Source organism: Haemaphysalis longicornis, unplaced genomic scaffold, assembly GCF_048455015.1.
Source record: "Haemaphysalis longicornis isolate Haplotype H1 unplaced genomic scaffold, Haemaphysalis longicornis Haplotype H1 scaffold_7, whole genome shotgun sequence".
Taxonomy (NCBI): Eukaryota; Metazoa; Arthropoda; class Arachnida; order Ixodida; family Ixodidae; genus Haemaphysalis; species Haemaphysalis longicornis.
In genome coordinates this window covers 117800914-117873002 of record NW_027526422.1, presented here as the reverse complement: position 1 = coordinate 117873002, position 72089 = coordinate 117800914, and the positions used below count along the sequence as shown (strand labels likewise).

General features: G+C 46.9%; 2 protein-coding genes across 2 annotated transcripts; both read left to right on the top strand.

Moving 5' to 3' along the window:
* The first annotated feature begins 22461 nt into the window (after positions 1-22461).
* LOC144146871 (uncharacterized) lies at positions 22462-32234 on the top strand. The gene is made up of 5 exons (XM_077678832.1): positions 22462-22635; positions 25110-25243; positions 25841-25908; positions 30754-30837; positions 31977-32234. Exons 1-5 carry the CDS (start codon positions 22528-22530, stop codon positions 32180-32182), a joined length of 600 nt encoding a protein of 199 aa, XP_077534958.1. The 5' UTR covers positions 22462-22527; the 3' UTR covers positions 32183-32234.
* Positions 32235-49726: 17492 nt separating this feature from the next.
* Positions 49727-65769, top strand: LOC144144956 (uncharacterized). The gene is made up of 5 exons (XM_077676458.1): positions 49727-49928; positions 54002-54135; positions 57986-58053; positions 64453-64536; positions 65498-65769. Exons 1-5 carry the CDS (start codon positions 49827-49829, stop codon positions 65677-65679), a joined length of 570 nt encoding a protein of 189 aa, XP_077532584.1. The 5' UTR covers positions 49727-49826; the 3' UTR covers positions 65680-65769.
* Positions 65770-72089: the final 6320 nt, after the last annotated feature.

Here is a 72089-nt window from a genome sequence, read left to right as displayed (position 1 = left end):
TCCTCGCCGTAATGTGGGATTGCCGTGCATACAACGAGAACGCAGCCGGAGGAAACGCCGGCTAACCCTGCCGGTTCAAGTTCCGCTAGGTACGCGAGGTGGCAGCACACCGCAATGAAAGAGGAGGATTGCAGAAAGTGCCAACAGATGGCTAGCGCTATGCGAACGCGTTAAAATTCAACTGAATTCCACTCTAAACGGGATATAATTTTAAAAAACTAGCTGGCTGTTTTATCCTCGTGTAAGGACTGAAACTGATTTTTGGGAAACTGGATTGGCAGGGTTTGCAAGCAAACACGCATTGCATATATCAACAAGCTGTGCAGTTATTGAGGAATGTGTTAAAACATGCCCTTTTCGCGAAATCCCCGAGCTCCTTTTTAGGTAGGTGCCATGGAAAAACAGTGTTTAAATACCTGAGTAAGTTACCTATTTCAAGCAAAAGCAGTTCAGTATCCAAAATGGTCCGCGGTAAAAAAATTATCTGAATAAATATTCAACCGCTGTTCACTGTCTGCGTGGTGTCATTTCTAAAATTTCGTCAAGATAAAGCTCCTACTTCCTGATCAAAATGTGCTCATGAGTGTTGAAGCCATTAAACCAGTAGTTTGACTAGACGTTGACATCACCTGTTAGGCCTTTTCGGCTATTCAGGCGTGTTATTCTAAAGCATTTTTTTTGCACTTTTACTGACATCTCAGGGCGATATTCCTAAAATTGGGTTTTTGCTTTGGAACGACTAACATTTATCAGCTAAAACAAAGGGGATAAAGGAATGAGCGAAACATTGATCAGAGGCTTTTTAAGAGCATCATATCTGTTCCGAAGCGAACAATTACCCAATGTTGGTTAGGGCAGAACCTGACGCTACTTTTAGACATTCTTAAGGGCTAGATATATCAGCAAAAAACGCTTTAAAATATGAACGGGTAAGCGAGGTAATAACGAATTAAAAAAAAACAACTTCCCTCTTCCCCGCGGTAAGGATTACAATTTCCAAAAATCCCCCCTTAGTGAGCCTCTAACCCCGGTTGCAAATGAAACCCTGAAATTTCAAGTCTCTACGTCTAGCAGTCTTCGCTGGGCGTTGATGAGGCCGCACTCAGTCAGTCAGTCAGGTACTTCATTTTGTGGGCGTATATATATATATATATATGTATATATATATATATATTTTAATAAGTTTTGCAACGGGCCTGAAGAAACGGTCACGTAAAAGATTAGAACAACTTTGCGGTTAACTAGTTTATTATAAATTAGTCCGAAAGTTTCGGAAGTGGAACTTCCTTCCTCAGGGAAAATCCCGTGAGGACAAGGGATTGTCCCTGAGGAAGGAAGTTCCACTTCCAAAACTGTCGGACTAATTTATAATAAACAAGTTAACCGCAAAGTTGTTCTTATATTTTACCTGACCTATACATACATATCTATATATATATATATATATATATATATATATATATATATATATATATATATATATATATATATATATATATATATATATATATATATATATATATATATATATATATATACAGAAACATAGGTCGGCAGTCTACAACGCCAAAGGAGGCATAGGGGTGTGGTTAAGCTCTATTTTTTACTATGGTTAATGAAGTTAAGATTTTTTTTTATATAAGGAAGAAAGAAAAACACGCGCCCAGAGTGGGGACCGAACCCACGCCTTTCGATTAGATCTCGAATGCCTTACCAATTAAGCTATCTGGGCGACTGTGTTGTCCTTCACTTTCTGGGCTATTTATATTTACTAGAAGTGTATCTGACGCTTGAGGGTGGTAGCCAGCGCCACTCTGACTACACGGGGAGAAGGGGACCTTCTTTTCAACCCCCGGGGCGTGACTCAAACGTCTACAGCCTGTCATGAGCGGGTAACTGGCGGGAAGCCCTCTTATGCTACCTAGGCATCACGGCTGCCAGAACCGAGACCCTCGCTAGGCTTTCGCAGATTAATATAGTAAGTAAATGAGGGGCTCGTTGAGGAAATACAGAAACATAGGTCGGCAGTCTACGACGCCAAAGGAGGCATAGGGGTGTTGTTAGGCTCTATTTTTTACGATAGGTAATGAAGTTAAGATTTTGTTTTTAATATAAGGAAGAAAGAAAGAAAGAAAAACACACACCCAGAGTGGGGACCGAACCCACGCCTTTCGATTAGATCTCGAATGCCTTACCAATTCGGCTATCTGGGCGACTGTGTTCTCCTCCACTTTCTGGGCTATTTATATTTACTAGAAGTGTATCTGACGCTTGAGGGTGGTAGCCAGCGCCACTCTGACTACACGGGGAGAAGGGGACCTTCTTTTTAACCCCCGGAGCGTGACTCAAACGTCTACAGCCTGTCATGAGCGGGTAACTGTAGGGAAGCCCTCTTATGCTACCTAGGCATCACGGCTGCCAGAACCGAGACCCTCGCTAGGCTTTCGCAGATTAATATAGTAAGTAAATGAGGGGCTCGTTGAGGAAATACAGAAACATAGGTCGGCAGTCTACAACGCCAAAGGAGGCATAGGGGTGTTGTTAGGCTCTATTTTTTACGATAGTTAATGAAGTTAAGATTTTGTTTTTAATATAAGGAAGAAAGAAAAAAAGAAAAACACGCGCCCAGAGTGGGGACCGAACCCACGCCTTTCGATTAGATCTCGAATGCCTTACCAATTCGGCTATCTGGGCGACTGTGTTCTCCTTCACTTTCTGGGCTATTTATATTTACTAGAAGTGTATCTGACGCTTGAGGGTGGTAGCCAGCGCCACTCTGACTACACGGGGAGAAGGGGACCTTCTTTTTAACCCCCGGGGCGTGACTCAAACGTCTACAGCCTGTCATGAGCGGGTAACTGGCGGGAACCCAGGCAGCACAGGACTGTTCGGCCTAAAACAGGCCGGTGTACTTTGGCCGGTGATTTTCTGTCCGGCCGTTTTCCGGCAGCCATGTTCGGCCCATGTCCAAATGTGGGCCTTTTGGCCGTATACGGCCGTACTGCCATGGCTGTCCAACGGCCAGTGTCCGTCGGCCAGTCGACCGGATTACGGTCATACGGCCAGATTCCAGCCGTAGGGCTCCGGCCAGTCCAAAGACACCCGTGTACGGCCGAAGTAGGGCCGCTGGAGGACAGCCGAGATGCAATCGTCGGACTCCAGCCGGACTACAGCTACCGGAAATACGGCCGTGCTACGGGCATAGGAGTTCTGCCACAGTACGTTAACTGTACTGAGGCCGGTCACTGCATGTCGCGCAAGCAGATGACTCATTCGTGCGGTGCAGAGCAGCACAAACCCACCATTTTGGGTCCAATTCAGCCACATCAAAGTGAGCTCGCGCGCAACCACCAGCCGTCAAGCTTTCAGCGCAGCCTTGCTTAATTACCAGCCTCAGTTTACAGCAAAATTAATTTAATAAACAGTGTTCATAAATTGTCGTTCCTTTAATTGCTGTGCCTCTTTTAAAAACTGCCGAATACAAAAAATATTCCGTTCTTTGTAGAGCTTGAATAAATGTATTGTCCAAGGCCTGATATCCTCTGTGGGGCGGCTTACCTGTAATAAACGGGGAAAGAGCAGGGGGGGGGACGCGGCGGAGGGCGCATACTTTAGTGGGTTGAATTTCAGAGAGATAAATTGCGCCGCTTTTAGCCAATTTCTTTAGGTCAATATTCCGGAACACTTTCATGCTATGACTACATAAACTATTTTTATAACAGTTGCTTGACCAATGTTGATGTATATAAAACCGGCGTGAATACCTTTACGAAGCGTTTTGGTTCTCAACAAAACACTCCGGAGCATTTATTATAACTCCTTCACAAAAAAGTATGTCCAGTTTTTGCCCATTTTTCTTGCAAAGACATTTTCTACTCGATCAACTTTTCTGATGATCTTGCGCAGGGCTGATCCCAAGAAGGAGCGAACAGGTACTTTCATGTTCAATCTATTTTAATGTTGTTTTCATGAGTATACGTCCACACCACTTAACAGTCCAAAAGAACTTAATGTTCTTCTGATGTCTTGCTACGTTCAAAAAATTCTAGACGCGTTGCGAATGACGCCCTGCTTCGGGTGGCTGCAGTTGTATCCCTATGTGTTCACGCAAGGAAAGGCGTAAAATTAGAGTTATATAATTTGTTTCAAACCAATAACATAGCAATGGTAGCATGCATACAGGAAACCTTGCATACTGAAACGAATAGGGCAATTACTATTTTATTGGTCAAGGTTGAATGCGTAGGGTTCTCAACCCGTCAAAGGCAAACTTGCGTCTCTGGAAGTTTTTATTTATTTATTTATTATTTATTTATTTATTTATTTATTTGATGCCTGCTTGCCTTTGAATGCATTACAGAAGGGAGATACATAACACTAAGCATTAAATATGAGACAAAATAACAAAATAATTCTACAAAAGCGCGCTGAAAATCGTCAATATAAACAGTTAATGCAATCATACACGGAAGATAATTACACTGCAGTATTGATGTAAAATAAAATGAATCGCGCAAGGCGTCACCTTTAAAGGAAAGTTAATAATTTGCTTCAAGCTAGCGATCCCACTTTGGGATATGTAGAATGGCGCTTGGGCCTACTTCTCCCCTTCTATTCCAGTTTTCGAATGATAGATATTACGAAAAAATTTCAAACTCAGGTTTCGTCATTGATCTTTCCCGTCTTACCATTTAAGTTTACTCAAACTTTTCCTAATCCTAAGTGGACCGTGCCAATACATAATACGAATCGCACTGCCCTATTCTGTATGTTTTCGAGCGTATCAACCAGCTCTTTGGTGTAGGGATCCACGAAAACACATGCGTACTCCAAGATTGCGCGCACATGAGTGAAATACGGTTGTTCTTTTCAGTTAGATGAAGGTTCAATAAAATTTCGTCTCAGAAAGTCAAAAACACATGGAGCCGTAACTTTTAAGGTGTGAACCTGCTTATTTAACCTCTAACCACTCCCTAAATAAACTCCTAGGTATTTATATTCCTCGGCCGTTGTCCCAGCAGCATAATGTACGGTATACGTATTCAATTGGAATGAAGGTTTTCTTGTAAAGGTGCCGTTAACACACTGTTTACCATCCAAAAACTTTTCTGAATCAGCAAGCCAGGGCGTTATTAAATTCGAATAAAGCTGCAGGTATACGGAATCACGTTCATTCGCTATAGTCCGGTAGACTACAGAGTACTTTTGAACAAAGCTATAGGGACAATAGTAATAACAATGCGAAAACCGATTCATTTAGTTCATAGGATGAAATGTACTACGCAGAAGGTGATATGGAACACCATCATTTGCTTTTTTGCAGTCCAAGAATATACAGTCAACCACTTTAAACTTATCTATTGCAAGAGCCAAATCGTGCGTGAACTCAACAATCTGCGTTGAGCAAGAAAATCCTGACATAATCGGTGTTTGCTAGGATGCTGGCGATTATGTTTAACCAAATGAGTCACATCCCAGGAGTAGCTAAGCTCACCTTCAAACATAGGAACTAAATTAACAGCTAGGCTTCGTCAGTGACAAGGCTCTGTTGTTATCGCAAATTTAAAATAATTTGTTTCTAAATAGGCAGTTGTAAAATCCCATGAAGTAACATAGTGCAGGGCATAAAGTTGATCCTACCAATGCACGAGGGAGTCTCTTCTACGTTTATCACCAACAAGATAGTGCAACATTGCTTGTCGCAGTTTAATTGTAAGCAGAATAACTTGCGCTTTTGCTCGCACTTGCCTTTCTTTGATGGGGAGTCCTTGACATGGTGGCGGTTTAGCTCCTGCGTGGTTGCCGCTTGCTCGACGCCCTTGAAGGTCAGTTATTTTGGTGAACCATCTCCATCTCGGATCGGACATCCCTGCGGGGTCGATGTCTCCACTGCTGTCCATTACTTAAGGGGGCGAATAGCCTCGAGCTGATGCGTCGACGAAGCCGGCGGCAGAGGCGTGGTAGCGGCGATGTCTGGCGAGGCTTAGCTCACCCGTCGGTGTGGCACAGTCTTTTTGTGGCAATAAATGACATTTCGATGGCCTAAAAGGTTCCCTGCTAATGTCCAGTGAGTCCTTGCACCTTGCCCGTTCACCGAGAACACTCATTACTGTTTGACAAACGATGTTCGTTCATTTAAAACGTAGAAACACGGAGCGGATGAAAAACGCGTCCCCGTCGTTCGGTTCCCTAACGGCTTTTTCTCCCCCCAGAAAAAAACCGGTCGGTCTCCTTCCAAACACGTCTGTGCATAAATACTCGGCGCGCAGGCGCGTGCCCTTGTTCGGCTGTATGCCGTTTGCCGAAAAAATAACGTATAACCAGATACCATACGTAGGCCGGTCTCCTCTTGAACACCGGTTGCCAAATATTCTGTGGCCATTCGCTTGCCGTAATTCGGCCGAGGACAGCTAAGCGAATGAAACACGTATATTCTGGGGCCGTACGTCGGCCGGTATCCTTCATAACACTGGTTGCCCGAAGAAAACGAATATTCTACCGCCGGACGCGCGGTTCACTGTTGAAACAACGAATGCACGGCTGCCGCGCTCCGGCTGGTCTCGTTTCGAACACCAACTGCCGCAAGAATACGCATATTCTGTGGCCGGTCGCTTGCCGTGCTTCGGCCGATTACCGCTTCCCGAAGAAAAAACGGATGCCCTAAGGCCGTACTTCGGCCGTTCTCTTTCTCAACATCGGCAGCCGTAAGAGGACTGAATATCTGGCAGCCGGTTAGCTGCCGTTGTGCATCCGGACACGGGCGGACGGAAAAATACCGAAGCGCTGGTTGCCGAATGTCGGCCGTTCAACGCATGATCAGTGGCTGCAAGAACCTGGATGCTGGCCGGACATGCCAGAAACCGGCCATAGACGGGCCGGTCTTGGGCACACTTTCTGTGCCGCCTGGGAAGCCCTCTTATGCTACCTAGGCATCAAGGCTGCCAGAACCGAGACCCTCGCTAGGCTTTCGCAGATTAATATAGTAAGTAAATGAGGGGCTCGTTGAGGAAATACAGAAACATAGGTCGGCAGTCTACAACGCCAAAGGAGGCATAGGGGTGTGGTTAGGCTCTATTTTTACTATGGTTAATAAAGTTAAGATTTTTTTTAAATAGGGAAGAAAGAAAGAAAGAAAAACACGCGCCCAGAGTGGGGACCGAAACCATGCCTTTCGATTAGATCTCGAATGCCTTACCAATTCGGCTATCTGGGCGACTGTGTTCTCCTCCACTTTCTGGGCTATTTATATTTACTAGAAGTGTATCTGACGCTTGAGGGTGGTAGCCAGCGCCACTCTGACTACACGGGGAGAAGGGGACCTTCTTTTAAACCCCCGGGGCGTGACTCAAACGTGTACAGCCTGTCATGAGCGTGTAACTGGTGGGAAGCCCTCTTATGCTACCTAGGCATCAAGGCTGCCAGAACCGAGACCCTCGCTAGGCTTTCGCAGATTAATATAGTAAGTAAATGAGGGGCTCGTTGAGGAAATACAGAAACATAGGTCGGCAGTCTACAACGCCAAAGGAGCCATAGGGGTGTGGTTAGGCTCTATTTTTTACTATGGTTAATGAAGTTAAGATTTTTTTTTAATATAAGGAAGAAAGAAAGAAAAACACGCGCCCAGAGTGGGGACCGAACCCACGCCTTTCGATTAGATCTCGAATGCCTTACCAATTCGGCTATCTGGGCGACTGTGTTCTTCTTCACTTTCTGGGCTATTTATATTTACTAGAAGTGTATCTGACGCTTGAGGGTGGTAGCCAGCGCCACTCTGACTACACGGGGAGAAGGGGATCTTCTTTTTAACCCCCGGGGCGTGACTCAAACGTCTACAGCCTGTCATGAGCGGGTAACAACTGGCGGGAAGCCCTCTTATGCTACCTAGGCATCAAGGCTGCCAGAACCGAGACCTTCGCTAGGCTTTCGCAGATTAATATAGTAAGTAAATGAGGGGCTCGTTGAAGAAATACAGAAACACAGGTCGGCAGTCTACAACGCCAAAGGAGGCATAGGGGTGTGGTTAGGCTCCATTTTTTACTATGGTCAATGAAGTTAAGATTTTTTTTAAATAGGGAAGAAAGAAAGAAAGAAAAACACGCGCCCAGAGTGGGGACCGAACCCACGCCTTTCGATTAGATCTCGAATGCCTTACCAATTCGGCTATCTGGGCGACTGTGTTCTCCTCCACTTTCTGGGCTATTTATATTTACTAGAAGTGTATCTGACGCTTGAGGGTGGTAGCCAGCGCCACTCTGACTACACGGGGAGAAGGGGACCTTCTTTTTAACCCCCGGGGCGTGACTCAAACGTGTACAGCCTGTCATGAGCGCGTAACTGGCGGGAAGCCCTCTTATGCTACCTAGGCATCAAGGCGGCCAGAACTGAGACCCTCGCTAGGCTTTCGCAGATTAATATAGTAAGTAAATGAGGGGCTCGTTGAGGAAATACAGAAACATAGGTCGGCAGTCTACAACGCCAAAGGAGGCATAGGGGTGTGGTTAGGCTCTATTTTTACTATGGTTAATGAAGTTAAGATTTTTTTAATATAAGGAAGAAAGAAAGAAAGAAAAACACGCGCCCAGAGTGGGTACCGAACCCACGCCTTTCGATTAGATCTCGAATGCCTTACCAATTCGACTATCTGGGCAACTGTGTTCTTCTTCACTTTCTGGGCTATTTATATAAACTAGAAGTGTATCTGACGCTTGAGGGTGGTAGCCAGCGCCACACTGACTACACGGGGAGAAGGGGATCTTCTTTTTAACCCCCGGAGCGTGACTCAAACGTCTACAGCCTGTCATGAGCGGGTAACTGGCGGGAAGCCCTCTTATGCTACCTAGGCATCAAGGCTGCCAGAACCGAGACCCTCGCTAGGCTTTCGCAGATTAATATAGTAAGTAAATGAGGGGCTCGTTGAGGAAATACAGAAACATAGGTCGGCAGTCTACAACGCCGAAGGAGGCATAGGGCTGTGGTTAGGCTCTATTTTTTACTATGGTTAATGAAGTTAAGATTTTTTTTTAATATAAGGAAGAAAGAAAGAAAGAAAAACACGCGCCCAGAGTGGGGACTGAACCCACGCCTTTCGATTAGATCTCGAATGCCTTACCAATTCGGCTATCTGGGCGACTGTGTTCTCCTTCACTTTCTGGGCTATTTATATTTACTAGAAGTGTATCTGACGCTTGAGGGTGGTAGCCAGCGCCACTCTGACTACACGGGGAGAAGGGGACCTTCTTTTTAACCCCCGGGGCGTGACTCAAACGTGTACAGCCTGTCATGAGCGCGTAACTGGCGGGAAGCCCTCTTATGCTACCTAGGCATCAAGGCTGCCAGAACCGAGACCCTCGCTAGGCTTTCGCAGATTAATATAGTAAGTAAATGAGGGGCTCGTTGAGGAAATACAGAAACATAGGTCGGCAGTCTACAACGCCAAAGGAGGCATAGGGGTGTGGTTAGGCTCTATTTTTTACTATGGTTAATGAAGTTAAGATTTTTTTAATATAAGGAAGAAAGAAAGAAAGAAAAACACGCGCCCAGAGTGGGTACCGAACCCACGCCTTTCGATTAGATCTCGAATGCCTTACCAATTCGGCTATCTGGGCGACTGTGTTCTCCTTCACTTTCTGGGCTATTTATATTTACTAGAAGTGTATCTGACGCTTGAGGGTGGTAGCCAGCGCCACTCTGACTACACGGGGAGAAGGGGACCTTCTTTTTAACCCCCGGGGCGTGACTCAAACGTCTACAGCCTGTCATGAGGGGGTAACTGGCGGGAAGCCCTCTTATGCTACCTAGGCATCAAGGCTGCCAGAACCGAGACCCTCACTAGGCTTTCGCAGATTAATATAGTAAGTAAATGAGGGGCTGGTTGAGGAAATACAGAAACATAGGTCGGCAGTCTACAACGCCAAAGGAGGCATAGGGGTGTGGTTAGGCTCTATTTTTTACTATGGTTAATGAAGTTAGGATTTTTTTAATATAAGGAAGAAAGAAAGAAAGAAAAACACGCGCCCAGAGGGGGGACCGAACCCACGCCTTTCGATAAGATCTCGAATGCCTTACCAATTCGGCTATCTGGGCGACTGTGTTCTCCTTCACTTTCTGGGCTATTTATATTTACTAGAAGTGTATCTGACGCTTGAGGGTGGTAGCCAGCGCCACTCTGACTACACGGGGAGAAGGGGACCTTCTTTTTAACCGCCGGGGCGTGACTCAAACGTCTACAGCCGGTCATGAGCGGGTAACTGGCGGGAAGCCCTCTTATGCTACCTAGGCATCAAGGCTGCCAGAACCGAGACCCTCGCTAGGCTTTCGCAGATTAATATAGTAAGTACAGTAAGATTGCCGACCTATGTTTCCGTATTTCCTCAACGAGCCCCTCATTTACTTACTATATTAATCTGCGAAAGCCTAGCGAGGGTCTCGGACTGCATGAACGCGAGTATGGGGGTAACAGGAAATGCGACGAATTCTCGGGTGGCGAAAGGCCCAAAAACATCCGGTGTCTCCGAGAGGGAAAAACTACAAAGCACACGCCGCCACGAGCAGTGAGTTTACATGCGCGTCACCGGTAACAAGGATGACGCGGTGTTACCGCGTCATCCTTGTGTTACCGCGTCATACCCGTCAAGGATGTTACCGGTGACGCGCATGTAAACTCACTGCTCGTGGCGGTTGTGCTTTGTAGTTTTTCCCTCTCGGAGACACCGGATGTTTTTGGGCCTTTCGCCACCCGTGAATTCGTCGCATTTCCTGTTATCCCCATACTCGCGTTCATGCAGTGTGTTCCTCCTTGCCTCTTTCTTGCCTCCCCCTTGCCACCTCGTTCCTCCCTCTTCTTTTCCTCTTTTTTTTGTGAGGCTCTTTTTTCGCCTGCCTATGGCAGAATAGGCTCTGTATTGTGTGTGTGGTCGTTTGTGTGTTTGTTTCTCATGTGGCTTGTGTTTCGGGGCGCCGCCCCCACTCTGAGTCCGTACGATTTTACCCAAAGCTTTCATTCCTGAGGAAGACCTGTCTCAGGTCGAAACGTTGGAAATAAAGTCTCACAGAAGAGCGTACTTCTACTTTCTGCGTATATATATATATATATATATATATATATATACATGTATATATATATATAGAAATAAAGTTTGGCAGTCAAGAAAACCTCGCACCAGACCGGTATTCTGGATGTCGTGGGTTCGGATCCCACCTGGCGGTAATTTTTTCTCCACTTTCTTTCTTTCAAAATTCTTTATATGACCTACCATATCCTCCTCTTTGCTTTCCGAGGTTTTCTTGACTGCCAAAATTTATTTCTGTATTATTTTCAAGAAGCCCCTCATTTCCTATTCTGATTCGCTAAATATATATATATATATATATATATATATATATATATATATATATGGTTTGGAAATGAGGGGCTCGTTAGGAAATACAGAAAGAAATGCTGGCAGTATACAATGCCAAAGAAGGCATAGGGGAACAGTTAGACGATTAATTACCGTTAGTAACGTCACTAACGGTAATAAATCGTCAAACTGTTCCCCTATGCCTTCTTTGGCATTGTAGACTGCTGGCATTTCTTTCTGTATTTCCTAACGAGCCCCTCATTTCCAAACCATATTATCTTGCGAAAGCTTAACGAGGGCCTCGGTTCTGGCAGCCTTGATGCCAAGGTAGCATAAGAGGGTTTCCCGGCAGTTACCCGCTTATGACAGGCTGTAGACCTTCTCGTCACGCCCCGGGGGTTAAAAAGAAGGTCCCCTTCTCCGCGTGTAGTCTGAGTGGCGCTGGCTACCACCCTCAAGCGTCAGATACAGTTGTAGTAAATATAAATACCCCAGAAAGCGAAGGAGAACACAGTCGCCCAGATAGCCCAATTGGTAAGGCATTCGAGATCTAATCAAAAGGCGTGGGTTCGGTCCCCACTCTGGGCGCGTGTTTTTCTTTCTTTCTTTCTCACGTAATTAATAATAAAATAAAAAATAACGTCACTAACGGTATAAATCGTCCAACTGTTCCCCTATGCCTTCTTTGGCATTGTAGACTGCCGGCATTTCTTTCTGTATATATATATATATATATATATATAAATCTAGAGAAAGATAAACTCACAAAGCGCGCAGAAATAGTATAAGTAAAGAGTCGGATACACAGCAAGAACAATAACAAACAATGTTTACTTACGTAGCGGCAATGGGACTTGCCTTCATCAGAGTAAAGTTACATGATTATGGTGACCATAATCATGTAACTTTACTCTGATGAAGGCAAGTCCCATTGCCGCTACGTAAGTAAACATTGTTTGTTATTGTTCTTGCTGTGTATCCGACTCTTTACTTATACTATATATATATATATATATATATATATATATATATATATATTTATATATATATATATATATAGCAATTACTCTATATAACGAAACCCCTTTGCTCGAAATATCGCTTCAGTTGAAATAGCGTGTGGTCCCAACCCAAACCCATGCTGTTTAGGCCGCATTACGCGAAGCGCAAGAAGAGATAAACCCCCTTAGAGCGAAGTGGCGAGGGGAGGCGTCACCGAGTGGCGGTGGCCCAGTGGTGGGTCAGGCGGTCAATATTGCCGCGAACCATGCGTTGGGTTTGTTTAGGTTTTGGTTTTACTGCCCGGCCGCGCCCGGTTGCCTTATGTGTGTCCCAAGCGAAGAGTGGGTTACATTCTTTCTTTTTATGCCGCACAGGTTATCCTATACTGATAGGAGAGTGTTTCGCTCTGACGTCACTTGCCTAGAATAATCTTGTTTATTCTACAATGTTCTGTATGTAAATCGAAGTTTCCAGATACACTCGCGCCCAAATATAAAAGTCTGCAGAGCAGACGCCGCGGCATTCGAATTGCCGACGCTCGCTTACGCACGTCACTTTGTTGACTGCTCTTTCGCCACCTGTGTACTTTATGAGTAGTTAGAGGAGTACAAGTTCACTCCAATAAACTGGTTTTTTGTTCAAGACGACTGTGTCATCTTTGGCTTCGTGACATCTGGTACGGTGCTGGGTACGCAGCCTTTATGCTCCCTGCTCCTTCTGAAAACCGACAAGCCAGCCCAGGCCGAGCAAGCCGCCGACATCAAAGTTTACCTGCCGACTTTAGACTCCTACCGGAAAGAACCAAGAGAAAGACGAGTGCGTCCGACAAGGTGGCGCATGAAGCCACTCTCCCCATTGTCTTGCAACAGCCCGGGAACCACCATCGTTCCTCGAATCTCCTGGTGAAGACCCTGAGGACTGGCTGAACAAAGTGGAGCGCGTGCGGATCTTTAACAGGTCGGATGATGAAGAAACCTTTCGGCATGTGTTCTTCTTTTTGGAGGATGCAGGTCGAACTTGGTAAGAAAACAACGAAAGCTCCCTGGCTGACTGGACTCTCTTTAGAGTGAGTTCCTGAAAACATTCGCCACCGTCGTGCGGAAGGACCGAGCGCAACTTTTGTGGGAAACGCGCACGCAACACCCCAACGAAGGGGTCGTGATGTGCGTTGATGAGATGAAGCAACTATTTCGCCGCGTGGACGCCGAAATGACAGAAGAAAAGAAGTTACGCTTCTTAAAGAACGGTATCAAGGAAGAACTGTTGGCTGGACTTGTCCGAAATCCGCCGAAAACTGTCTCCAAATTCGTGACCGAAGCCAGCACAATTGAGAAGGCCCTCGAAATGCGTGCTAAGCAGTATGACCGCAACTTTCTCGGCACGGCGAATGCGAACTACGTCGACAACATGCGAATTCCGGCTGATACCCTAGTCGAGACCATCGGTGCAGTAGTGAGATAGGAGTTGCCGAAGCTTCTCCCCACGCTGCCGAAGTCCCAAGTAACTTCCGTTACCAACGTGAATGGGGAAGAAGTGCAACAAGCGTTCGGAAGTTCTACGGCACCCGAAGAACACCGCGAGCCACAAGCTATGACGTAATACGCCGCCGTTCGTCGACCCCGCCCTGCTCCAACACGTCATCAAGAGGCCCAGCCATACCGCCGCCCACTGTCGCCCGCCCGACCACCTGTAGTCCGAAACCAGACGCCAACAAAGACGGACGTATGGCGGACTTCCGATAGTCGTCCTCTGTGCTACCACTGCGTAGAGGCCGACCACATCTACCGCCGCTACCCATACAAGAGACTTGTACTGAGTGGTTTCCCGGTCGACGAATCTCGCCATCTCCCTGGCCAACGACCACGTGAGATTGACATGTATCTATCTCAAAGCAGCCGGGGACCAGCTCGTTTCAACCGTTCGCCGCCGCCCTTCCCATACGAGTCGCCGAACCGCCGTACCAATGCTGACATCGCAGGTGGAAGGTCCCCCAGCCTAAGCCGGGGAAAAATAAAGGCAGCAACTTCTCGAAAGTAAGTTGCACAACGGCGAAAACCGAAAACCCTACAGCGACGCAAGTATTCGCCGAAGACTGTGAATCACGACATGCCCACATCCCGACGATCCGACCTAACCCTGATGAAACTCCCGAACACGACGACAGCCACTCGGCCCGACCCGTACCCTACATGACCGACACTGCCACTGAGCAGACGAAGGCAACGACGCCGCACAGTGCCTAACCGTCAACACGCATAGGCCGAGATACGACGGCCCAATGCACCCGGAACTCAAGGAAGGCAGCGTCCGACATCAAGGTGTCCATCGGCAGCTTTGATGTAGTCGCCCTCGTAGACACGGGAGCCAACTACTCAGTGATGAGCGGATAATTCGCTTCTAAGCTGAAGAAAGTTACGACCAGAATGGCCCGCACACACGCACAGCAGTAGGCCATCCCGTAACGCCAAGTGGAACGTGCACATCACGCGTCACCATAGACGGCACCACGTCCGCGGCCGCTTTCCTCATTTTGCCTCACTGCCCCCGCAACGTAATTCTTGGAATTGACTTCTTGACGTACAATGGTGCAATAATTGATCTACGGACCAAGTCGATAAATTTTTCTTCCGATCACTTCATGATACTTGAACAGAACCCCGAATACCGGGCTGCTGTAAGGATCGCCGATGATCATGTCACCCTGCCAACCCACGCAAGCTTGATGATCCCCGTATACTGTGAAGATGCTGCTCCTGACGTCGATGCTATCATAGACAGTGACCAAAGGTTGCTTCTCAGCCGCAGTGTCTCTGTCGCAAGAGGCATTGCGCGCTTATAGTGATGCAAATCCCACGTTTTGTTGACCAATTTCTCCGAGTAGTACCAGCATATAAACAAGGGCTCTGCAGTTGCGTTCCTTGAAGAAATTCAAGAAGCACGTCAAGTGATCGCGGTCGCCAACATTGAACGCGCACGCACAGATGCTTCCACGCTGCCGCATTCTTTTGAGGTGAATGCAGCGCTGCCGCAAGAAAATCCGGACAGATTATTGAATTTGCTGCGTCTCTACAGCGAGCGTTTTGCGTCAAACTCAAAATTACGTCAGACACTCCTAGAGAAGCACCTAATTATAACCCAAGATGGAGCCCGACATACCCGACAGTCCCCGTACCACGTATTGTTACACGAGCGGGAAGCCACCAGATTCAAGTCCACGACATGCTCAGCAACGACACTGCACAGCCGTCGAAAAGCCCTTTTGCTGAGGCGTCGTACTCGTGAAGAAAAAATACGGCACAATATGGTTCTGCGTTTACTACCGGTGACTTAACAACATCACCAAAAAGGACGTGTACCCCTGCAACGAATCGACGACGCCCTCGACCACCTCTGCCATGCGAAGTACTTCTCATCATTTTATCTGAAGACCGGCTACTGGCAAACTAAGTGGAGGAGAGAGACCGAGAGAAGACTGCATTTATAACCCCGGATGGTCTATACGAGTTCAAGGTGATGCCGTTTGCTCTGTGCATGGCGCCAGCAACGTTACAAAAAGTCATGGACGCTATGCTAGCTCGCCTGATGTGCACACTTGCCGCGTATATCTCGTCGCCGTTGTGGTATTCGCCCGGACTTCCGACGAACATCTTTCAAGGTTGGAGTCTGCATCGAGGCCATTCATACGTCGTGGGTTAACGCTGAAGCCTAAAAAGTGTAGTTTCGCGTACGAGGAACTCAAGTTCTTGGGCCACGTAGGCAGCGCCGTGGGAGACCTACCTGACCCGGGAAAAACTTGACCCATTGAAAACTTCCCAAAGCCGAAAGACAAGAAGTGCGTGCGAAAATTTCCAGGACTGTGCGTATACTACCGACGGTTCGTAGCACACTTCGCACGCATTGCAGAGTCATTCGCACGCTTGACGAAAGATAGCACTCCTTTTAGCTGGGAACACGTCTAAAAAAAGCATTCTGCGAGCGGCAAAAGTGCCGGCCAATCCCGCCCATGCTCGCTCATTTCCACGAAGACGCCAGAACGGAAATGCACAGGGACACCAGTGATATAGACTTGGGTGCGGTCCTCGTCCAAAACCAAAGCGGTTGCGAAGGGGTAATCGCCTATGCCAGCTGTAGTGTGTCGAAGGAGGAGAACAACTACTCCGCCTCCGAGAAAGAGTGTCTAGCTATCATATGGGCCATTTCAAAATTTCTCCTATTTGTGTACACGGTTCAAGGTTCGGACAGACACCATGCGCTGTGTTGGCTCGCCAATTTAAAGGACCCCTCTGTTTTTCTTGGGCGGTGGAGCGTGCGCCTGCAAGAGTTCGACGTTACAATTGTCTGTAAATCCGGCAGGAAACTCTCTGACGCCAACTGCCTGTTCCACGCCCCCGTCGACGCACCACCAAAAGACTCTGATGAAGACAGCGCGTTCTTCGGAGTCGTCATGGATAGCCACCCAGCTGCCCAGCATCGTGCCCACCATGGACTTACGCGTCATGATCGACTACCTCGAAGGACAATACGTCGCCGTGCCTAAAGCGTTCAAACGGAACTTACCAGCACTCAGCCTGAAAAACGCCGTCCTCGTGAAGAACAATTTTAACCCCGAACGAGAACGACTTACCTTCTTGTCATTCACGCGGATCTTATTGGAAGCGTGCCACGCCGACGCGTCTTCCAGACATCTTGGCACAGCCCGCACTATTGGAAAAATCAAGGCAAGGTACTACTGACCCGGCCTTACCTCTGATGTCACCCACTACGTCCGGAGCGGCCGTGACTGCCAGCGACGAAAAACTCCGTCAAAAAGACCCGCTGGACTTCTTCAGCATATCGCCGTCCCATCGAGGCCCTTCCAACAGATTGAAATGGACCTTCAGGGCCCGTTTCCTACGTCACGATCAGAGAACAAATGGATTGTCGTAGCGACAGACTACATGACGCGCTAAGCAGAGACGGCCACTATTCGGGGGGGGGAGGGGGGACTGCACAAGAAGTCGCGAAGTTTTTCATAAACCACTTTGTGCTGCGACATGGAGTCCCTGAATTTCTAATCACGGACCGCGGAACGGCCTTCACTGCGGAGGTTATGCAAGGAATCTTACGCTACAGCGACACAGATCACCGAAGAACGACGGCGTACCACCTCCAAACTAACGGACTTACGGAACGTCTGAACAAGACGATCGCGGATATGCTATGTACGTCGACGTTAAACATAAGACTTGGGACGACGTCCTCCTGTATGTCACGTCTGCGTACAACACAGCGACACAGGAAACTACGCAGATGACACGGTTGGCGCTTGTCTACGAAAGACGGCCGACTACGATGCTCGACGCCATACTTCCACACGTAGAAGATGACGACCTCAACGCCGACGTCCAAGGATACCTTGAACGTGCGGACGAACCCGCCAGCTTGCTCGAGTTTGTATAACGGACCAGCAGCTGGTGGATGACGGCGGCTACAACCTCCGACGACGAGACGCCGAATACCTACCTGGGGATCGTGTGTGGGTTTGGACTCCCATATGACGACGCGGACTGAGTGAGAAGTTTTTGCGGTGGTATTTCGGACCCTACCGGATTCTACAACGTATTGGCCAACTTACCTGCGAAGTCATCCTTGATGGTGATTCCGGCATATCAGGACAGCGGAAGTGACCCAAAGTCGTCGACGTGATTAGCTTCAAACTTTACTGGGCACAATGACGGACTTTTTTGTTGTTGATCGTTCGGACTGTAGTTTTCTTTTAGCATCGGGTCGATGCACTCTTAGAGGGGGAGTGATGCCGCGAACCATGCGCTGGGTTTTGTTTATGTTTCCATTTTACTCCCCGGCCACACCCGGCTGTGTAATCTGTGTCCCAAGTGAAGTGCGGGATCCATTCTTTATTTTTATAGCGCGCTCGTTATCTCATTCTGATGGGAGGGCGCTTCGCTCTAACGTCACATGCCTAGAATAATCTCCTTTAATCTACAATATTCCGGATGTACATCGACGTTTCCTGAAACACTCGCGCCGAAAGATAAAAGCCTGCAGAGCAGACACCGCGGCACTCGTAATGCCGACGCTCGCTTACGCACGTCACTTTGTTGACTGCTGCTTCGCCGCCTCTCTATTTTTGTGTTGTTAGGGGAGCACAAGTTCGCTCTAAGAAAGTTATTTTTTCTTGAACATGACTGTGTCATCCTTAGCTTCGTGAAAGTATGGCGTGATCACAGCTGGTGTTTCCTCGGCGATTTTACTGAGCCGGTCATGCTCAATTTGTGCTTTCCGACTTACGATAAACGGTCCAAATGCGTGGTAGGGTGATTGAATTTTGTTCCTTGACATTCATTGATGGCGTGGACACGACGGTGCGCGAACGCTGACCCTCGAACCGTAGAATTAGAAGTGTTGTCAAAAACGGGGCACCGAAAAACTCGTTTTGCAAAGTTTACGGCTGCACACCTCGACAAAAATTCCCGAGTAATCATGCAAAACCACTAGTGCAAAACCGGTCAGTTTTCATGATTGCGCTGTGTACCCACAAGTATCGGTTAATTGTTTTTTGAGCTCAATAAGTTGAACAAACACAACCTAAGATTCTAGCCGTGAAGGTTTCGGCGCTTTTCAGCGCGAAACTCTGGTAGCATTCCGTGACGCCCCCACCCCCGATAAAAGTGGCCATTAACTTCCCCTCCGCATTCGTTCTGCAGTCTGCGAGGTGTTAGGACGCCAGTCACTGCTTGGTCCAAATGTAGAGGGAGGTGCTCGCACCTGCAAACAACATCCCACAGCCGAAGCTCACTGCTTTTCTCGCTCCTCAATAAAGTTTTGCTTCACTGAATACAATGTGCGTTGATTCCTTGCAGTTATGGCGCAATTAAAGCTGAAGTACTTTATTTTTCTCTAGTGGTCGCTTATAGCAAAATATCACCTTTAGCGAAATTTTTCGCCATCCCGCTGACTTCGTTATAACGAGGGATTACTGTATATATATTACTGTAATATATTCTATATATATCTTATGTATATATATGTATATATAACACAGAAATAATGGTTGGCAGTCAAGAAAACCTCGGAAAGCAAAGGGGAGGTTGTGGTAGGTCATTAAAACAGATAAAGAATTTGAAAAGAAAGAAAGAAAGCGGAGAAAAGATGCCCGCCAGCTGGGATCCGAACCCACGACCTCCAGAATACCGGTCTGGTGCGATAACCGGTATTCTGGAGGTCGGGGGTTCGGATCCCAGCTGGCGGGCATCTTTTCTCCGCTTTCTTTCTTTCTTTCCAAATTCTTTATCTGTTTCAATGACCTACCACAACCTCCCCTTTGCTTTCCGAGGTTTTCTTGACTGCCAACCCTTATTTCTGTGTTATTTCTACGAGCCCCTGATTTCCTATTCTGATTCGCTATATATATATATATATATATATATATATATATATATATATATATAGACTGAAAAGATAAAAACTCACACAGAGCGCGAAAAAAATAAGGTTAGTAGAGACAGAGACAAACGAGAAAGACTTAGAAAATAAAAAATAAAAATAAGTTTACTGACGTTTCAGGGAGAGGACTCCCTTTCTCTGAAGAAAGGGAGTCCTCTCCCTGAAACGTCAGTAAACTTATTTTTATTTTTTATTTTCTAAGTCTTTCTCGTTTGTCTCTGTCTCTACTAACCTTATATATATATATATATATATATATATATATATATATATATATAGAAAGATAGGTATCGGCAGTCTACAACGCCGAAGGAGGCATAGGGGTGTTCTTAGGCTGTTTTTCTTTTGCTACGGTAAATGCAGTTACATTTCTTTAATAAAACATACGTAACAGAGAAACAAAGAAAGAAAACTCGTCCAGAGTGGGGCCCGAGCTCACGACTTTCAATTTCATCTGCAATGCGTTACCAATTCGGCTGTCTGGGCGACTGTGTTCTTTATTTCTGGGGTATTTATATATACTAGAACTATATCTGACGCTTGAGGGGGGTAGCCAGATCAACTCTGACTACCCGGGTAGAAGGGAACCTTCTTTCCAACCGCCGCGGCGTGACTCGAACGTCTACAGCCTGTCATGAGCGGGTAAATGGTGGGAAACCTTCTTATGCTACCTTAGAAGCAAGGCTGTCGGAACAAAGACCATCGTCGGCTTTTGCAGAATAATATAGTTAGGAAATTAGAAGCTCGTTGAGGAAATACAGAAAGATACGTCTGCAGTCGTCAACACCAAAGGAGGCATAGGATTGTTGTTAGGCTCTTTTTTTTACTGCGGGTAGTGAAGTTACTATTTTTAGATATAACTATGAAAGATACAAAGAAAACACGCACCCAGAGTGAAGACCGAACCCACGCCTTTCGATTTGATCTCGAATGCCTAACCAATTTGGCTATCTGGGCTACTCTGTTTTCGTTCTCTTTCTGGGGTATTTATGTTTTCTAGAACTGTATCTGACGCATGAGGGTGGTAGCCAGCGCCACTCTTACTACACGGGGAGAAGGGTACCTTCTTTTCAACTCCCGGGGCGTGACTCGAACGTCTGCAGCCTGTCATGAGGGGGTAACTGACGGGAAACCCTCTTATGCTCGCTTAGCATCAAGGCTGTCAGAACCGAGACCCTCTCTAGGCTCTCGCAGAATCATATAGTTGAGAAATGAGAAGCTCGTTGAAGAAATACAGAACGATAGGTAGGCCGTCTACAACGCCTTAGGAGGCATAGAGTAGATGTTAGGCTCTTTTTTACTACTGTTATTGAAGCCAACATTTTTGCATATATACGTAAGAAAGAAAGAAAAACACGCGCCCAGAGCGAGGACCAAACCCCCGCCTTTCGATTTCATCTCGAATGCCTTGCGAATTCAGCTATCTGGGCTACTATGTTCTCCTTCATTTCTGAGGTACTTATATTTACTAGAACTGTATTTGACGCTTGAGGGTGGTGGCCAGAGCCACTCTGTCTACACGGGAAGAAGAGGACCTTCTTTTCAACCCCGGGGGCGTGACTCGAACGTCTACAGCCTGTCATGAGCGGGTAACTGGCGCGAAACTAAGTTATGCTACCTTGGCATCAACGTTGCCAGAACCAAGACCCCCTCTAGGCTTTCGCAGAATAATATAGTTAGGAAATGAGATGCTCGTTGAGGAAATACAGAAAGATGGGTCGGCAGTCTGCAACGCCAAAGGAGAGATATATATACTGCTGTTTCACAAATTGTTTGGCTGTGTCCGGCTGCTTCACAACCATTCCCGATTCACTGTGAAGGGAGAAGGAACTGCTAACGACCAGAGGGGGCTGGCATTTTACGGGAACTATTGGTTACGCTCTATAGCTCCTGTCAACTTATAAAGCTGCTTTCAAATCAGGGCTCTTCTGACCGTGCAATGTCAGACGCCTCACCAAATGAACTCAATGCTCGAGGAGCTTCCCTGAATATGGCGAATCTCAAGAAAAGGTAACCGGTAAATCAATTAGATTTGTTCAATTTCTATGTGATAGGGTTTTACGTCAGAGAACCTGCACTGAGAACATTTTTAAGATTGCTCAGGTTCCAAGAATTTGTATAGCTGAGTTTATGCACTTGGAGGATGGCGAAAACTACGGGCAGTTTTGACAGCAATTCGTTTCTGAAGTGCGATATGTAGATGTAGTACTTCGACAAAATACTTTTATGCAAAAACAAAATTCCTGTATATTCATTGGTTCTGGTTACCGATCATGTAAAGACGTCGTGTTCCTGGCCTTCGAAGCCGAACTTAGCCAAAAACGCATTTTATTGTTCTAAGATGTACAGATACCCGAGTTATAAATTTATTTGCCAGTACAATACGCCACTGGAGCAACTTGTTCAGTGGAAAACGCATTGCTAAATTTTAACGACCCCTCCTTTCTAGGAGATGCGCCGTCTCCAATGTCAGTAGTTGAAAGAATAGGACAGGCAGAAAAGAATAAAATGAGAAGGCCTGATGACTACAATGGACAAAGCACACCTCATATAACTAAGCATAATGAAACGCCCCTTAGGATGACACGTGTCCGATGAGCACTTGTTCTACTGCAATTCTTTTTTTTGTTGTTGTTGGTTAGTGACGAAGCCTCATTGAAGGTCATCTTTAAAAGCGGCGCTCCTGGCCTGATTTACCTCCCAGTATCTTCTCAAACCTGCAGTTTCGCCTCTCTGTAGAACAATGATGTCTCTTCCATTGGCATCCCTGGCGTGCCTGCTACTGGCGGCTTCGGCTAACGCCTACTTTGTGTGCAGCGACTTTACTAGTTCGCAGTGCAGTGCTTCTACTGTAAGTAATGCGAAGTTCTTGATGAGAAAACTTGCAACATAAGTTTGAACTGACTTTTTTCTCATCGGTGGCTTTGTATGGCGAGATTAAAATTTAGTTAGATATATTGTACTAAAAGAATTCCCGGTAAGATTGTAATGTGCGGGAGCCACATTCTAGCCTCCAGACTGAGGAATATTACTCTGTATCAAAGCTAATCATTTTGCGACTCACGGTTGCCTTCAGGTGTCGCACAAGAACGGAATGTAGAAAGGGGAATTTTAAACAACGTGTTTCCGAGAGCGATGATGATGATGAGCGAAGGCGCACCCAGCGCCCCAAGAAAAATGCGCTGCCCGTGATCGGATAGAACATTGGTCCCTCGTGTATGAATCCTACGTGTATCTGATCGAACTATGTCGATACGGTGGAACCTTGACGTTTTATTCTACTTTCTCTTAAGAAAAATTTGTTGATTTTTCTATACTTTTGTGTTGCATGACTTCGTTGTGCTTTGTAGAGAACGCTGATTTTCTTGTCAATTTTTCCTGAAAGTGATCAATGAATAACTTGAGCTCGTTTGTGAAGTACCTTGGGTTGGTGTATGCCGCGTGACAATGAATGCAACGGGACCATGAAACACGGCCTCTAAGCGCTGTTGCTCTTTCCATCATGCCTGGAAACACTGCGGAGTATGTAGCAAACTCCAGTGCAGGGCAACACTGCGTGCTTTGCTTGTAGAAGCAGATACGGCTTCGAGATTTAAATTGAAGCCTTGTACCTGTACCCACAAAGGGTTGTGTCGCGACCTTCGGCGTCAACAGAAAGCTCCCGTTCACAAATAAAAGAAATTAGTGGCGTGCTACTAATCGAACCTAGACCGAATACAGAAACGGAGCGAGAGTCCGTTGTCTTACGAATTGAGCTACGAGCGCATCCGAGCGGGAGAGACAGACGGTGTATTCACCGAGCACAGCTGCGGGTTTTCTCCCTGAGTTCTCTGAATGCCACGTGATATCGTCACGAGGCTGTTTGCACCACTAAGCCCACGGCACGTGGAGCGTCCGTGTGCGCACCAGTGGTTCGTCCATTTCGTCATTGAAGAGTTGGAACTCGCATGCAGTGCCGATACCACACAACCGATTATCATTTGCTGATCGTACATTGACTTAACGTTCATGAAGAATATAACTGCGTTGAAAATGCAAAGTCTCAGAACGTATCACACCGATCATAAAGCTGTTCTGGACGTCGTGCTGACATGAAATATGAAAGAACGGGTTACAGGTACAGTGTAAAGTGGGATTATCGCAAGCGGGTCATATTCACCTGTGGTAGGTGGTGTATAAAGTTTCGCTTCCAAACCACCTCCACAGGGTAGATTGGTCCGCACTTCTTTTTCTTTGCGTTTTATGCCATTGCGTTGACTGCAGCAATTGAAAAGAAACCGGACTACAGCGGTTGCATCGCGAGAGTGACGCCATTCGAATACAGTCATTCGCTTGAATGGTGTCATTTCAGGGAGCAAACTACGTCAAAACTGGCAAAGAGCGCAGCATTTTTGAGCAAGCTTTCAAATTATCTAACTTTGTTGCCACATCGTCTAGGTATAATTCAATGCGCGTATTAATTACGTTCTGAACGAGAGTCAGATATACAAAAAATGTATGATCGTGTTGCAGGATCTCTCAACTTTATTTCCCGTTTGAGTTGTGGTTATTGCTTGCGAACCTGTTTCAGGGCCTGACTTTTTTAAATGATTTCACTCTAATGTTTGACTTTTTGTTTTTAATTCGATGTGAAAGTTTTCTGAAAGTAGTTTTGGTAAGGTTTTTTAGTCTGTCGACAAACTTTTGTGGTAAGACTTGAGCACAAAATCGAGTTATAACAAATTTTTCTTCAAATGAAAGCTCTTAGATTGGCGTGGTTCTTGATTATAATGCGCCTACGACATTATGGACCCGATAAAAATTAGCCATTTTCCTCTATGTTTACTGCAATACGAATTAACTCGATTTTGACAAAAAACGTTTCCTCTTGGAGACTCGGCTTGTTAATCCATTCTGCTCAAACTGCCGGCAAGGACTTGATGTGCGCGTTTTTTTAAGTAGGATGCGCTTCTATACTAAGGCATATATTTTATATCTTTCATAGAGGCTGCTACTGTTGACCCCTAGCCTACTTTCTAGAATAAAGCAATGCAAGAAATGTTTATTTATTCTAAACCCTCCTTCACCACTCGGCGCTTCAAACTAAACATGCTTCCGTCGTGTGTGATCAACAATTCTTACCCTTTCAAGCAGCAATCTTAGTGGGAAAGTTCTCATGCATGTACTACAAATGTAACGCCAGTACTTTCAGTACTCTAGTAAAGATAAATGTATGCTGGCAATCAAAATGATCTATTCCAAGAGTGTAAACCCATATCATCGAAGTTTCGTGCCATCTGTAGGCTCCTCATATTAGGTACACCTTTCCGTGCTTGTGTTTTCCAGGTGTTCACGCTGTTTAGGAGCGGCTACCTGTTAGCCTCCACGGGCTATGCACCCCAACTCGCCGTACCTACCTTCCTAAAGCGTATTAGTGGACTTGGACGCAGCCAAGTGCGCCTTTTCATCCAAACTCAAAAGTGAGCATGGGTTTGTACACAATTGCACATTGCCGTGCGCAAGGTTACCACTGCCATTTTTTGTTTCAGATACTTCTATAGGTTTCGTACTACACTGTGATTTTATTTGTTTTTATTGCGACTGAAACTACTACAAAGCGTGGCAGAATAAAGCTATGGCAGTTACTATAGAACTGGGCGTCGCAATTACAACATTTATGTTGCGTCCAATTGCATTGAGGGTAGCAAAAAACGAGTAGTTCTGTCGCTATCCCGACGCATATTTTATTTAAAAAAAAACTTACAGAATATTTGGAAACTTTTGCACTATTTATATACGATTTGCATATTCCACTCTTCCCAATCCGCAGTAAGGCGATACCGCAGTTTTATAATAACATAGTTTAGAACATCACAAGTTTCGGTTAAAAACAACAAAAAATCATCTTTTGCAAAACCCTGTTTGCCTTGCTACTTTTATTTCGCTTTCCAGTTCACAGAAAAAGTTTTTTAGAACAAATGATGCGCTGGTTCCGGAAGGCGAAAACCGATTTTCTTAAGCGTTGCGAAACAGTCGTGGTACTGTGAACAAAACAAAGTTTCCACTTGTACTTGCAGCGGCCAGGACACATGCACTGTTGGACTCACCAGGCGCCCTGATCACTACGTCCTTCGCTACGACAGCGGTAAGTGAACTGTAAAAAAAAGAGGATATGGCTGCTTGCCTGGCAGAGCGCAGTCGTTTGTTTCTGCTTGCGGATGTAATCGAGGAACGTAATGATCGAGCAGCCAAGTGCGCATGCCAGCTGAATGCACTTGCAGGATAGCCTTCACCGCCAGTCCCGCTCAGCGGCAAGAAAGCAAAAAAAAAAAAAATCAAACCACCACGCCCGAACGCACGCCGATCAACGAACGCCCGCGCAGCTCTCCTGTCGTGGTTTGAACCGTGGCGACACCGACCGGAGCGGGCGGAAACTACAATGGCAAACTGTTCGCATGGCGACGCAGTGAAACATCCCCCTCGCGAGGGGCACGATCAAAGGCAGAGCATTTCTGGGGGCGCACGACGTTAAGTAGTTTGCGTTACGTTAATGTTGTTGCACTTGTGGCAACTGCTGACGAGAGAGCGCTCGTCAGCAGTAATTTGAATGAGTCAAGGACATAAGGCGCATTCGTACGCTCCCATTCTGTGTCGGCTTTGTGGCGCAGTGGGTAGAGCACCATGTACATTGCGTTCCGCCCGCAGGGTCGAGGGATCGAAACCAGGCGCCGGATAGTGTTTTTTTATATATAGTGTAGGGGGAGGGGTGCGGACTACGACTACGGGCGCCTACGGACGTCAACGCGGGTGACATCGTGAGTCACTGAAATGCTCTGTATTTAGAAGAATTAGGCACAACCACAAAAGTGCGACATTCGAGGGCAAATGCGCTTGCTTTTAAACCCAAATGATGCAGCTCAATGCGTAAATTACTAATCGATCCAAGGAAGTACACCGCACCAGCCGCATTTTGCGTTCTATAGCAGTTTAAGTCATTACGTGTAACCTTATAGCGGTACCATTGGCTGCTGGTCACTTCTTTATTTCGGCCTTTTCCCCCCCACTCCAATGTGTTCTTTTTCCGTGCCTACTTTGTGCTGCACTTACTTGGCACCTGATCTCCTACAACAACCGGGGTGGTCGGCAAGCAGAAGTCGTGAGTACACGAGGAGGAGGAAGGAAAACGTTTATTTATATTTTTTAGTGGTTGGGTGGCACTCCACCGAGTGCTGGTGCCACGTGCGACAGTCCCCGACGGGGTCAGCAGGGGTGGTACCCTTGGTCCAGTGCTCTAACGGCCTCTGCTGCTTTGCGTGCCCGCTGAATCAGACCGATCTGGTCTTCCCAGCAGGCGCTGGCCCGCAGTGCCTCCTGTTGCTCCGCATTAAGGTTTCTGATTTTGGGGACAGCCGTTCTGATTTGGCATTCTTATGTGGTGTGGTAGAGGGGGGGAGGGAGGGTTTTTGATGGCACAATGGGCATGCGTCTGCATATCGAGTTGGATAAATTTTACTCCGCATGTTTAGTATCGAGAAAGTGTCTATCTGCAGCTTTCTCCAGTCGGTGGCGTCTGCCCTCGTGAGGGATTCCTGTGGCGGAGGGTTCATGTTTATGATACCTTAGTAGTATGCCAATGTGTCCGAGTAGTCTCAGGGGACTGGCGTGGGGTCTTCGAGGTCGGAATCATCACGTGCTCGGTTGGTAGTATATCCTCGAGCTACCCTTTCCGCCTCTGTGTTTCCCTCTATTGCCTAGCGCGCAGGGGCCCAGAGGATCATGTGTTGAATCTTGGGTGGATGCTCAGGGTGTTGAGGTACTCCACCTTGAGCCTGGAGGAGTACACGGAGTTCGCAGTGGCTTATTCGTCCCTTCAAAAAGTGCCGACAGGCCTCTTGCGAGTTGAAAAGTATTGTAAATGACCGGCCCGCCCGGAAACCTCCCGGCGCAGCCAGAGCGACAGCAAGCTCCTTGGCGTCTGTCACGGTACAATGACGTAGCGAGCCGTGGAAGATCATATGGAGGTTTGAGTTTATGACTACGGCCACCCTTCGTCTTTCCGTGTATCTTGTGTGGCTGCGTCACGTACACCGTGCTGTTCTTGGAGGAGAACATGCGGCGTATGTATTCCGCTCCTGCTTCGTGCCTGCCTTGATGGAGGTTGGAGTACATGTTTTCAGGTATACGGGCCACGTGGAACTTCCGGCGGATGTCTTCAGGAATGTCTGTTGTCTTGGACATTTCTCTTATCTGTTCCGTGTAATCCGGCTGTTGCAGGAGCGTCCTACCGGTCTGAGTCTGCATCAGCCTCTTAGTCTGGGCTTTTTTATTTCTTGGAATGTGTTGTGAACCACCAAGGCCAGTAGCTTTTCGGTTGACGTGCTTATCGGTAGCCTTAACGCCGTCTTGTACGCTTTTCTTAAAATGATTTTGGCCTCTTGCTCTTCGGATACGTTCATGTTCTGGTAGGGCATGCTGTATGTAAACCTGCTCCCTACCAAGCTGCGCACCAGCTTCAAAGTGTCATCTTCTGTTTTTCCGGCGCGTCGGCTTGCAACTCACCTTATCATTCTGAAGGCTTGCGTCGTCGTGGTTTTGAGCAAGTCTAGAGTGTGGCTACTCCACTGGTTGGATTGTGTCCACATCCCTAGTATTCGAACCGTTGTTTTTTCCGGTAACTATTTGCCCTCGAGGTACACCTTGATGCGGAGATATGGATCCACTAGAGCAGTTCGGTTTAGCTTGTGCCGCCGGTACCGGATTATTTCAGATTTTTCTGTTGAGCATTGGAGGCCTCGTTCGTGCGCGTGCTGTTCGACGCATGTGGCTGCCACCTGTAGCTTTGCTTCATTTTCACCCAATGAGCCCGTGGTTTCCCAGACTATTATATCATCTGCGTACACGGCATGCCTTATATTCGAGATGTCTTGCAGCTTTCTGGCCAGGCCTATCATCGCTACAATTAATAGTATGGATGATATTACTGAGCCCTGTGGGGTGCCTTTCTTAGGTATCGTGAATTTGTCAGTGTGAGCGTCATTTATGCCAGTCATGGCTGTTCGATTGGAAAGACACGCTTCACATAGCAGTGGATTCGTTTGCCACAGATAAGGTCATCTGGGCCTGTTAGTATGGCCTCGTGACTCACGTTATCAAAAGCTCCTTTGATGTCAAGGGCCATAACTATCCGTTCACTTCTGGTGGTTACGTTCTTCCGAACTTTCTGTTTCAGTTGGAGGAGCACATCTTGTGCGGAGAGCTTTGTTCGAAATCCAAACATTGTGTGCGGAAAAAGGTCATTATCTTCCATATATTACACGAGCAACCGTCAGAGATATGCTCTCCAAGCAACTCGCGGACATCTGCGTCAGGCGCGCCGCGGATGACGGTTTTGGCACGATGTCGCTCCTCTCGCACGCACTCTATCGTTGTATGTTGTTTGGTCACTCTGTATCCGCTCACCAACCACGCTAATTTGCGTTGACGTCGGCCCACAATGCTCGAGCACAAATACCCATACGGTACATGCAGGGAATGTACATCACAAAGGTGGAAGTAAGACGGGTAAAATTGTCTGCTGCAATAAATACGATTCAAATATTTCCAATGCGGATATCGCACAAGGAGCTGTTGTAAATTCTCCCTAAGTGTATGCCCCCCTGGTGATAATAACTGCTATAAAAACGATGCTTGAATAAGGCATTCACACCTAGGTCTTCCGGCTTTAATACATCGGACAAAAGTGTATGTTTAGGTGATTATTGACAAGCTGAACGTTTAGTGTTGTGTGGTGAGTACAAATTTGTGGTACCAAGATTTTCACTTTGAAGATTTTGAGACTGCCTCAAACGGTTTGATGCATTTCAGGCAGTCTTCAGACTTAGAACACGATAGAAAAACAATGAATGTGCTATTTTATGATACAACTACACAACAACGTAACGCTAGAAATTAGGATTCTTTAAGAACAAATATTTACGCTAACCCCTAAAGAAATGCTGGGTGGAGCCGTGTTATTGCAAAAAATTTCCCCGCATTTCCCCGAGGGGAAGAATGTGAAAGTGCGAATGCACGAGTTGAATTTGCGCGGTTCGGTGATGTTCGCGAAAGAGAGATCACACACACACACACACACACAACTACAAAGAAAGAAAGATGCACTTATTCACAGACACCTATTTGTGTTGTCGTTGTACTTGATTGCTAGAGCGGATCTCAGCTTTGAAATTTCGTGTCAGTACTCCTTTAAGCAGGTGCATTAGCCCTTCTCACGCCCGATTCCTGGCCAATCCCCCAAGTGGGTATGTGCCATGTCAGCGGCCAGGCAGCGCGCGCCCATCTCCCCCCGTTGCCAAGGAAGACGAGGAGATTCCTGGCCAATCCCCCACGTGGGTATGTGCCATGTCAGCGGCCAGGCAGCGCGCGCCCATCTCCCCCCGTTGCCAAGGAAGACGAGGAGCGCGCGCACCCGCAGCTGTTGCTATGCGGACGGCGGCGGAATGCGGACGGCGGCGGACGCTTCAGGCTCGCTTAAGATGTGCATTCGCACTTAAAATTGTTTCGCTGTTAGCAGACCTGTACGCCTCTACTGTTCGCCCCGGCGCACTTTCAATTGTTATTGAGCTTCCCGAATTTGCTAAAAGGAGCCGTATATCGTAGGCTGTGGGCAGGTTATTTAACGAAATGTAAATATCGCTGTAATGCAACGTCCTTAATTATGTTTAGCATAAAACGTAGCACCCAGACGACGAGTCTTTCTTCCTTTCATTCAGCCTACTTTGAAACTTTTACATAAATAACTATAGGCTGTGCCAAGTAAATCTATCCCGACATAACAGCTCGGTAATGCTTTGACCAAGGGAAGTCCTAGCAAGTCAATATTGCGCGCTTGGCGTCTAACTGCTGTAAGAATTCTCTGTCAGCTTCACATACGGTCGCACAGATGTACGGATAAAGACGGGAATATTATCATTGTACTTCTTTTTCATTTCAGAGCCAAACACAATTTACGACCTGCGAGTGCCCTTCGCCGATTACAGCAGCTGCTACGTGGCTCAATTTGACGACGACCGCTTTGGTGAGGACGAACTCTCGGCTCGCGGCGATGATGCTATAGTATAAACAACAGTTGCTTTGAGGTTGTGATTTTGTAACTGTCCCTAACTTACTTACTCTGTAATATATTTTTAGCTTTGATATTCGGGCAATAGGCAAAACAGGAGGGCTCGCATATGAAACGTCAAAACAAACACTAAAACTCGCGGTACTGTTAGAAAAATATACCTAGCGTTGTTCCTAATTATTATATTCTGGTAAGCATGCTTGGAAGAGTTCGTTATGGCGACCATAACAATTTTCGTTACGTGGTTCGAATCTTAAGAATTAAGCAGAATAAAGACATGGAAAACGTCCCCGTTTTGCATGGGTGGGCATGCCCGTTGTTGCCACAACCTACGTGTCCTCAGAAATTACGAACGCGACAGATTAATTAATCGCGAATTGTATCATGGTGAGAAAAGGTACGTATGGTAGTGAAGCAGAAAATTGTACGACCGAATGATATGTACAGAATTATAACTTACGCAAGCGTCTTAATTATGATTATATGAAGCAGAGATATTCTTGGCTGCTTCGAATATCTAATTAGATTTTCATGGTTGGGGTCCAGGGGTGTAGGGTACAATTTGGCAAGTAACAGTTTCGTCTTAAGTGACTTAACACGCGGGCGAAGGGGCAATGTCACAGTACAAGTTACGTGAGCGTCAATTTAATTATATAAGTTTGTATTTTATTCCAAAATATACTTCTTATGCCAACCAAATGTAGTGGTAGTATTGCAGGGTGTATTTTTGCATTGTAGTATTGCAGGGTTGCATAGCTTGGCATACGTTTGAATTTTAATGATTAGGACCATCACCCACAAAGCACCCCTGTTTGCGATAAATTCAGGACACAGATGAAAAATGTATATAACAATCTGTAAGTTCTTCATCAAAGATCCCTCTCTTTAAGTTTTGTGGCAGCATGTTTCGTGCAAGCGAAATATTGAGATAGCCGGAATCACGACATGCATATTCGCCAACTCAAAAAATAGTATAGTGACGAGGATGACTTTTTTACACCCACATTACAGCTGAAAAGGCTTTAACATGGATTCAGGCAAACGCTCAAACACTTGAATAAACAGAAAAATTGCTTGCAAATTATGTTTTTCAGGCTGCCGTCTCTGGGTGAAGTCAGATGCCTCTCCTCGCGCTGTCAGCCGCTGCTTGCGAGGTCTTGCAAGGGTTTGCCCCGGACCTCTATACACCACCTGGAATGGACAGTGCTTGCGTGGCTGCAGCTACCGCTATAACCAGCTTCCGTGGGTCTCTGTACAGCAGCAACAACTGCAGGTGCAACAGCAGCAGCTCATTGCATAAATTACTGTTTTAATGATTTGAGTGCTGATTAAAACATTAGAGTATACTGCAATACTGCGTTGTTCTGTTTATTTACACATATGCACACCATGACATTTATACACCTCTTTGGGTAGCGTAGACGATGCAACCGTTAACGAAAACATCAAGGGGAGTATTTCCAACAAAAGGAGCTGACCGGCCAGCGGCGGTTATGCGTTGCTTCAGCGCTGGGAATAAGTTGGAGCAGTTGCGGACGCCTTCTGTTGCTCGTGCAGGAAGTCGCAGTCCTGTACTTGGTTCTCTTTGGCGATGCTGCTGCACATTTATGGAGTCCTAGCGCTAATTTCGGCGCTGTAATCCATCTAACGTAATTGTAAGATTGCGCACAAGGATCCGCTAATTGGCTAGGCCCGTCCGACAAACGCATAAAATTCATTTGACGTGAAATCAGCAGCTCGTGTCTGGAAGCATACACGGAAGCCGAAGTTGTGTTATATCATGCATTGACAAAATAATTGTTTCAAAGGATCAGGTTTCTTCTATTTTAATATCAACAGGATAGGTTGTTGAAAAGAAAAGAGGCCTTGTTGACAGTTTTGCATTGCTTGAATAGTATCTGTACGCGCAATAGAAATCAGGAATTTTACCTCCTATCTGGAAGCTTTACAAACCCTATTTTCTAGAAAAAAACCATTTTTAGCCACCAAATGGCCCAAAAATTTGAAGTATCTTGAAACCAAAATATGCAGTGTCTATGTTCCCCCCTGTGCAAGTTGGTTTTCCATATTGTTGACTTCAGAGCGAAAGAGTTGCAAACAAAAACCGCGACACAGAGCTCCGCATGCCCATCTTCCGTTCATGCTTCTTTCCTTCACTGTGAAGCAAACAAATATGGTATGAGAGTTATCTGAGGCCGCGGATGCAGAATGGCAAGGTAGGATTTTATGCACTAATATTTTTTTTGTTTCTGAATGCACCGAAAATGAAACTCACGGTTGCAGATCACGACTAATACACAACGCGAAAGCTAGTGTATAATGAAGTTTATACTCATCTTTCCAAGAAAACTTACATGATCTTCCCGTGGGTAACCCTGATGAGGATGAGAAGCATCATTGGGGTTCCGTGTGGTTTTATTGTGTTGCCGTTATGTTGAGTGATTATGGTGTTTAGTTGCGCAGAGGGAATTCCGCGTCCGGGTCCACACCGGTGGCAAAGGAACGCAAGTACTGTTGTGTGACGGTGAGAAGGTGGCGGTTCTCGAGGCGACGCAACTCGTCCATCATGTTCGTGTCGATGTTGTCGTCTCTGTGGAAGAATCGATAGTCTCCGTGAGCGTTGGTGAAGTAAAGGTTGTCGACGTTGGTGCACCGGCTGAGATCAACGTACACGCCCTCCTCTTCGCAGCTTTGTCTTCTTCTCCTTCTTCTTCTTCAGCGGTTCCCCTACGGGAAGATGACGACGGTGGTTGAACGCGAAGCGATGTCGTGATGGACTAGCAAAGTACACGCCCCAATCTTCGCAGCTTTGCCTTCTTCTCCTTATTCTTCTTGAGCGGCTCCCCTACGGGAAGATGACGACGGTGGTTGAACGGCAAGCTATCTCGTAATGAATTCTTTGGTTGTCCAATCCCTAGGACATCCAGCCACAACCATCATCACAGGCGCTGTGGACGGGGCACGGACAAGTGACATGCCCCCGAGCAAGAGATGCTTCGCATCTAAGCGTTGGTGAGGTAAAGGTTGTTGACGTTGGTGCACCGGCTCAGAGCAACGTACACGCCCTCCTCTTCGCACCTTTGTCTTCTCCTTTTGCTTCTTCAGCGGTTCCCCTATGGGAAGACGACGACGGTGGTTGAACGCAAAGCTATCTCGTGATGGATTTTTTGATTCGCCAATCCCTAGGGGCATCCTGCCACAATCATCATCACAGGCACTGCGGACGGACACGGACAAGTGACAAGAGATGCTCCGCATCAAAAACGTAGTCGCCCTTCAAAGCTCGGGATAACAGACACACTCATCTTAAGGATTTAGCCAGTCGTGTGGGTCGCTTTACCCCAATCAATGCTCTTACCAACACAGCTGGTCACCAAAAAATTCCCCGCATTTCCCCGAGGGGAAGAATGTGAAAGTCCAAATGCACGAGTTGAATTTGCGCGGTTCGCTAGTGTTCGCGAAAGAGAGATCACACACACACACACAACTACAAAGAAAGAAAGATGCATTTATTCACAGACACCTATTTGTGTTGTCGTTGTACTTTATTGCTAGAGCGGATCTCAGCTTTGAAATTTCGTGTCAGTACTCCTTTAAGCGGGTGCATTAGCCCTTCTCACGCCCGATTCCTGACCAATCCCCCACGTGGGTATGTGCCATGTCAGCGGCCAGGCAACGCGCGCCCATCTGCCCCCGTTGCCAAAGAAGACGAGGAGATTCCTGGCCAATCCCCCACGTGGGTATGTGATGCGGACATCGCCGGTGGACGCAGGTTCAGGGTCGCTTAAGAAGTGCATTGCACTTAAAACACTCTAACGCTGGCGGGGTATTTCGCATGTCGGTCAGTAATGTGCGCAGCCACAGTTGTGCAATTTAAGGGTAACAAAAAGTCGTAAGGTATCACATTACATCACCAAGAGCGAACATCCAAAATATGTATGAAGTAATATTTATGCACTTTTTACAGTCCTTGAGAGATGAAACACAGTTTTGGAGGAACACCTATGCTAGCTTACGAAGTTTGAAAGAAAAAGCGTGGTTGCTTCTCCTGCTGGTATTTTAATGGTATATCGTCTGTGTGCATTGCTAGTTTCTTGAAAACACCCTAGCACAGATTTTAAGCTTCTCAGTTGGTGTATACGAAGGTGTTCGGATGTGTCACATGCCCACTCGAAGTATTGACCATAACACGAGTTTTGCGTGCATGAAGGTCTGCGTACGCCCTGTGGATGCAAATGTATAATGGCGTTCACTGACTATACTTTACCTTTCCGTTAGTGTGTGTGACAGTAACTTCGTGGAGCAACGCGCTATGCAGATTTATGGCTTTTCAGTACGGAGTTCCAAACAATCTTACCTCTGCTAACCAAAAGTGAAGAAAATAGGTGAAGTAACGCATAGAAAAACTTGCCAAAAATAATTTGTTTTCAGTACCTAAAAGCACTGCATTCTGCTTTAAAGTTAAAACATTGTAATCATACTTGACTGCCCAGAACAGCTTTTTTTAATTTTTGCTCCCATGACAGCGCTTTATCGGCAGATTGGCTAAAGAATGGTAAAAGTCTTTGGCACCTTACTGCACAAATCAATAGCATCCGCAAAAATCAGACGACTGGTTTCCGCTCGAGCTTGTAAACTCATAATTTGAGCTTGCCAAGGCTTTTTACCACGCATAAATAAAAGCTGTAAAGAAATGCGGTACAAATTCAGCCTTCTTATCTCACGCACTTTTTGATAGGAAACTTAGCAGTTGTCCCAGGTTCGGTCGTCATAACCCGAACCGCTTGGGGAAAAAAAACAGAAAAGAAACTGGTGATGGAGACCCGCATTCTAATTCTACTTCCAACTGGGTCGCGTTAGTTGCGTTTGTACTCGTATTTTGGCAAAACACAATTAAACACTCTTCTTTTCTTTGACTTACGTGCCGTATCTTCGTATTCTGGGCTTGTGAGTACCAAACAATGAACCACGGCTGAAAACTATCCTAACAAAAGAAAGCCGTCTAACATCAATGAGGCACATAGTACATCAAATTTTCAAAAAGTTCCCCACGGCTGAAATAAAAGAACGCTATGCGCATAACACTGGCTATTCTCACCAGTGGAACTGCTCTGGAACATCTTATCTAAGCCTGAGAACCTCAGACATTGAAGGCGACTAATGCGCTAATAAAAGAAGCATTCAAAATAATACAGGAGTGCCTTTCCAAAACCTTGCCGAAGAACGTCCACCAATCGGGAATGCCTAACACCTGGGAAGAAATGCGCGAGACACATCAAACTTCCTGCTTGCGCCACTGCCTGCGCCTATCCCCGCCAGAAACTCCACTTTTTCTATATTTGGTAACCCGTTCCATTCAAATAAAACCAGGAAGCCGCATCCTATTGGTCAAGCGAAAGAGCATATGAGTAGCCCCTATTTCCAGTAATATGCACTGTGAATGCCACAAAGCGCGAAGCCATGCTCCCACCGAATACATTCGCCTACACTATCAACACCTACTAACCACAAGATACACAGAAGCAGCGACATACTCGAAATACCTCACTGACACGGTACGAGCAATCGATGCAGGACGCGAAACCCTCGCGGCAGCGAGCGTCCTAATAAAATAAACATAGAGGGCAGGAGAAACCGCCGTTACGCTACTTCGTGCAACTATTAGAGAGCACATTCCCAGTACCACAGACTCAAAGACGGCATGTGGCAACTTAAACTTAAGAATATGAAGCCCTGCAATGCACATTCTCCCACACATCACCAGCTGCATAGAATAGATATCTAATGGCCCCTAGGTCACTCTGCTCTCGGTGGCAACGAGGCGGCCCATGCCGCAGGCCATGAACTTCATCCTCCCATCGTGCCCGAGGGAGAACACAGCGAACAGATATATTCATATCCAAATTTAACACCGCTTCCCACATTCAAAGAAATATCGTCGCAGTACAGGCAGGCTCGTTGCGCATGGACAGCCAGGGACCCCGAATTATTGAAAGAAGATGCTTCCTCGACACGAGTACTTCTAAATAAGACTAATTCTCACTGCACCACACTGCCCCCCCTCCTCCCCCCCACCCATGTGTACTGTCGATTGCACATTCTTCCGAATACCGGCAACCTACACAACATCGCTACATAGTGCCCCCAAGTAATGTCTCGTTCTTCTCCAATTCGCCTCCTTGCGAGGCGGGCGTTGGTGACTCTTGGAGTTCCTGCCAGCCCTGCGCTGTGTTTAGTGCAGCGCTGCGGCTGTGATGAAGGCGACGACCCGCTGAGACGAAACGAAAACTTGTATTTACACTGGTTACAGTTGGTTACAAAGAGGATACATCGAGGCCGTTGGTCCCTATGTGCCCGCCGCGGCACCCCGTCAGAGACGAGCCACAACTCAACCCGGTCTGCCCGATGAGCGCATACTTGCAATCGAAGAAACCTCGCATCCGGGGAAGGAGGGCGCGCTCGCTCCGACCGCGCTCCCACGCACCTGCACTGTTTCGGGCCCTTTATGCAAGGGCGCGCAACCATACGCGCCACTCAAATCAAAAGCACGTGCACAACGATATCCGACGCTTCAACCTAGCGCTAGCTTCGACCCGGCCGCACATTGCAGCCGCCGCGCGAAATAAAAAGCGCGGTCATCCACCCAGCAGCTCCCTGGATTGCCTCCGTCTGGCACGCAAGGCCGACACACGGCACACAAGGAGGGGGGGCGGGGGGGGGGGGGGGGACTCTACGCTCGCGAGGCCGTTGCCCTGTTGCCTTCCTGGGCATGAAATTATGGCAATAATGACGGGATCACCCGACCCTTACACGCCCTTCCCAAGATAAACATAAGGGCCCAAAGGCCTCTTATGGAGATCCCAACAACACAGGGAATAGCGACAACCGCTCCCTTAAAACTGAATAAAAAAAGATGAACACAACAGAGAGCAAACCCGATGATATTCCCCACGGTCGCTTCCCAAGACAACACAGGCACTTGTCCATAAGCATAGTGCCCACTCTGGAAAAGCGCGGCACCGTAAAGAAAACAACACACACGCACACACATTCTCGTGTCAAACAAACACCCATGCAAAGATCGTTTTCAGGCCGATGGGTCCTCTGCAAGTTCGAACGTTCACGGTATTCTTCTCCCCCGTGAGACCCCTCACTTCTTTTTGAGTGGGTCCTTCTCGCCGCCCGCCAGGCCACCAACACTGCCACCCTCTTCCCAAAATGCGTTAGGTATTCTGGACAAAGCGTCCGCGTTTAAATGGTCGCTACCCTTTCGGTGCTGTACGACATTATAGCGCTGGAGCGCTAGTGCCCAACGAGTCAATTTTGCGCCCTGTGGCGTGGACAAAGTGAGGAAGAAAAGGGGGTTGTGGTCGGAGATCACCGTCACCTGGGCGCCGAAGAGCCAAATGTCAAATTTTTTAAGCCCCTAGATCACCCCAAATGCCTCCCTCTCTATGGTCGACCATCGAGCTTGAGTGGGCGTGAACGTATGGCGCGCGAACGCTACGGACGCTCGGAGCCATCCTCGGCGCGCTGGGAGGAACAGGCACCCGCCGCGAAAGCCGAGGCGTAAGTGGACAACAAAAACGGCGCGTCCGGCATCGACGTTGTCAGCGCTGTCGCCTCGCAAAGTGCTGCGTTGAGTCTCTGGAACGCGCTGTCACCTTCGGCCGACCACGGAATCTTGTTTGGAGTTCCCTTCCCGGTCAGTGCCGTAAGCGGCCTCGCCACCCCAGCATAGTTGGGCACGTAACTTCGGTAGTAGCCGCACAGTCCGAGGACGCTGCGCGGCTCCCTCTTAGTCGTTGGCTCTTTAAGCCCCCGTATTGCAGCCAACTTGTCCGGGTCCGGCGCGTGCGCTCCCGAACCGACAATATGCCCTAAGTAGTGTATGGACCCTCGGGTGACCTGACACTTCTCGAGTTTCACCTTGAGCCTCGCCCGGTCTAACGCCGCGAAGACCGCCCTTAAATGTTGTACGTGCTCACTCAGGGTCCCACTGAATACCGCTATGTCGTCTAGATACGCACAGGAGTATTCAGAGTGCGGATGGAGCAGCTCATTCATGGCCCTCTGAAACGTTTGCGCCGCGTTTTAAATGCAGAGCATTTCTTTAACTCACGATGTCCCCCGTTCTTGGCGTCCGTAGTTGTCCGCATCGCTCGCCTCGACATGCCCGGCTCAGACGTTTCGCTATCGGCGCGATCAACATTCGATAGCGCGCCCAGGCACGTTTCAAGGACACTCTATCCCCTCTCTCGGACTCAACGTGCGCCGAGGCTGCCAATTTTACTGCTGACGAGCGCTCTCTCGTCAGCAGTTGCCACAAGTGCAACAACATTAACGTAACGCAAACTACTTAACGTCGTGCGCCCCCGGAAATGCTCTGCATTCATTTGATCGTGCCCCTCGCGAGGGGGATGTTTCACTGCGTCGCCATGCGAACAGTTTGCCACGCTTTAGTTTCACTTCCGTATCTCCCCGCCGCGGCCGTGGAGAGAAGGCGGCCGGCCGCGACTCTCGCCACCGCGGCGCTGCGGTTTCGAGTTGCGCTAGGAAAGCGAGCGTCGTTTGCTAGCGGGGAGCGGAACGCGTTGCGCTCGGCATCGCCGGTCTTTGCCACTTCTGGCTGCGCACTGCAAAAGAATTAATTTTTTACGAGCTCATCAAACAAGACTTTTTATTATTTTATTATTGCCGCATAAACAACACTATGAAACTTTAAAATCATGCGCCAGGCAGTGTCATAGTATAAGATAATTGCTATGGTTTTTCGGCCAACGGGCATTAGATATGCGTTTCGTTAGCCTTAAATTAGGAAAGTATACAGAATTAGCGCAAATGGACATTTTTTAGAAGGTTGACAATGTTAATGGTAAACTATATAAGCGGACAGAAAGTATTTATCCGTTTTGCAAATACAGATGGATGAGTTGAAGCACACGTTCGGGTGATTGTCTACAATGTTAACCTCGTGCATACAGAACAATCAATGTCTATAGAATAAAACCTCGTACATGCACAGCCAGCACCAAAAATGTATCCCAGATAAGGGAAAGAGGGAGAGGGAGAGAAAGTTGGGGATAAGGTTTTCGGATTAAAGGTAGTTGGAGAAGGTAGTAAGGGTCGGGGTAATGGGGAAAAAGGTAAGATCAGCGGCCACCGCCAGGAAACAGGCCTGTCTGCGGGCTTTTATTGTTTTTTCCATAAACAAGAATACACGTTAGAAGAGGGAAATAAAATTGCGCTAAAAGGACAGGTCGAACAGAAGAAGACACACCCTGCGCTGTGTGGTGTGTCTTCTTCTTCTCGTTCTATTCTTTAGGCTCAATAATATTTCAATCATGTCATGCCAAGTAGCCCGTCAGATTACTTTTACACATAACGCAATTGTTTAACTATCTAGAAACTGCATTAATGCAACATAGTTAATATTATAGGAGTGAGTTTGTTCTTGAACTTCCTCTATGTGGCTGTGGTTTCGCCGACTTGAGTTCTTAGAGCGTGATCTTGATCTTTGCGGCCCTGGCTTGGTGGTTTGACCTCTTTCCTTTATGTTGTACCTACTCGGTGGGAGGGCCCCATGTATTTGCTGTGTTTTTGTTGTCTTGTGTCGATATGATGTACAAGGGGAATGCCAGGAGATGTGGTTGAAGGAAACCCCGCCAATTTGGCATTTCTGCTCCATCTCCTTCTGACCGCCCCTCTTGTATCAAGGTTGTATTTAGGGCTGAAATTTGCAGTTTTTGAGGCAAAAAGGCATGACTTTCCACGCAAACTGCCACCGATGGCACGTGAAGGCGGTGAGTGAATGAGCCGCTGGCGCTAGAGGCACTTGCCAGTAGCCTCTTCGCAGGTCCAAAGGGTAATATAGTTGGCCTGCCCGACATTCATTATGAGCTCTTGCTGCAGTGTCATCGGATACGCGTCTGACACCGTTCCTGCGTTCAGTCTGGGGTAATCAACGCATATTCTGACTGATCCGTCCTTTTTCGCCACGCACACAATGGAATGCGCGTGTTGGCTCTCGCACAGGAAAATTAAATCCCTATCTAGTAGCTCGTCCAACTGCGCCCCTACATCACCCTTTAGAGCTATGGGGATGCGATACGGTTTGCACGGTTTTAGCGTAAAGTCCTCCCTCAACACTACATCGTGTTCGCGTACTCTCGCCACCCCCAGTCTGTCGTCGAACAAACCGCTGTACTCCGCAAACACCTTGCGGATCTGACCACTCTCGTTCTTCTCGAGATGACCTAATAAGAAGGTCATCTCCGCGACACCTGCGTTCCCAGATCGGGGCGCGCACTCCACCTCCCCGAACGCCTCATCTTCCTCGAAAGCAACGCCTATCTGCATTACCCTACTGTTATAGGGTCGCAACTTGCTTGCGTGTACTAGCCGTCGATTTCCTTCCCGCATTCCGACAAAGTATGAGTGCTCCCTGTACCGCTCGGTTACCCTACCTGGTCCACTTGGGGAACATCTACCTCACTTGGAGAACATCTTACCCGGCCTGTCGTCATCAAACACCAAAACTGCGTCCCCCTCCTGAAAGCTCTTGCTTGTCGCCCGCTTGTTGAACTGCTTTGCGTAAGCATTCTGCTGTCTGGATCCTACCAGTTCTGCTGTTTGCGCTGCCTGCTCTAGACGCTCTTTCAGCTCTTTCATGTAAGCGGACGGGGACGGGCCAAGGTTCGCTAACCCAGGCATTTCTCCCGTTAAAGCGCGTTTGACGACAGCTAGCGGTCCGCTAGGCGGCCTACCGTACACAATTTCAAATGGCGACACTCCTGCAGTATCATGCGGGACTTCGCGATATGCCCACAAAAGAAAGGGCACCGCCTTGTCCCAGTCTCTACCTTCCTTTTTGATGGTGTGGTACAGCATGTTCTTAAACGTCCTGTTCCACCACTCCACAGCGCCGTTGCTCTCCGGGTGGCCCGGGGTCGAAAACCTCGGGGAGCAGCCGAGTCGCTTTAAGAACTCCTGTGTTAACTCAGCAGTGAAGTTACTCCCACAGTCGGACGCGATCACTTCGGGTATCCCTGTGCTGCTAAATACCCTCAGTAGGGCGTCGCAAGTCGCCCTAGCGCTCAGAGAGCGGAGACACACTTCCTCGGGCCACCGTGTGCACAAATCTATTATGCACAGTGCATATTTGTGCGCTCTACCTGTAGGTGGCTGCAGCGGGCCAATGACGACAACGTTAACTCTCTCAAACGGGTACCTAGGCCTTGCCAGCGGTTCTATCGGGATCCGGTCGGCAGTACGCAAGTCGGATCTTGTTTGACAGGCATGGCAGCTAGCGCAGTAGCGCCTTACGTCTCCTTCAATATCCGGCAAAAAGAAACTGTACTTTATGCGCGCCTTCGTTTTGCGGAAATCTAGATGACCAGCCCAGTTAGACAGACTCGTGAGCCATTCGCAGTACATCGCCTCTACGACTCTCCGGTAGCACCAGTTGCATTACAGCTTGTCCCAGAAGTTTGTCTCGGTGGTACAAAATGCCGTCTACCGCGACCTTGCGTCACTTTCCGCGTTTTGCATTTTCCCAGGCAGCTTGCAATGTCGTATCACTCTGCTGCTCGGCCCGAAACTTCTCCGATGAGCTCCTCTCGCTGTTCCCGTCGTGAGTAGTTTGACTGCACTGATCCTCGCTTTCCGCGTCCTGACCACCCTTTTCTCGCGTTGTCACCTGACCGATCGCAACTTGAACCGACCCCTCTGCGCTCCGCTCATCGTCTACCATCCTTGTTAGACCGCCCTCCGTGCGGTCCGCAACGTCGCTCCCGCCTGCACATACCACCCCTTTCATCTCGGCTCCCACCCTAAGACGTTCCCACGCCTCTTACGAGATTAGACAATCGGTCTGAGAAACCAACCTAACCTATCCGTAAGCGCGCAAAGTACCGGCACCGCCTCTTTAAGGTCCGAAAACACGCCGACCTTGCGCGTTATCGTCAGCGGAACAACCGCGAGCTTTGCCTACCTTCTCCGAATGCGGAAGTCAAGTTGATTGTCCCGTGAGGCTCGACAAGCTCCGGTGGCAGCGCGCTTTCTCTAACGACAGTTATCTCCGCTCCCGTGTCCAGAATTGCGTCGATCTTCCTGCCATGGCAGCCCAAGCTCACGGGCTCAAGTTCGCTGTGGCCTGCACACGCTTCATTCGTTGCAACTCTTGCCGACAAGCTATTTCCTTTTCCTTCCGAGGCCCCTGCCGTCAGTTTGTTTACATTGTGTGGGCATTTCGCTTTGAGGTGGTCCCTTGAACCACACCCGAAGCAGGCTCCCCACTTTTTTTGCACGTCGGTGCTCTGTTTCACCGAGCCCGGTTTTGGCGGCGGTCCACTTGATGTTACTCCGTGCGAGGCCGGTGCATGCCGTACCTTTGTTTCCGGCTTCTTAGCTGCGCCGTCCCTTCCCTCTGCATCATCAAAAGTCTGCAGTAGGCTTGCCAAAGCTGAGGCCTTCTTCCAGCCTCCCCCTTCTTGAAGGGTTACGTAGCGCAGCGCGGACTCGGCCAGGTTATTTTTTAGCTGGTCGGACACCAGCAGCTCCATCACCTCCTCGAACGACTTCACGTTTCTGGCCTCGAGGTAGAAATGAAGGTAACTCTGGAGCCGCGTCGCGAATTGTCTCCACCCTTCACTTGCGCGTTTTCTCGCCCCAACAAACCTCCGCTGGTACTCCCCAGCTGACAATTTCACCTCCTCCACCACAGTCTTTTTGAGAACCTCATACTCACTATGCTGGGATGGAGTAAGCCGTGTCGAAACAAATGGAACCTTTTCCGCTATACGCGGAAAGACAATTTTGCCCCACAACTGCCTCGGTGCGGCGTATGCCTCAAGCGTGTTTTCTACAGACTCAAACCAGATCGGCACTTCCGCTTCTGAAGGGAATTTCGGCACTACTCCCGAGACGAGTTTTGAAAAATGCCGGAGTTCGCTACGTGTGTCCTGTCCGCCCGAGTCGCCGGAGCTCACGCCTGGTTCGGAACTCCTTTTCAGTTTCTCAAGCTCGATCTGCCGCTCGAGGACCAAGCGTACCTCCTGTTCGATTTTGAGTTCAGTTTCCAATTTTTTCATTTGCATTTCCGCTTCGGACGCCACTGGCTCAGGTGGACTCCGCCCTTCCGCACCTTCATCTTCGTTACCCATGATGGGCTCCCCTCGTTTGTCCGGATTCAAGTGGGCAAAACGCGTGATCATGCGTTTTACGGGCTCTTGTTGGGCGGCATTGATTAGACCCAGCAGAAAACAAAAAGGACTCACCCAGTGTCGATCCGATGTGGCAGCCTGCCTCGTCCGCCGTTTCCGCGCGACTGTCCTTATTCTCCCTCCGCTTCGGCAGGTCTGCGATGCCTGTTGGCGCTCCTCCGCCTTCGCCGAGGCGGTGTTGTTCACCTCCACAGTCCGTCGGTCTGCGGTGACTGCCGGTCTCCTTCGCTACCGCAAAGACTCGCCGTCTCCGTCGGCCGCTCCTCCGCAACTCTCCCAGCAGCTCCGCTAGTCGCCTGGGGTTTCTGGTTGCCTTCAGGTGCTCCTTCACCTGGCTGCAACCCAGTCGTCGCTCCTGTCAATCGCACCAAGCAAGTTCGGGTTAAACTCGCCCTTCCCGCTTCGGCACGTGCTTCTTGGATTGGCAGAGCCCTCCGCCCGTGGCCGATGCGTCTATCCTCCGTTCTCGTTCCCTGGTAGTCTCGCCAAGCAGGATCTCGCCGACTGCGCCAATAATGTCTCGTTCTTCTCCAATTCGCCTCCTTGCAAGGCGGGCGTTGGTGACCCTTGGAGTTCCTGCCAGCCCTGCGCTGCGTTTAGTGCAGCGCTGCGGCTGTGATGAAGGCAACGACCCGTTGAGACGAAACGAAAACTTGTATTTAAACTGTTTCCAGTTGGTTACAAAGAGGATACATTGAGGTCGTGGGTCCCTATGTGCCTGCGGCACCCCGTCAGAGACGAGCCACAACTCAACCCGGTCTGCCCGATGAGCGCATACTTGCAATCGCAGAAACCTCGCATCCGTGTGTTTGCAGCTGCCTAAACACCGCTGCTTCGCGTCGCGTCAGCTTAGGGTGGGGGGGGGGGGGGGGTAGCGTTCGGCGGTTAGTCCGGTACCACTCCAGGGTGTCCTTGTAGGTGGTGAGTGGCACCACCTCGTCGTCTTCCTCCGCTGCAAGTTGGGGGCTCGGGCTCGCGCCGCGGCTGGTGAACGCGCGCGCCGAAGCAGTGGTGTTTAGGCAGCTGCAAACACGTGCGCTGTTGACTCCAGTGATAGCTAAACACATATGCCCGGAGGTGTACCCCAATGATGTGTGTGTGATGTGCAAGAAGGACAGGGCCACGGCGGCCCACATCCTGTGGGACTGCAGAAGACACCCGAGCGAGGCCAGTGCAGAAGAGACGTTCCCGCCGTACCTTGTCAGTGCGGCGGCGTGCAAAGACTACGTCATACAACACATGGCCGTCCAGCAAGTGTCGGACGCCCTCGAGCTTCAACGCCCGAAAGTGTCACCCCCACCCGGGGGTAGGCATGAGTAGGTGACGGAAGCCGAGTGGCCGGCTGACACGACGTGAGGCGGCCTCGCGTTTGCAGGACAAATAAAGATGTTTTCTCTCTCTCTCTCGCATCTGGGTGAGGAGGGGGTGCTCGCTCCGACCGCGCTCCCAAGCACCTGCACTGTTGCGGTCCCTTTATGCAAGGGCGCGCAATCATACGCGCCACTCAAATCGAACGCACGTGCACAACGATATCCGACGCCTCAACCTAGCGCTAGCTTCGACCCGGCCGCGCATTGCAGCCGCCGCGCGAAATACAAAGCGCGGTCATCCACCCACCAGCTCCCTGGATTGGCTCCGTCTGGCACGCAAGGCCGAAACACGGCACACAAGGGGGGGGGGGTGCGGGGGGGGGGGACTCTACGCCCGCGAGGCTGTTGCCCTGTTGCCTGCCTGGGCATGAAATCATGGCAATAATGACGGGATCACCAGACCCTTACACCCCACATGCCGGAACTCACACCAAACCCCAATCACTCCTTTTAGCAGTAGGCAGTAGGCAGTGCTGCTGGCGAGCCATGACCCCTCCGACAACGAAAAGTTGGTGGAGAGGACGAAGAAGGCTGGTATACTCCATGGCTTGCTAGACTAAAGACTGCTCTTCCCAGGCGATTGCCTATATCAGCGCAATCTCGTTGTTTAATAAAAGTTTTTTTTTCTCGTCCTCAAGTGTGACCAAGTGCAGCTTTCACGCGGTGAGCACAATTCGACAAATGTTACGGTTGCAATTTGTAGATTACCTAAATTTTGTAAACTGGCTATCAAGCCTTTTACAGCTCTCAGTTTCTGGAGGATACTCTTATTGGGCATATGTCATGAAATTAGTAGCAACGACAGTTTTTTTCTAACGGCTTAAACGCTTCCAAGTATCGCAGTGCAAGCGCATACGTCTGCTGTTCTGTAGAAGCGGGTTAAGATCTGATCTAGCAACATTTTTTTTTTGTGAAAGCTATGGCCTAATTCTGCAAAAATTCGTTCTTAGCATTCGTGTACTTGCTATCTGATCGAAAACAAGCCACCGTGGTGAGCCCTAAATAACACCGCATCCTTAATACGTTTAGACTTAAACGTGGTCTCTACACCTGCAGAGGGCTCTTCCAATTCGCTACCTACGGACTGTTTCTGAAGCGAATAAAAGTGGTCGTTCTTTTTTCTTCGTTCAGCGATCCTTTTGGAGCTGTGGCCAGGAGTACAGAGCTTTGGTAGACCACCGGGCCCCATCAAAAATTCACATAATGACTAAAACGAAACTTGAACCTCGTACTGAAATGCCTTCCGCCTGACGGTTGAAGATTATGGCACCTGTGTAGAACAAATGCTGACTAGCCGAAGAGAATTGTTATTCTAGGGAATGTGTAGCGTGAGCGAGTGTACGGGCTGACGTAAATAGCGCCGTATGGCTAAGAATAGCAATAAAAGAAACATGGGCAGGCTTTCGGCTTCAAAGGACATGGGCATGCTTAGTTTCCCCGGGGAATTTTATTTACTCTTGTCAGCCCTCGCCCTTTTCTTTAGTGGCAACGGCAATAACCAAGGTGGCTGTTAGTTGAATGCTTGCCCCTTAAAGCGAGCTTTCAGTAAGCACAACTCAAACTCTCGCTTCGACACCGCTACCGGCCAAGGTGTAATAAGTGTTGTATATTATCTAAGCGCTAAAGCAGGGTTGTTACTAATTCACCCTTTTAGTGGTGTATTTAATAGATTGCTCCGCCCCAGCTCGGTTGTTTGCACAGGTGGGAATTTTTATTTTATAGTTTACTGCTTGCTAGGAATTCGCGCACACAGGCAATCTGTTCATTTTCTATAGATTTTCAGAGCTTCTGTTTTGCGGCTTGTCTGTAACATAAACCATGGTTCAAAAATTGTTCCAATTGCATACGTTTCGCGATCACGTACGACACGGGTGATAGTACTCGAAGAGGACGAAAACTGTTACAGTGATGTGACATATTCAATTTCAAACTGTTAGCTAGAAAAAAATCACGCTCACAAAAATAGCCCCTTTGCCAAAAGTTTGTGACTATATTTCCACAGTTCACACAACTATTCAGCCGAGTTTACAGTTGCCAGCAAAAGTTTGCGGGATGTGGAGCGCGTGGCTGAGCGGCGCGAAACTGCATTGCTGCACCGTCTGCAGCCAGCGAACGCCGGATCGAGGCTCGAGGAACTGGCGTGCTAGGCGCGCTTTGCGCATGCGTTTCCTTTATTTGTTTCCGGGCATCTCTGATCACTCGCTTGCCCGTGATATGCTTTCGATATTCGCGGCAGCCGCTGTGGCGCCGCGTGACCATCGCTGTCGTTCTGCTATCACTGGCGCTACAAAAGACGCAGCCTGCGGCCACCGTTCGCGCGGCATTGAGCGCTGAGCCTGAAACAATGAATGCTGTTTACGAGTCGATGCCGCAGAAAATAGCCGACACGACCTCTGCAGAAGGCAACTTCGCGGGTATTATTTTGTACATAAGGTTGTCAGCCTAATAAATGTGTTTGAGCAAGGGCCTCATTGTAAATATATCTTTTTCTCCATCTGTTGTTTGCTTCTTGTTTACATTAGTGTCTCGGTAATGCTTCCCTAACAAAATCACCCTTGGGTGCGTTACCTCACGTTTGTCGCTTCCATGGACGCCCGATGGCGTGTACATTCTGCACGCAACGGGTAAGTACGATGGCACAATAAATTACAATAATGGCGGTGATCGCATTTTTCTGATGGCGCAACGTGAAAAGTAACATTGTTCCGTACGGTGATGAATATAATTCGGCAATAACAGACCCAGAGAAGTTCGAATCACTTTTACGGGCCTCCGCCAAAACAGAAAGCAAACTCAGAACTGTTGTGTGCAGAACCAATGCCCCAGTTCGCATATAGGCAAAGTTTTTTCTATGACGACCAGGAGGTGCACCGGTTGTAAGAGGCGAGACACACACGCACCCACACATATGTTCAATTGAAAAGAAATGGAAAAAATTCAGAGCCCTTCCAGTCTGTGAGGAAGGATGACAAGCCGACATGGGGGGAATCCAAGAAGGTCATGAAAGAAGCAGCTTGTGTGTAAGAGTTGCGCTTACTTCCTATTAGCCAGCTAAATGGAATACGGAATAATGTAGTATTCCATAAAACCAAAACGGGGCTGAACTGGCTCGCATAACGTTGTAGTCGTCTCAGCGGCTAATTATCACACAATTTCTTTTGAAGTAGGTCCCGCGAAAACAAGAGTTACAGCCGTTTTTTTTGTAACACTACCTCCTCCTTATACTGTCATGTATTGACAGCACACGGGAATTCCGTATCACTTACAGCTTCCGTATAAACTAACTATGGCAAGTAATATTGGGATTTCGCGTAATGCTAACGTCGTCATCGCGGCCAATTTTAGTGCGATATTTTCACATGATACCTACATTAGACTGAGAGCACCGGAAAGTTTGCTTTGCCGCAAGATTAAATTTGGCAACGCGAATGTTTTCTATGCACCCCATCACCTGACGCTGCTTCCGACAGGTAGCCTAAATACCACCAGTAGAATAAATTTGGTCGTCGACCATTACACCACTTGGAAGCTGACATTTATTCAACGTTGCCAGCCGCGCAAACGGCGGCCGAGGGCTACGTATTTTGTAGCCCCAGTTGCACCATTGATAGCAGAACGACGGCGATGGTCACGCGGCGCCACAGCGGCCGCCGCGAATATCGAAAGTGCACGGGCCAGCGAGTGATCAGAGATGCCCGATAACAAATAAACGACCGGCATGCGCAAAGCGCGCCTAGCACACCAGTTCCTTGAGTCTCGACCCAGCGCTCGCTGGCTGCAGATGGCGCGGAAATGCAGTTTCGCGCCGCTCGGCCACGCGCTGCACATCACGCAAACTTTTGCTGGCGACTGTACATGGCGTTCATTAGGGCAGTATCGCTTAAATCGCTCCTAAAACACACGAAGTTTTCTTTCGACTTATTTTTAGACGAGGAAGAAAAATGCCTACGCCTTGACGTAAAGTACTCATGTTATTGAATGTTTGAAAGTTTAGCGAACTGCTTACTAACGTATTATGTACAAGATTGGATAGCGCAATTTGACTACTTCTTTTTCTGAAGCCTGCTGAATGAACCATGCAGGATCCACAAGGACGACACGTAGACAAACAAACACACAAAAGACAAATCTATCAATTATGTACAACAATGTATGTGTCTAAAAAAAGCCGCCCAAAAACACAAGGACGGAATATAAAATGGCAGCTGTTCTCAACGCACTTGATATATTATCCAGATGGAATTGTGGGCTATATTCTGAATGTCCCCTCGAAAATAAAAAGGGTGCACGAGGATGTATACGCTTTGCAGTCTGCTAACAAATCAGGATTTTCGCTGCCCTCAAAAAAGGAATGCCTCTTTCATTGGCACCCGTTGCATGCCTGCTCCTAGCCTCTACGGCTAGTGCATACATATGCAGCGACTTCACTGGTGTGCAGTGCAGCGCTTCCACAGTAAGAGCTTTGACGCTATATTCTGCCCTAGCTAAGTCCAGCCAGATAATCTTGTAGTGTTTCAGTTTAACATAAAAAGTTAAAATGGATAAATTCACCGACATTTTGTCTTCTTATATTATAGAAATTTAGGCAAGGCAAATGTCAATAAAAATTACAACAAAAATAATGACAAATGCTCCGTGCTTTTTTAGATTGTTTACAATTTGGTTTCAAGCTCAAGGATAACGCATTACTGAAACACATGCTACAACACCTGAGAAGAGATACTTAAACAGGCGGGTTGTGGAATAAGAAATATGATAGGCAATTGATAACGTCAAATGTCAAACAATATTGCCAGTGCAACCATATGCTTCGCTTTCTTACAGTACATTCAGTAAAGCAAAGTGTGTCTTATTATGTGTTTTCTGACAGGGTTTAGCGTTGTACATTAATCGCTCTCCGAATGTTTAGTATTCTGCAAAGTTTTCTAGAGTAGTATCATGGAAAGCAGGAACTTCTTCATTCCTACATAGGCAGTAAAAAGACAGTGTCAGGTTTTTATTGAGATGAAGGCAACTAGTATACTTAAAGCTTACAAGGGCTAAGAAAACCCAGAGAATATTTTCAGGGTTCTTCATGTTGAGTGCACTGTCGTACTAAAGGCGTAATGTAGGCCTCCGAGATGCTTTGCATAACCACAAAGTTCCTTTGGGGAGATGGTGTAATTTTTTTTTCCACCGGTGCACGTCACCGCTGACTCATTTGCTTGTGGTTTATCTTAAAGCAAACAGCGGCATTTTCAGCTGCTGTTTGCGTCGTGAAATCGTTAGGAGGGATACGAGGATTGGAAATGCGCTGTTTCATCTGCGATTTCTAAGCAATTAAGATACATTTCACCAAACCAGCAACGCTAAAAGGCTCAAGGAACGTCAGACTTTGTTAAAAATAACAGCTTGCAACAATTTCGCCATTTAGTTTCTGTCACCCATTTTATGAACTCCTCACTACCATTACTATGCCTGGGCAACATTGGTGAATCGATGTACGGAGATCGCTATTGAAAATAAAAGCGTGACCACTCAAAAAATTGCATTATTAAGAGAATTACACCCGATAAAGCGCTTTACGAGATTGGCCGCTTAATTCCTACAGAAGCCTACAGAAAACTTCAACCGCTCTATATCGGTTATACCAAAGAAATGACATAACGCGCTTGTTTATGCAGCCCCAAGGGAAGCCGTAAATTGAATGTGTGACCAAAAGTTGCATTTCCGTAACCACGTATTAGAAACAACTAAACAACTTCAGTTCCTAATTCAACGCTTAGAGAAATTGAACCATACTGAAAATAGTTATTTGTAATGGTCGGTGTGCCCAAGCGTCGAGTTGAAGACCAACGTGTGGATATCAGGAGCTTTGCAAGTAAGCTGTGGTTAAGGCAGGGTGAACGCTATATAAACCTCTAAACTTACCTCTAGCAAAGCGAGATATGGTACAACTTGCGCTGATTCACTTGCGATTTATTCAATTTCAAAAGAGAAAGCTGATAGCTTTCGCAATACGCACTAATCATTGGCCGAGGAGAAAATGATTTCTGTTGATAGTTTAAAATGACAAGCTGAATCTTCTTAACAAGAGCAGTTAAAGGTAAAAGAGAGCGTTGAAAGGTAAACACAGCAAGCACGCCTGGGTAGACACAAAACAATTTTCGCTTAGAAGCCTCAAAGCACCTGTTTTAAACGTACTCAACTAGAGTTGTAGTTGGAGAAAACGTATAACAGAAACAATACTAAATGTAGAATTTCAGTCCGCACGCTCACGCACGAAACAAATGACTTTTTTAGGTATATGAAGCGGACAGCTGTTAGTGGTGTCGAAGTACAGGGTAATGTTTAGGGCGCCCTCGACGCATCATTCCGACGCACACAGGCTGAGGCGTCTTACCGAAGGGGGCAACCATATATATAGAGAGGAATTTCCTAGTATATGTTTGACAATGCGGCACCGGTAAACAGCCTTGGTTTTCAAAAAATAATTGTATACCGCTGCTCACATTTTTTTTAAAGTACTGGCCCCGCACATTACCTACAGGTCCTTACCGATAGAGCAATGGATGATGTTGCTATGGCCCCCAGTATACTATATGTCTTACACAGACAATGAAAAAACCTTTGGTGGCAATAACCGATCAAGAAGGGCAGAATTATTATCTCTATTTTAAGTATGCCTTGCGTTCTGCCTGTATTATTATATAATTCAAAACTGCTCGGGAGGTTACCTAAACCGTTGGACGTATTTGGTAGTCTGCAGGTGTACCGATCCACGCTTGGGATTTCTCGTCCGGCACTCTGTACTTAGTTACAATGCAACCTTATCCGGACTTCTGTTGTGTACTGGGTATTTATTTTTGTTAGCGTAGAAACTATGTATTCCCTTATCAGTGACCACCCGCTCCTTGCTCTATGGAAGCTGCCGCAGGTTTAACTTTAATGTTCAGCAACTTACCCTACAACATCACGGTCATTTGCACTGTCCATCACATCTGCCTACTGTTTACAGAAGCACAATATTGGACCGCATGCCGAACGTACTCGCATTTAGTTGTTGCGGATGTTCATGTTGTATCTCTAGCATTCATCACAATATTGTGGGTATACTACGGAATGCAACGTGCTCAAAACCAGTCACGCTTATTTTTCAATTTCCAAACACTTCCTTGTCGTCATTGTACTTCGCGGTCCTGTAAGTAATTTTCCAACACAAATACACAAATAAGTGACTTTTTAAGCCTGATTAAAATCTTTATGAATTTCTCAAACATTCAACACGACTTCATTCTTTTTCTCTCCCTGTTCACCCAGGGGACTGCGAAATGGACTTCGACCAAACAGTCTCAACTAGATGCATGGAAGTGTGAAGCATACACTTACGCTTCTGGGTTATTTTTTCGAGGCAAAATAAATATTCAGAGACGTCTAGAATAGTGTATATGAAAGTGAGCTTGGTAAAATCGCGTTTTAATTAGCAACACTTCCGGCTTGCCCGTTGAACTAATGTTGGAATCGTGCCACTCAAAACAAAGAAGATATTGTGGGGCTAGGTGAAAAGAGCGTCCTACTTCTGTACAAACCTTTGGCCGCTTGATAATTATTATACGCGCGGATAAAAATGACAGGTATATACATAATAGCAATTATAAGGCAGGCCTCAATTTTGGAAATATTTTTGGAAAAGAAGAAATATTTGGAACTGCGCAGAAGAGCGCCGGGTATGCAGCTATGATCCGAGGCGAGCCATTGCTGTACAAAGCTTGAGAATTTATCCATTGGCCTCAAGGCATACCCCGTATTTCAAACAAGACGCAAACGTTTCTGTCTTCTGCGTAAATTTAATGAACTCCACGCTGATTCCTGAAGTCATGCCATCGATCTATTCAGCCTTTAGACTTGCCCTTTGAGCGTACTAAAGATTTGTACAAATACGGTCAGCAAAAATGTAGGGTTAATTACGGAACTTCATTGCCTCCTCTTCCATCTGTACTACGCAGGGGCATACACCACTGATTGTAATTGTTTTAGAATGCGATAAGGAAAATCAGGTAAATTTGCAAAAAGTTTATGGCTCAACTATTGTTCAAAACTTTGTAAACCAGTGGCCAGGGTGAGCGTGATCTTTACTATGGTGCATCGTTATGAAACAAGGTTGTGCAGAAAATTCTTCATAAGACGCCAGCTTGCTTTTTCGGAAGGGCGGAGGCACTTGTCCTTAAATTCTATTCCCACCAAAATGCTGTAATGCAACAAATACCTGTGTATGGCTGCCACACACCCCTCCAACGCTTGGATTAGCCTACAAAATGAATATTTCAGTTTTTTCGCAGGCAAAATTATCTACGATTCTCAGCAGTTATATGCGTTCCATAGTTTCCATAATCTCACAATTGAGATATGCCTGGCCACTTCCGTACACCAGTCTTGAGGTGGTATGGGGAATAAACACATTTGAAGCACGCAAACCAATGAAGTCTATTTTTTGTATCTGCCAAAGCGACATACTTTACCTCCCCTTACTGTGTCATTGTTTTCTAGGTGTTTTCCTTGTTCAGGAGCGGCTACCTGTTAGCTGAAACGAACTATGCGCCGTTATTTCCTGCACCCCGGTACATAAGGTACATCAGGGGATTTGGTCCCGGCTATGTGCATCTTCTCATCGATACCCACAAGTGAGTCCGTAGTTTTCACATCATATATAGGTATGCACATACGTCAACACAATTAAATACTCCATATTTGGATATAGGGCTCCGAAGATATACCTGGGAAATGAGCAGAGGGTGTGCTGTAGTACCTAGTTAAGAATTATACATGGAAGACTGGGGAACTTTAGCGCGCGCCAATATCTCCACGCGTACACGTTTGGGTTTTTAACTCTTTTATAACACGCTGTTCGATGGCCGGTATCCGATTAACGTGCCTGCTTGGGGTCAATCTTGAAAACGAATCCCTTGATAATGAGCGATTGCGGCCGCTCGAAGTTTAATGTTGTAATTGTTTCCCTAAATTTTAAGCCTATACACAATGCAGGCATGTAGTTTATTTTGGCACTTCCCAGAACACTGCAAGGCATTCGTGGCAAAGCTGGACTAAGTTTCGGCTATGCTTTAAATGGTTTAAATGCAGTGCTATGATTTTTACACATTTTAATGATCGGATTTAAAGGGTAAACAAAAGCACTTAGTATTCGCTTTAAATTGAAGTCGGGAGAGCAGTTGCTTGTTTAAGAAAACCATTCATTTTTAGTGCTTGTTTATGTCATTTGCGTTGCGCAAGTTTTCTGCGTACACCAAAACACTCGCATTGCAATGCAATGTCGTTAAGAAAAAAGCCCAAGCAAATATTCTTGCGGCAACTCAAGTACGATTACTTTCTTACTTCCCTTGCGCAAGAAAGGCGAAGACGAACGAGAGACGACCGGGCCCGCTTTGAACGCGAAACCATAAGGGTGTTTTCATTAAACACTTTTTGCGGTTATTTCGTGGGTGCGTCTTTGCTATTACTTGAGTTCTTTCTTCTTTTTACTCAGAAATGTTTTTGATAGGTGGTCGGGTAACGCACGGAGCTTCCACAGAGTCAGAGGTATCCGGTTCTAGAGTAAACCCTTTGAGCTCTGGCGCCATCGCGGTTACCCCTCAACGATGTGGTGGTAGTGTGGCCCTCACTGGGACAACTTTCATGCGCTGGAAAAACTGCTGTTGCAGCATGATGCTAACACACCGCTTTTTACAATTGCGGCTGTTGTTTGAATCGGCGTTTAAACTCCAATTTTGCAGAAATAATATTTTTTTTGGACTACGTCTTCGTATTCTATACAGCGGCCGCCAGTTTCTTCACATGACAACCCCGCGGTACCGCTTTGCGTGCACTCTAGAGAACTGTTTTAAAAATGCCGGACGGAGAATTCACTCAAACAATTTTGATTTATACAGAGATATTATACCGCAAAAAAATTAGGCTTGGATGAAAAAAATTCATTCGAAGCACTAAATTTTTAAATACTATGGATTCGTTTGTGCGCTATTGTGAAGAATAACCCGTGTGCAAAATTTTAGACCGTCAGAACTACGCTGCCATGGGGGAATGTAAGTGGTAGTAGGCTACATTCGTCCTCTGGTTTGATATTCAGATTTAGGTAGAGGCGCCAATACAATGAACTGCTTCATTTGTAGGCTTAGCTCATTGGGTGCAAATTTAGACGCAGTGTTCTGTCGAATAACGTGTACCAATTGATCCGCCTAACCCAAGTGACCGTGTTAAAGTTATAATTCGGAAATTCTGAAACCATTCAGGATGTACGCGTTTAAGTCAGTAATTTGATTTTGCCATTCATAGCGCAGTATTGAGACGTATGTATACGTATATTACAAGCAATGCTGAGCCTAATTCGATTCTCATGAGCGGGCTTACCAGAACTTTCCACATTAGTTTCATTGATTAATTCCGCATTGTCTAGAACAGGATAACTTGTATTTGTGCTCAAATACGCAATTTTTGTTTAGAGGAAGGCAGGTTGCGAGACGCTAAAAGTACATCTCAGGTTATAGCGGTTGCAGGGGAAGTGCCACAGAATAAAGGCAAGCGACGGTCAACAAATACGGTCGAAGAAGCAAAAGAAGAAAAAGAAGAAGAAGAAGGAGGAGGAGGAGGAGGTGGAGGAGGAGAAGTTGACGAAATGCTTTAGAGAAGCTCATAAGTAAAAACACCACACACAAGGGTCCCAAATTCAGTGACTGTACCGGGGCGCTCTATAAGTTATTACAGAAGGAATAATTACGATAAATATTGGCAGCACACAATATAAGGCACTCCAAGAAATAAAAACGTGATTTCATTGACAGTAAACAATGAGAACAACAATGAGTTAACCTCTCACAAAATCAGATCGGCATGTCCAGTTCCCATTACGGATAAACGAGTAGCGCATAAAAAGAGGGCCAGTCGCAGGTAGTGAGACCGAAGTATGCATTACAAGTTTCGCACAATAAACTGAACACATTCGCTTCTCTCTTTAGCCATGTGTTCCAATGGGCGTGGCATTCCAATTTTAACACACTCACAGCCACGCGGCTCATTATACTTTAATATAACACTCATCTCCCTGCCAGAACCTTGGAACATATTTCCCTGTTTTGTGTCTGATATCTTGAAGATTTATTTGAGAATAGAAAATATTCGGTCATTCTTCATTTCTTGTACTAATTTTTGAGACTTTTGAATAATTCTCTAGTTGGGCTTTGCACTAATCAAGAATTGCTGACCAACGCGTATGACCCCCATGCACTCAGTCTCAAAATCTGTCTGAAAACCTAATCGATGTGTTTCTGTGTTTATTGAACGTACAAAAATGATTATACCTCAATACAGCAGAACATTTATGTTTTGAATACCATTAGGATCCGGCCTCTATTGTTCATTTCCCGAAATGGAATGATTTGTTCCGGTGATTTTGAAAAGGTTTATTCAGCCACCATGGTCGCAAACCTGTTCCTAACTTGTGTGCGCTATGTACTGTGAAGGTCGCCTATCTACCCCAGAACGGCCGGCGCATCTATTTCCACAAATTGATGCATAACAAAGCAGCTATAAATGTCATTGGAAAATATTGCAGAGAACAGCATTGGAGCTACGTTCATCCTAAGTTTCTTCGTATCAAACACGGTCATAAAGTACTTAGCAGAGCTTTTACCAGCTTTATAAACACTGAAGACTAACAAATCCAACTCTCCATTCGAATAGCAAACCATTGTCATTCATATACAACAGAGAATTCGCCTTGACTAGTTTGTCCAGATTACTTAAAAAATCACCGCGCGCGTAGCTTTCGCAGAACAGGTACGGGATTATTATAGCACGAATAAAGAATTTCGAACGTTCAGACTGAAATGAGGCCACCATTGTTTATGAATGGCAACGGTTTGCTTTCAGAGTGGAGAGTTGTATTTCTTAGTTTTCAGTGTTTATACAGCTTTTAAAAGCTGTGCTAAGTGCATTCTGAGCGCATTTGAAACTAACAAATTCCGTATAAAAATGTTCTCGCACTAAACGCACTAAAAATGCTCTCTACAATTACTTTCAAGGACGTTTATGGCTTCTTGTTTTCTTGTGTGGCACAGCAAGAGCTCTTCTGAGGGTAGTGATTTGATATTTACCTCAGGCTTGCACCGAATGTTTGCTATAAGGATGAATATATCGGGTGTTATGTTGCCTAACTTTTATATTCCCTCTTTGTGCCTCGAATAGATGGCATACTGTTGCAAGCGCTGATTGGTTGTGAGGTTTAACGCGCCGATGCTACACAGGTGATGAAGGGCGCCGTAGTTTAGGGCACCGGATTAATTGGACCACCTGGAGATGTTTAACGGGCGCCGAAATCTCGAAAATACGAGCGTTTCCACTTATACTTTTCTCAGTCTAACAGTCCAGTCCAACAGGCGATATTAGTTTTAGTGACTGGATTAAGCGGTAAATAGTTGCCGTAAAACACCTGGATATAAAGATTTTACTTCACCTTTCCAGCGGCCAAGACACCTGCATCATTGGGCTCACAGGAAGGCCTGACCACTATATCCTTCATTGTAAAAGCGGTAAGTGTATCCCAACGAAACAAGATCAATTTCAATGTTGATTAACATGGGGTGTTTTGAATAGGTTTTCTTTGGGCGTTGAATACATTAGGAAGCTCTAGCAGGCTTGCTAAAAGTCAGACAGTAAATGATGCTGGATTGGGTGTAGGCCGACGTAGCAGGTGGAAGTATTTCAGGATTCGCTTTTTTTTCTGTAGTCAAAAAGTAAACCCAAGCAATACTGAAGCTAAACGCTTCGTAGGTGCGTTCGTGTGTCAGGTTATTTTGCCATCTAGGTAACACTTTGCCGCACGTTTATGGCATTGTACTCCGTTTTAAACCTGCAAGATGCGGAGTGACTGCTTGTCCGCCTCATTTAGTAGTTATTCTTGTAGATATTTGGCACGATAAAGCCTCTCTATGACATTTTTTGTGCCCTCGGACGTAGCCTTCAACTATAAAAGTACGACACCGCCAATACGAGGGGGTGGGGGTACTTTGAGCTGTTAGATGTGGTAATGTATAGCAGAGACAAAGACAACAAGGCATCTCTAAAGCTTTCCCAAAGAGCTTTAGAAGAATTCCCATCTGTTGGTTTGCAAACGTTTATGATGCGTTCAACAAAACACTTAATACCTAATACAAGGCACCTACCGTCTTCGAGCTCCAGATAAATTAAATAGCATCGTAAATAGCATGTCCAAGGCCTGGTGACTGCTGCAACGCGAATATTGCCGCTAGCAGAATATCCCAGAGCAAGTAGCATTATCAACTTTACAACTCTTAGCACAATTTCATTGGCTGTATAAGGCGCTGCTCCTTGGAGGTGTTGTCAAGTGCTTGGCTCATTGAGAGCTGGAGTTCAAAGGCAATTTATTTATTTATTTATTTATTTATTTATTTATTTATTTATTTATTTATTTATTTATTTATTTATTTATTTATTTATTTATTTATTTATTTATTTATTTATTTATAGGTGTACTTTTTATTTCATATTTATTTAATTTATTTAACCAGCCTAGCTCCATGGTCCAAGACGCCCAGAGCAAACCATCAAATTGGCGAGCAACCACAGCGCACGCAGGTCCGTCACAACCTTGAACGTTCTACCATACACGAATGGGCAAAATTTTGAAATGGCCCAAATGATAGCCATGCACTCTTTCTCGGAGGCAGTGTAGTTTTTCTCCTCCTTTGACAGAGCACGGCTGGCATAAGTGATTACCTTTCGCAACACTTTGCTTTTCGATGAAGATGGCACCAAACGTACATCAGTGGCGTTAGTGCGAACATCCGTTTCGGCGTTTTAGTGAAAGAGCCAGCACGGGTGGGCTTCGCAGGCGTTGTTGCAGCTCGCAGAATGCTTCCTATTGGGCGCTTCTCCAGCGAAAAGGGGTGCTATCTTTCGTCAAGCGTGTCAGTGGCTCTGCAATGAGTGGGAAGTTTCCGACGAAGCGCCGGTAGTATGCGCACAGACCTAGAAATCTCCCCATGCCCTTCTTGTCCTTCGGTCTTGGGAAGTTCGCTATGGCTGAAGTTTTCGTCGGGTCAGGCAGAACTCCCGCGGCGTTGACGACGTGGCCCAAAAACTCGAGTTCCTTGTACGCGAAGCGGCACTTTTCAGGCTTCAGCGTTAACGCCGACGCACGGATGGCCTCGAATAAAGACTCCAAATTTGCAAGGTGTTCGTCAAAAGTCTAGGCGAAGACCACAACGTCGTCGAGGTATGCGAGGTATTTGTGCCACTTCAGGGCATCTAGCACAGTGTCCATGACTCTCTCAAACGCTGCTGGAGTCGTGCATAGCCCCAACGGCATCACCTTGAACTCGAATAGGTCATCCTGGGTTATGAATGCAGTCTTCTCTCGATATCTCCCGTCCACGTCAATTTGCAGTAGCCTGTCTTTAGATTCATGGATGAGAAGTACTTCGCGTGCAGAGGGGTCGAGGGCGGCGTCGATTCGCGGCACTAAGCGTACTTTTTGGTGATCTTGTTTAATCGCCGGTATTCAACGCAGAACCTCAATGTGCCGTCTTTTTTCTTCAGAAGTATGACCGGAGCAGCTCAGGGGCTTTTTGATGGCTGCATAATGTTGGCGCTGAGCATGTCTCTTACTTTTCTCCTGATGTCTTCACGCTCGTGTGAAAAGACGTGGTACGGTGACTGTCGAGTGGGACGGGCTCCATCTTCGGTTAATAATTGGTGCTTAGCTAGAGGTGTCTGACGTAGTTTTGAGTTCGACGAAAAACACTCCCTGTAGCGACGCAGCAAACCCCATATTGTCTCTCGGCTTTCTTGGGGCAGCGCCGGATTCACGTCGAAAGGATACGGCAGAATAAAAGCATCTGCGAGTGCGTGATCAAAGTTGGCGACCGCGATCACTTGACTTGTTTCTTGCATTTCTTCGAGGAACGCAGTTGCAGCACGCTTGTTTAGATACTGGTACTCCTCGTTGAAGTTACTGAACAAAACATGAGATTTGCATTGCCTAAAGCGCGCAATGCCCCTTGCAACGGATACACCGCGTCCAGAAGCAAACTTTGGTCACTTTCTTCGATAGCGTCGATGGCAGGAGCAGCATCCTCACAGTCGACGGTGATCACCAACCTTGCCTGCGGTGGCAGGGTGACGTAATCGTCGGTGATCCTTACAGCAGCATGGTGTTCGGGGTTCGGCAGCGGCGTCATGGTGTGTTCAGAGGAAAAAGTTATCGACTTTCTCTGCAGATCAATTATGGAGTCGTTGTCCGTCAAAAAGCCCATTCCGAGAATTACGTCGCGGGAGCAGTTAGGCAAAATGACGACACAGCAGGCTAGGTGGAGCTGTCTGTGGTGACGCACCATGTACGCGTTCCACTTGGCGTTACGTGATGGCCTCCAGCTGTAAGTACGTGCGAATCGTCACACCTGGTAATAAATTTGTTCAGCTTAGACGTGAATGATCCACTCATTACAGAGTAGTGCACTCCCGTCTCTGTGAGAGCGGCTACATCAAGGCCGTCGATGGACAAGTCGACGTCCGTCGCCGCTTTCCTCGAGTTTCGTGTGCGTCGTGGCGTCGTATCTCGGCTTGTGCTGGTTGGCGGTCGGGCACTATGCGTCGTCATGGTCGTCGTCTTCTCAGGCCCAGGGTCAATCGTTTCGTGTACGCGTCGCATCTTGTGGCTGACGTCGTGTTCGACAGTCCCGCCAGGATTGGATCTGGTCGTCTGGCTAAGGGCATGTAGTGAATCACGGTCTTCGGTGAATCGTTGCGTCGTTGGAGGGTTTTCCTTTTTCCGCCGTTGTGCAACTTCACCTCCAGACGTTGGTCTTTTAGTTTCCTTGAGTGGGCTGGGCGACCTTCAACGTGCGCAGTCGGCATTGCTACGGCTGTTCGGTGACTCGTATGGTAACGGTGACGGCCAACGTTTGAAACGAGCCGGGCCACCGCTGCGTTGAGACAGATACTCTTCGATCACACCTGCTCGTTGGCCAGGAAGATGGCGAGGTGAGTCGACGGAGCAACCACACATTCAGAGTTGCTTGTATGAGCAATGAAGGTAGATGTGGTCTGCCTCTCCGCAGTGGTAGCACTGAAGACGATTATCGTGAGTTCGCCATACGTCCGTCTTCCTCGTCGTCTTGTTTAGTTGTACAGGCGTTCGGGCGGGTTGCAGTGAGCGACGGTACGGCGGGGCCTCTCGACGACGCGTTAAAGCATGGTGGGGTCGACGAACAGCCGCGGAGTATGTCATAGCTTGTGGCTCGCGCTGTACTTCGGATGGCGTAAAAGTCCCCAACGCTTGTTTCACTTCTTCCCTAATCACGTCGGTAAGGGAGGCGACGCGTGGCTGCGGCGGCGTGACGAGAAGGTTTAGCAGCTTCTCTCTCACTACTGCTGGGTGGTCCCGCGTAGGCTATGAGCCGAAATCCGCAAGTTGTCGATGTAGTTCGCATTGGCCGCGCGAACAAGATTGCGGTCATTCTGCTTAGCATGCATTTCTAGCGCTTCTGAATTGTGCTAGCTTCTGTTACGAATTCGGCGACAGTTTTAGGCGGGTTGCTCATAATTCTAGCAAACATTTCCTCCTTGCAACCTATTTTCTTCTGTCCTTTCGGGATTCGCGCGGCGAAATAGTTGTTTCATCTCCGCAACGAAGATCACGACCCCTTCGTTGGGGTGTTGCGTGGGCGTTTCCAGCAAAAGGGTGGCTCGTTCTTTCCGCATGACGGTGGCGAATGTTTTGAGGAACTCGCTCTTAAAGAGAGTCCAGTCGGTTAGAGAGCTTTAATGGTCTTCAAACCACGTTCGGCCGTATCTTTTAAATAAAAGAAAACATGAAGGAAAGGTTCTCCGCCATTCTGTTAACGATGCGGATGCGCTCCACTTTCTCCAACCCGTCTTCAGGTCTTGTCCGGTGGATCCGCGGAACGATGGTGCTTCCCGGTGCTGCTGCAGGACGATGGGAAGAGTGGCGTGTTGCACCATGTTGTCGGTTGTAACGGTCTTTTTCTTGGTTCTTTCTGGTAGGAGATCAAACTCGGTCGGTAAACCTTGCAGTCGGCGGTTGGCTCGGCTTGGGCTGGCTTGTCGGCTTCGGGAAGGCGACGGGAGCATAAAGGGTGCGCACCCAGCACTTCCACCAGATGTCATGAAGCCAAAGACGAAGCAGTTGTCTTCAAGGAAAACAAGTTTATTGGAGTGAAACTGTGCTCCCCTAACAGGTGAAAGAACACACACGCGGAAAAGCAGCAGTTAACAAAGTGACGTGCGCAAGCGAGCGTCGGCGAGTAGAATATCGAGGCGTCTGCTCTGCAGGCTTTTTATCTTTCGGTGTGAGTGTTTCTCGAACCGTCCATTTACATCCAGAACACTGCAGATCAAAAAAGATTATCCTAGGCTGGTGAAGTTAGTTTGATACACTCCCTATGTAAGGTTGATAAAATGTGCGGCATGAAAAATGGAACGCGCCCTTCACTTGGCCCACGTTTAACAGAGATAACGCATCCACGCGCAGCCGGTCGGCAAAAGAAAACACACAAACACACCAAATGCATGGTTCGCGGCAATATATTACATAAAAACCCGCGGTTTGACGCTGATTGACATCGCCTAGCTGGTGCCAGGCTCAATATTCTATATACACGAAAGCAACCATGCGGGTGCCGTGATTTGCTTGGCAGCCGCAGATGAACTGATCTAGTAAGACAAGGGCAGTCACATTTTGAATTAATACAGTAGACAAGAAGATTCAGGTGACGCCTCAAGGTCCTCATAGAAAATACGACCACCTTCAGAAGCTAGACAAGCTCTCGGGCATATAATACGGCCGTGATGAGCAACGACAAAATACAATTTTTACGAAGTGCTTCTTAATCCTCCGCAGTCTAAGGGTCGATGAAGAGCTCAAACAATTTCAAATTGCACTGACAAAGTCGAGCTTAGGTAAAGTTAGGACGCAGTATAGTGAAACTAAACACGATCCCGCACTGAAATATCTTGCCTCCCGGAAGATCACGCCAAGCGTACGAACACAGCCGTTGCTCAGGTGCGGTAAAAAAGAGTTAACAAGTAGTTTTCTTTGCTGTATTATCACCTCCTAAGAGGCTACAGCAGCGCGCTTTATGGATTTACGGGGCAGAGCGGACAATTACAATACTCCTCAGAAGTTTACGATTCTAAATACAATGCGAAATTTGATCTTACAGCAAACAGCAGTCTTCCCCGTCATGGTGCACAGCTGCTGCATCTCAGGAAGTGAGCGCGTGTTCAGCGGCCGTATGTCAGAGCGCGCTACTTTAGCGTGATGTCGTAGCTTGTCGCCAACGACGAGAATGTTGTCATGCGGGTTTGAACCTGCCGCGTGAATGTCCGGTGGTTTGAATGTGCCACGCGACAAAGAGGACGAGGAAAAACCAATGTACATACCAACCCGTGCGGACAGTGCTGCTGTCCATTTTGTGAGCCTGAAGCAAGACGCTTGCTTTCATGGATGCCTGGTTTTTGTCTCCTTACCCGGGCGCCACCAGACGCCAAGGCACTGTGTTTACGCACATGTCTTTCGCGGGTGCCACGGCATGCTTCCCTCCGGCTAACACTTCGCCACACTTTCTTACTCCGCTCCTGCGCACCATATATCACGCCTACCTTAGGTGTTCTCTTCGCCGGTTACATCGAGGGAGACGACGGCGCTGCAAGACCAAGGAACCTTGCTTAAAAGCTTGGGCTCTAAAATGAACGGGGAAGTCTTGCAAGCACATTATACCAAAATAGTTTTGTGGATATCCAGCTTCAAATGGGCAGACTGCGCACAATCCCTAAATAAAATGATGCGGTCCCTGCGCACCACACGTACTCAACTGAAATGGAATGCGACATCCTGCCATTTTATGATAATGAAGTCAATGCCATTTGACGGTTTTTTACTTTTTCAGAGCCACACACTGCGTACGCCATGCGGATGGCATTCGCCGACTACAACAACTGCTATGTGGGCAAGTCTGACAATCACCGCTATGGTAAGAATTTGGCTGGACTCAATGAGCCTCATTGAAAACCGACTGTTGTTTAGGTTCTGCTATCTTTGTTCACCGAAACGGCGGAAAACGAGTATACAAGAGCAGATGATTATCAAATAGCAGGACCTCAAAGTATAAATCAGTAAAAAACAGGACGGATAAGCTTTTAATTATTTTGAAACTGCTCACTACACTCCTTAAAAACACTCTGGCACACTAACGCATGGGATGCTGCAAAAGGATCACAGAATAGCTGCCGTAGTGAGCGCAGTAAGCGACGCCAACTAATGTGATGTAGAAAACTGCACTCATAAAAACCTACATGTAACTACTGTGTGGAGAGTGCCCCACCATGAAGAACTTCTTTCAACAGGTGGAGCTATTTTTATTTTTCGTATGTTAGGTCCACGCGGCACTTGCTGTGAGCCGTGCTGTGTGCTGTTGTTTTTGGATCTCCTGGTTGTTAACCCGATGTCCACGACACATTTGTGTTTGATTATGTATAGGTGCTATTTTAATAACACCAGTTATATACTGTGAAGCCTAAAGTCTACAGAGAGCGTCTGCATAAATAGTACCTAATAAGTGGACGTGCCACATACAGGTATTTTAAGGTAGTAATTTAAATAGGAAATTTTAAAAATAAAAACAAATATTTTCACCCCATAATCAAAAATGTACAGAACAAATGCTCCGATTTTCTATTACAAATTTCTGGAACAGAGTAAAACGTTTTCTTCATTTCCGGAGTTTTTGCAGTCCAGCGGATGCTTCATGGCAAATAATAATCAATCAGGGTTAACTTCCGTGCACTTGGAAACAAAATGTTTGACATCTACAGAAAGTAGGAGAGCCTTTTAAGCCAAAATGATTGGCCTTCACAGGTACTTATAATTACCAACGGACGCCTTCAGTGGAAACACATTGGAAATACAGTGGTAAAACATGAAATCCATCGCAGGCTGTGTCCTCATTGTGAAGGAGACTGCTACTCCTCGGGCTCTCAGCCGCTGCTTGCGAGGTCTCGCGAGGGTGTGCCCAGGACCTCTGTTCACAACTTGGAACCAACAGTGCGTGCGTGGCTGCAGTTACCGATCAAACCACCTTCCTTGGAGTTTCAGCGAGTACAAAAAAGAGCAGTAGCAATGGCAGCCGCTCCTTGCATAACTTTGTTTTCTGGAGACAGCGGCTTCACATAACATACCATGATAATAAATATATGCATATTTCAAATCGATGTGCCCTGACGTTTCTACTTAACGTCTGAGTGAATGATTAGCCAATGCCCACCCAACCCACCCAAAACAACAATGCCTAGAGGTTAGAAATTTGGCCATGGATTACTTTTATGCTTCCTTGTAATATTACAGCTTGAAGTTCAAAAATTACTCCCTACGCAAGAAAATTGGCGTAATTAGAATTACTTGTAATGCTTTAATAGTTGTGGTGCCCTCGAAGTTTATCGGAATAATTTTTATGGAGTACATATTCTTTCGAATGCGTGAAAACATTTTTTACGATTTCAGTTGCTAAAATGCACCAAAACCGTAACAAAATTTCACACATTCCTGAAAGTAACTCACAGGGCGGAAGATGACATCAATAAAATCAGAAGCCTTCTCTGAAGTCCCGTGCAACTGGCAAAAACCTTTGTGCAAAGTGTTTTCGAAAACATTACCCCTGACAGAGGCTCCTGAGGAACCCTGGAAGCCTCACCTAGGAATAGACTTATTCAGACATCATGACCACTCCTACTATTAAATGAAACCTCAAACTGAACCTTAATTTATATTTTTCAACAAAGTCGCAGAACTCCTTAAATTGGCGGAGACGCGAACTAACTTAGTCCCTACATTAGCGGCAAAGCACGTCGTCACTCAAACGCAGCCACCCTCAAACACGGCTGACCGACAATGCTGGGCCGTGCACACTTTGGTAGCCGACAAGTCTTGTCTATCAAGCATGAAGTCATGGTCGCTCATGTTCGAATATCTGGTAGAAACCCCATAGTGGTGTACTAGCCCTACTACAGGGCAAGTGCAGGATGTGTCTGTAATGTTAGTTTTAAATGTATAAGTCAACTGACGGCTCAATTTCTTTCCACAGTTGTGGTAACTGGGGCTGTCTTTATGCAAAGAGACACATAGAGCTATTCTAATGCATATAAGGGAGGGGCGGCTATTGACAAAACTTCGGAACGTTGCAATCTACACGTCGTTAAAGACTTCACCTCACCTGCGCAGCAAACTTCAGCCTAATTTCATTCAACAAGACACGATCCCTGACCTTACTTGGATGATTGCAGGACTTATCCGTAATTGGCATAAGGACCGCACAACGTGAACAAGTGACAACTATCTTATGTTCATTATCTGACGCAGCAAACGACTATGGGTAACGAGACCGATTACTAGCACAGACTGGCGTTCCTTTCGGCAAGCACCTAAACCTGGTTTTTATTGTACCTTCTACAACACACTCATAATCATCATCATCGTCATCATGAGCATATCTACGCCCACTGCACGGCAAACACCTCTCCCAATATTCTCCAATTACGGCAGTCCTGTGCTAGCTGCGACGAATTTATCTCCGCAAACTTCTTGATCTCATCTGCCCATCTAACTTTCTGCCGCACCCTGCGACGCTTGCCTTCTCTAGGGATCCACTTTGTTACCCTCAATGACCAACGGTTATCTTGCCTTCGCAATACATGTCCTGCCCACGTCCATTTCTTCTCCCTATTTTCTACTAATATGTCCTTAACACGCGTTTGTTCCCTGACCCACTCCGCTCACATATGCCGACTTAAAACATCTCCTTCGGGATTTCTCATTTTCACAATATCGCTCAGGCGTGACGACATCGTAACACGCACGCAGAAGCACTCCAGGAGATTATCATATAGTGTAAAAACCTGCATTTGCAGATGATAGGAATTTTTTTTATCAAAACTACCCTAGCCATAGCTGCCCTGCCCCTGCAAATGAAGCTGCGGTTCCCTCCCGTGCTCCCCTACTCCTACCCAAAACCGGCGTGTGACCCTCCTTACCAATAGAGGTTCCACTCAAGGTTTCACCCTAAGTAACCCTGTTGTGCCAAAGCTAGATGTTTTCCAGACGGCACGTTTGTATAGATTTCTGAATGTATTTCGGGAACAGTTTTATATCTAACCAAAGACAAATTCACCGCCTATCACTTCAAAGTAATCACCTACCCACTGCCCCAGTCACACTTCTAATATTGTTATGAGTCTAAAAAACGGATACATGGCTTCTTTCAATACCTGCTAACGCAGGTATTGAAAACGGCGGTGTAGCCAGAAGGAGGGTACCGGATTCACTGCACCTTTTCGGTGTGACCAAAATATTTGCCCCGTATTTAAAATTGTCGAACTTTGCCGCTGACAGCGGGCGGTTCGCTAAATTTTGTTCTCTTAATTCATAATCAAAATACTGAATGACACCCCGTTTCTAAGAATAACCACGTATTCCGTTTCCCATTAAAGTTAGGGCTGCCCTGGCATTGAGTTATTCCGTCCGTATTGCGACGTACCTTTTACTCAAAAAAGGATTAATAGGTATGTTTACCCTCTTCTGTTATTTATATGCGATTTAGGAAGCCTACTCGAAGCATTGAACTTCCAGCAGTAAACGCTGTTTCAAAATTACTCGTTTTGGAACGTCACAAGTTTGCATAAAAACACACTTAAACATGATTTATTCCAACCTCTTTTGCCTTACGTATATTTCCGCGTCACGTTAACTGTCAAACTTTTTAGCATGAACTATAGAATAATTTGTGAAGGCGAAAACGTACATTCTAATCGGTCCGAATGAGGCGTCCTAAAGTTAGGTAAATATTTTCGCTACTTTTCCGTTACAATGGCGTAGACACATGCAATATCGGGGTCACCAGACGCCCTTATCACTACGTCTTTCGTTACGAAAGCGGGAAGTCATTCATACCAAACAATACTACATCCGCAAAAGCTTCTATTTTTGAAGGTAACTGTTGTGACTTTTTCAAACCAAATGCTTCGCTCAGTGGCACAAATTACTGAGAGGTCGCGGTGGATTTTTTAGAGTGCGTAGTCACCATATACCGGACCCTGACCAATTTGAGACTGAGCCTTATCAAAACGCCTTGCTCAGGGTTTTAACCCCAAAACACGATGTTTCTAGCACGTCCTCGCAAACCAAACCAACCAAATTGTGCGTTGTATCCTTCTAAACGCTTACGTTTGTTCGATATAATGGTGGCATTGGTTGCCCGTCGTGCCTTTAGTTGTGCACCAGCATCAAAAATCCGCAGCCTTCTCTCCCGCTTCAAGCATATCCCCGTCTACCCAATACGGCACCTATATTACGCAGCGTTTAAGCTACGATAGACGCGGTGGGACGGGCATGCCGAAGAAGTGAGACTGTGGTCAGGCGCCACCTGTACACCACCTGTAATGGGCAGTGCTTGCGTGGGTGCAGCTACCGCTGGAACCAACTCCTTTGGGTATCTGGACAGCAGCAACTGCTGCAGTTCCAACAGCAACATATACTACATAAATTAGTGATGTATACAGTAAACCATCGTTAATTCGAAGTCATTAAACCCGCGAAAAGTTTCGAAATAAGTGCAGTTTCGAGTTAAGTGAAAAGCCGAACATTTTAAAGCAAAACTTTCTACCTCCACCACCCAACGGTTCTTTAGTGGAGTGCGAGACAAGAAACCAGAGGAGGCGGAGGTCGCTTTTCACTCACGGATCACAGTGTAGATGGCGCGGAGATAGGGCGCTACGGCCCAGCGTTCCCCGTGCTCACCCCGGCGGGTGTGTCGGCGGGACCTTTCTGTTGGCTTTGTCATCTGCTTTAGCGACGGTGTAGGGCCTGTTTTGCGCAGCTTCGCCTTACTTGCGCGCTTACTTCGCACAGCTTTATTAACCTGTTCGACAGTACCTCTTGGGCAACCCGGACGCGACGAAATTGAGTGGTCGTATGCCAAAGCTACGTAAGGATTGGTTTGTAGTTCGGGAAAACAAAATGTGGAGAGTACTTACAGACATCTGGCAGCTAGAGAAACGCCACCTTTTGAGCACTGCTTGTCACAAATGGGGCTGCTAAGTCCGATTTGGTTGTGTTTTAAAAGGTATTACAAAAGACGAATGGAGCAACTGGTTCTGATAAATAGCGATTATAAAAGTTCCGTGAGCTTTCTCGCAATTTTCAATACTTACGAACCTATTTAGTTTAAATCGGTATAAATAGAGATCAATAAGCTCACACGCCGGATTGTTTCGGTGTATGCACTTGTGTCCGGCGGTGGTGTAGCACCGAGCTACCTCCTCAGGAAGGCTAGGTTCCGCTGTCTCACCATTCGAAACACGCTCCTCTTCGTTTTGCTTCTTCCTACGCACGGCCGCGCTACAGCGGTGGCATCCGCCGCTCGATCCCGGCCGTGCGTCGGAAGAAGGGAAACGGAGTGGAGCGTGTTTCGAATGGTGAGACAGCGGAACCTAGCCTTCCTGAGGTGGTAGCTTCCGCCGCTCGTACACGGCAGTGGCCGATGCTGCGGCGTTCGGGATGGCGCCCCCGCGAATCCCAGGTAACGGCTGGCGTAATCTCTGGTTTCATTCTTCCTCGAGCCACGTGTGTGAATTCAAGTGACGTCGCATGTGGAAGTGTTGTGGGGTTGTGCACATCTTTGCTTTCCAACAACCTTCACAGCATGGATTGGAGCCAATTTTTTACCAGATCACTGAACTAGAGCTCGTAATAAACGCCTGACTGCACAGGAGAGCTTTCGTAAGAAACACAAAATAATTCGCAGGAGAGAGAAATTTATTATTGCGGAAGGAAGATGTTCGTGAAGATCGCATGTCTCACGTTAGCTTTCAGTCCCAGAAAATGGTTTTCGATCTCCTGAATGCATCGAATACCACTGGTCGCCACCTCCCCCCGTCCCCCCCCCCACGTTCTACCGTGTTTTAAAGCAGCCGGAGCATGATTGATGTTTCTGACGTTGTAAGCACTTTTGCAGGCTCCTCTTCATCCACACGAAAAGCTGCGTGGTCCACAGCTATCGAAACAATGTTGGCTTTAGATATAATTTTGGGAACGGCTTTATCGGCCTTGCATAGCGCGTACTTTGAGTAAAATTGCTGCGCAATGCCGCGTTTACCGTGTAACGTAGTTTTCAAATGGCGAACGCAGCGTTGAAACACACACCTTATCAGTTGCCTGTAGCGAACTTTGCCTCGTGTCCGCTCTCTAAACTTTTCGTTTCGAGATATGTTTGTTGCCATAAAAAACATGTTTCGAGGAAAAGCGGCGCAAGTACATTGTGCCTAAGGCAGGTGAATAAACGGCGAGAAATCGTTTCGACTGCACCAATATTCCGAGATACATGACTTTGAGTTGTACAGGTATTACTGTATTTTGAATAGGGATGTAAACGTTACACTACAATGAAATATGGTCGGCTTCCTGCTCGTAGGAGTACTGGCTACGGCGGGTCTGGGGCTGTCTGAAATGGCCCGTGTATCGTGGGGGAGCGCGTTCTCGCTGAGAAAGGGCGAAGCTGGGGCTAGGATGGCGATGAACCCGCCCACTCCACAAAAATGTAACGTGGTGGGATGAGGATGAGAGGAACCATGATTGATGAGGTGATAATTGAACGGGCGTAGGCCATCTTTGTTGGAGCATGGCTATTTTACACAATGTGCTTCACCTTCTTCAAATGTGGGAAACATGGCGCTCTGTGTAAGTGTACATTTTTTCATTTCTCCCTCGTGACTATATTGTATTGTTTTTGTTTATTAACACGTTCCGCGTCCTGAGATATGTGTACATATGTGGCTGCCAGTACTAGCAGTTCAACAGGCAACAATACCACATGTCGTATTTTTAACGTAAGAAGCTGACGGGCCAGAGTCGGTGATGCCTGGCATCAACCCCCAGAATCCGTAGGACCAGTAGTAGATTGCACTTCGCGGCTCACGGACTAAGCCGCTGTATTGTACTTCGTCGTGTTTGGTGATGCTGCTACATATATATTAAATACGAGCGCTACTTTCGCCACTATAAATCATCCAACGTGATCGTAATATTAGGCATCATGAATCCGAACTGGCTATGGTAGTCCAATATTTCACGTACTCGCAGAAACAAAGTCTGTGGAAATAACGCGATTATATTTTTTAAGTCTTTTATATTTATCTGTGTTCGGTAGTAAGTCATTTTTGCCGTAATTATCTTATTTAATTACCTTTCTACATTTCTTTTTGATTTTACATCCAAACATGAAATCTCAATGTTTTTAATTTACCTGTTATGCTTCGCTGGTACGGGAAGGGTTTCTGTGCACGAGGCAGTTTAATAAATTTGGCGTGAAATTATGGTTTTCTTTCAAAAAGCCCCAATAGAAGGAGGAGTTGTGTTACATCATTCATGCACCAAATAATGGCGGAAATAATCATATTTGTTGTTGTTTAACCACACCGGGGTAGAATAAAAAAAAGCAAATAGTCTCGCTGAAAGTTTTGTAATTCTTGAATAATGGTC

Coding starts and splice junctions, on each gene's coding strand:
- LOC144146871 (XM_077678832.1), top strand. CDS start 22,528: ATGATGTCTCTTCCATTGGCATCCCTGGCGTGCCTGCTACTGGCGGCT. Junction 22,636..25,109: donor CGCAGTGCAGTGCTTCTACT/GTAAGTAATGCG, acceptor TGTGTTTTCCAG/GTGTTCACGCTGTTTAGGAG. Junction 30,838..31,976: donor ATTTGACGACGACCGCTTTG/GTGAGGACGAAC, acceptor TATGTTTTTCAG/GCTGCCGTCTCTGGGTGAAG.
- LOC144144956 (XM_077676458.1), top strand. CDS start 49,827: ATGCCTCTTTCATTGGCACCCGTTGCATGCCTGCTCCTAGCCTCTACG. Junction 54,136..57,985: donor CTTCTCATCGATACCCACAA/GTGAGTCCGTAG, acceptor TCACCTTTCCAG/CGGCCAAGACACCTGCATCA. Junction 64,537..65,497: donor GTCTGACAATCACCGCTATG/GTAAGAATTTGG, acceptor AATCCATCGCAG/GCTGTGTCCTCATTGTGAAG.